This window comes from Quercus lobata, chromosome 5 (genome assembly GCF_001633185.2).
Source record: "Quercus lobata isolate SW786 chromosome 5, ValleyOak3.0 Primary Assembly, whole genome shotgun sequence".
In the NCBI taxonomy this organism is placed as follows: domain Eukaryota; kingdom Viridiplantae; phylum Streptophyta; class Magnoliopsida; order Fagales; family Fagaceae; genus Quercus; species Quercus lobata.
In genome coordinates this window covers 30,506,324-30,578,008 of record NC_044908.1, presented here as the reverse complement: position 1 = coordinate 30,578,008, position 71,685 = coordinate 30,506,324, and the positions used below count along the sequence as shown (strand labels likewise).

General features: G+C 38.3%; 6 protein-coding genes and 1 long non-coding RNA gene across 8 annotated transcripts in view; 5 read left to right on the top strand and 2 right to left on the bottom strand.

Annotated features, from left to right (window-relative positions):
* Nucleotides 1-16,740: 16,740 nt before the first annotated feature.
* Nucleotides 16,741-17,535, top strand: LOC115990327 (NAC domain-containing protein 91-like). Its single transcript, XM_031114166.1, has one exon. The coding sequence runs from the start codon at nucleotides 16,741-16,743 to the stop codon at nucleotides 17,533-17,535; it is 795 nt and encodes a 264-aa protein (XP_030970026.1).
* A 6,057-nt stretch (nucleotides 17,536-23,592) lies between these two features.
* LOC115990326 lies at nucleotides 23,593-24,423 on the top strand. Its single transcript, XM_031114165.1, has one exon. The coding sequence runs from the start codon at nucleotides 23,593-23,595 to the stop codon at nucleotides 24,421-24,423; it is 831 nt and encodes a 276-aa protein (XP_030970025.1).
* Nucleotides 24,424-39,047: 14,624 nt separating this feature from the next.
* LOC115990325 lies at nucleotides 39,048-39,641 on the bottom strand. The gene has a single exon (XM_031114164.1). It carries the CDS (start codon nucleotides 39,639-39,641, stop codon nucleotides 39,048-39,050), a length of 594 nt encoding a protein of 197 aa, XP_030970024.1.
* A 959-nt stretch (nucleotides 39,642-40,600) lies between these two features.
* Nucleotides 40,601-41,425, bottom strand: LOC115990324. The gene has a single exon (XM_031114163.1). The coding sequence runs from the start codon at nucleotides 41,423-41,425 to the stop codon at nucleotides 40,601-40,603; it is 825 nt and encodes a 274-aa protein (XP_030970023.1).
* Nucleotides 41,426-42,267: 842 nt separating this feature from the next.
* On the top strand, nucleotides 42,268-44,127 carry LOC115990323 (putative disease resistance protein RGA3). Its single transcript, XM_031114162.1, has one exon. The coding sequence runs from the start codon at nucleotides 42,268-42,270 to the stop codon at nucleotides 44,125-44,127; it is 1,860 nt and encodes a 619-aa protein (XP_030970022.1).
* A 266-nt stretch (nucleotides 44,128-44,393) lies between these two features.
* LOC115991539 lies at nucleotides 44,394-46,374 on the top strand. The gene is made up of 3 exons (XR_004092223.1): nucleotides 44,394-44,475; nucleotides 45,442-45,643; nucleotides 46,144-46,374. It is a non-coding gene; the product is annotated as an uncharacterized LOC115991539 (long non-coding RNA).
* Nucleotides 46,375-56,959: 10,585 nt separating this feature from the next.
* LOC115988724 (plant UBX domain-containing protein 7-like) overlaps nucleotides 56,960-71,685 on the top strand; it is a 16,288-nt gene continuing 1,562 nt past the window's right edge. Inside the window, exons 1-7 of one of the 2 annotated variants that reach the window (XM_031112336.1) lie at nucleotides 56,960-57,314; nucleotides 58,650-58,704; nucleotides 58,841-58,942; nucleotides 61,235-61,330; nucleotides 61,423-61,491; nucleotides 62,559-62,699; nucleotides 62,865-63,310. In XM_031112336.1, the coding sequence (XP_030968196.1) occupies nucleotides 61,247-61,330; nucleotides 61,423-61,491; nucleotides 62,559-62,699; nucleotides 62,865-62,966 (396 nt within the window). In that variant the 5' untranslated portion in view covers nucleotides 56,960-57,314; nucleotides 58,650-58,704; nucleotides 58,841-58,942; nucleotides 61,235-61,246 and the 3' untranslated portion in view covers nucleotides 62,967-63,310. Of the gene's footprint in view, nucleotides 57,315-58,649; nucleotides 58,705-58,840; nucleotides 58,943-61,234; nucleotides 61,331-61,422; nucleotides 61,492-62,558; nucleotides 62,700-62,864; nucleotides 63,311-71,685 lie in introns of those variants that run through there. The other variant, XM_031112337.1, reaches the window with a different exon arrangement.

Here is a 71,685-nt window from a genome sequence, read left to right as displayed (position 1 = left end):
CATATCAAAGGATGATGACTCGGATGTTCGAGCCACAGCTGGGCAAGATCATTGAGATTTATATAGACGACATGGTTGTGAAGAGCAAAAGGGTTTCCGAGCACGTGAGTGACCTCGGAGCGATCTTCGCTATCTTAAGGAAGCACCGGTTGCGGCTGAATGCTTCCAAATGCTCATTTGGGGTCGGGTCTGGGAAATTCTTAGGGTACATGGTCACTCACAGGGAATAGAAGTAAGTCCCGACCAGATCAAAGCCATTAACAGCCTACAGGTTCCTCGGAATCCGAAAGAAGTGCAGAAGCTCACTGGCATGATTGCGGCACTAAACCGGTTCATATCACGATCGGCGGATCGATGTCGGCCTTTTTACCTCCTGATAAACAAATGGAAAGGGTTTGAATGGTCGGAGGATTGCGCTCAGGCTTTCCAGCAGCTTAAGGACTACCTGTCTCGACCACCCATCATGTCCAGCCCTGAGGCAGATGAGGTGCTGTTTGCGTATATTGCCGTAGCTCCCCATGCTGTGAGCTTGGTGCTGATACGGGATGACAATGGGGTGCAGCGGCCGGTTTACTATGTGAGCAAATCATTGCACGAAGCCGAGGTACGGTACCTTCCTTTGGAAAAGGCAATTCTGGCGATAGTGCATGCGACCCGTAAGCTCCCTCATTACTTTCAGGCGTATACGGTCATCGTTTTAACTCAGCTTCCCCTTCGAGCAGTGCTTCGCAGCGCTGACTATACAGGCAGGATCGCCATGTGGAGTGCGCTCTTGGGAGCCTTTGACATCAAATATATGCCCAGATCCTCCGTCAAGGGACAGGTCCTCGCGGACTTGGTGGCAGAGTTTGCTGAGCCCTCTTTAGAAACAATGACTGAGAAGAAAGACATGGATGAGAAGTCGGTTGGCGTGATTTCAGCAGTCGAGACCAGGCCATGGAAGGTCTACGTGGATGGAGCGGCTAACCAAAGAGGGTCAGGAGTTGGGATAGTTATAATATCCCCGGACGGTGCTGCTATTGAAAAATCTTTGAGGCTCGGGTTCTCAGCCACGAACAATGAAGCCGAATACGAAGCCTTACTTCAAGGGATGATGATGGTTCACAGATTGGGCGGCACAGTAATAGAAGCATTCTCGGACTCCAGACTAGTGGTCGGACAAGTGATGGGTGAGCTGGAAGCTCGAGATACCAGGATGCAAGAATATCTGGGACAAGTCAAGCGGCTACAGACGAATTTTGAACCTTTCAATCTAACGCACATCTCCAGGAGTGCAAACACCCATGCGGACTCGCTGGCCACCCTCGCCACGTCCTCAGCGCACAATCTGCCGCGAATGATCCTGGTTGAAGACTTAGCCCAGGCAAGCCCTATCAGCGGAAGCCCGGCCAGAGTCCATCAGATCAGAAAGAGCCACTGCTGGATGGATCCCATAAAGAACTTCCTTCAGAATGACGTCTTGCCGGAAGAAAAGCTGGAAGCCGATAAGATACGGAGGAATGCTCCTCGGTTCTGGCTATCCGAGGACCACCAATTATATTGGCGCTCCTATTCTGGACCGTACCTACTCTGTGTACATCCAGAGGAGTCCGAGTCTCTGCTTGAGGAGTTGCATGAAGGAATTTGTGGAAGTCACACCGGAGGAAGGTCGCTGGCGCATAGGGCACTCACCCAGGGATACTGGTGGCCGAACATGCAAAGGGAGGCCCAGGAGTACGCCAAAAAGTGCGATCAGTGCCAGAGATTTGCTCCGAATATCCACCAACCCGGAGGGGTTCTTAACCCCCTCTCTAGCCCGTGGCCGTTTGCGCAGTGGGGTCTTGATATTGTCGGACCTTTTCCTAAAGCCGCGGGGAATAAGCGATACATCATAGTCGGGACCGATTACTTCACTAAATGGGTGGAGGCTGAGCCTTTGGCCAACATTAGGGACGTGGATGCCCAGAAATTCATCTGGAAGAACATTATCACCCGCTTCGGAATCCCGCGTACACTCATTTCCGACAACGGTCTTCAATTCGACAGTAAAAGCTTTAGAGAGTACTGCCGCGAGCTTGGAATCATTAACCGATACTCCACCCCTGCCTATCCCCAGGGAAATGGACAGGTGGAGGCCGTGAACAAGGTCATAGTGAACGGACTAAAGAAAAGGCTGGATGAGGCAAAGGGAAGATGGATAGAGGAGCTCCCGCACGTTCTATGGACCTATCGGACAACGCCACGGCGGTCAACCGGTGAGACCCCCTTTTCATTGACTTATGGGGCAGAGGCTGTACTCCCAATTGAGAACAACTTTCCTACGCTGAGATCTGCTTCGTTTACTCCGGACGGCAACGATGAGTTGTTGGAAAGAAATCTAGACTTAGCCGAAGAAAGAAGGGAAAAAGCAACGATTCATATGGCCTATTATCACCAAAAGCTGAGACAGGGATACGATGCCAATGTCAAGCTACGACCCCTCGGTCCCGGCGATCTCGTGATGAGGAAGGTCCTTGGCAGCGCGAAAAACCCCTCTTGGGGCAAGTTGGGGCCCAATTGGGAAGGACCGTACCGTATAATATCCGTAGCTGGAATAGGCGCCTACTATCTAGAAGATTTGGATGAAAAAGCTGTACCTCGACCGTGGAATGTAAATAACCTCAGAAGATATTATTATTAATGAAAATGGCTTCGCCCACATTTTGTTTATTGGTTATCCACTTCTTGCTGATCTGCATGACAATCCTTATAAGTCTTAAACAGAACCTAAGTCCTGCATGGCTCCTTGGACCACGGACTTAGGGGAAATTAACACTTAAAAAGACTTCGTAAGTCTTGGACAGAACCAAGGTCTTGCATGGTCCTCGGACTCAAGCCTATGGGGAAACCAAGTACAAAAAGAAAAGTCGCGTAAAGTCTTGGACAGAACCAAGGTCTTGCATGGTCCTCGGACTCAAGCCTATGGGGAAACCAAGTACAAAAAAAGAAAAATCGCGTAAGTCTTGGACAGAACCAAGGTCTTGCATGGTCCTCGGACTCAAGCCTATGGGGAAACCAAGTACAAAAAGGAAAATCGCGTTAAGTCTTGGACAGAACCAAGGTCTTGCATGGTCCTCGGACTCAAGCCTATGGGGAAACCAAGTACAAAAAAGAAAAATCGCGTAAGTCTTGGACAGAACCAAGGTCTTGCATGGTCCTCGGACTCAAGCCTATGGGGAAACCAAGTACAAAAAGAAAAATCGCGTTAAGTCTTGGACAGAACCAAGGTCTTGCATGGTCCTCGGACTCAAGCCTATGGGGAAACCAAGTACAAAAAAGAAAAATCGCGTAAGTCTTGGACAGAACCAAGGTCTTGCATGGTCCTCGGACTCAAGCCTATGGGGAAACCAAGTACAAAAAGAAAAATCGCGTTAAGTCTTGGACAGAACCAAGGTCTTGCGTGGTCCTCGGACTCAAGCCTCTGGGGAAACCAAGTACAAAAAAGAAAAATCGCGTAAGTCTTGGACAGAACCAAGGTCTTGCATGGTCCTCGGACTCAAGCCATGGGGAAACCAAGTACAAAAGAAAATCGCGTAAGTCTTGGACTAACAAGGTCTTGCATGGTCCTCGGACTCAAGCCTAGGGGGAAACCAAGTACGAAAAGTAAAATCGCGTAACTCTTGGACAGAACCAAGGTCTTGCATGGTCCTCGGACTCAAGCCTATGGGGAAACCAAGTACAAAAAGAAAAATCGCGTAAGTCTTGGACAGAACCAAGGTCTTGCATGGTCCTCGGACTTAAGCCTATGGGGAAACCAAGTACAAAAAGAAAATCGCGTAAGTCTTGGACAGAACCAAGGTCTTGCATGGTCCTAGGACTCAAGCCTATGGGAAAACCAAGTACGAAAAGAAAAATCGCGTAAGTCTTGGACAGAGCCAAGGTCTTGCATGGTCCTCGGACTCAAGCCTATGGGGAAACCAAGTACGAAAAGAAAATCGCGTAAGTCTTGGACAGAACAGGTCTTGCATGGTCCTCGGATCAAGCTATGGGGAAACCAAGTACAAAAAGAAAAAATCGCGAGTTAAGTCTTGGACAGACAAGGTTCTTGCATGAGTCCTTCGGACTCAAGCCTATGGGGAAACCAAGTACAAAAAGAAAAATCGCGTTAAGTCTTGGACAGAACCAAGGTCTTGCATGGTCCTCGGACTCAAGCCTATGGGGAAACCAAGTACAAAAAGAAAAATCGCGTAAGTCTTGGACAGAACCAAGGTCTTGCATGGTCCTTGGACTCAAGCCTATGGGGAAACCAAGTACAAAAAGAAAAATCGCGTAAAGTCTTGGACAGAACCAAGGTCTTGCATGGTCCTCGGACTCAAGCCTATGGGGAAACCAAGTACAAAAAGAAAATCGCGTAAGTCTTGACAAAACAAGGTCTTGCATGGTCCTCGGACTCAAGCCTATGGGGAAACCAAGTACAAAAAGAAAAATCGCGTAAGTCTTGGACAGAACCAAGGTCTTGCATGGTCCTCGGACTCAAGCCTATGGGGAAACCAAGTACAAAAAAGCAGAATCGCATAAGTTCTAGACAGAACCTAAGTCCTGCGTGGCACTTCGGACCACAGACTTAGAGAAAACTACTACTGGTGACAGATCGGGAGATTATCGCTTAAAGGAAATCATTTCTATGCGCGGCACACATCCATCGAGAGCCATATCTGCATCATTGCAAGTATTTAAAGTAAAACGCTACTGGCATATATCCATAGAGAGCCAAACTAACATTCCAGATTAATATTTCGAGTACACTGGAAAGAGAGGTCCTTACAAAAAATGGAAAAACAGGACGGCTCTCATATAAAAAAAAAGAGAAAGAAAGAGTACAAAAAACAAAAGCCTAAAAGACTAAGCCTCAACAGGGGGATCTTCCTTCTGCTCGGGCTGAGGAGGAGGAGCCTCAACGACTAAGTCTATGGCGGGACTCTTCGTCATCTCAGGCACAAGGGCGGTATCAGGCGCCGCCAAATCCTGCTCTGAAGTCACTTGGGCACCATCAGGATTCGCTCGGATCTCCTGAGGATAGAAGATGTTCTCGGGCAGTCTTAGTGCCGAATCCGCAGGAACTCCTGCAGCATCGAGAGCATGAGCCCAGGAGATACTGCAGTAATCCCTGCACACCTCGGGGACCTCCTCTGATAGCCTGGCCTCCGTCTCCTCAGCCCCAAGCTGGCGAGCAGCATTCTTCTCGGCCTCTGTAGCCTCTCGGATCAGCTGAGCCTCCTCTTTGACCTTTCTCAGTTCATCCTCGACCTTTTGCAGGGCAGTTTTGAGATCCTGCACTGCCTGCCTCTCGGTGACAAGGTTGAGCTGCGTCGAGTATAGCTCCTTGCGCTGGTCCTCCGCCTGGGTCTCGGCGCTCTTCAGACCAGATTCTGCACTCTTGCGCCGGTGCTCCGACTCCTTAAACTCGTTCGTGAGTTTAAGGTGATCGTGCCTGAGGGACCCCAAGGTCTTCTCCACCTCCGTCCGAGCCTGGATCTCGACCTCAGTCCGATTACGTTCACTTCGGCAGAATTCCTCAGCCACGAATACCTGCTGAGTAATCTACAGACAAAACCAAAATGCTTTAAAAATATCTAACGAGATCAAAAGAGTTAATGAAACAGTAGAAGGATCACTTACCATCGCAAGATCCCTTTTAAGGGATAGGAAGATCTCGGACTGAGAGAAACGCCTGTAAGCCTCCATGTCCCGAGGAAGGAGCAGGGGCAGCTCTAAGGCCTCAGCCACGTACCCAGCTCGGCCGCGGTTGTACTCTCTGATCGAGGCATTGTAAGGGATTGCAACCCCCTCCAACTCCAATTTGGGGCTCCATACACGCGGAGTAACCCGTACATCCGCAAGGCTCTCCTCGTCCCTACTCTCCGAGGAATTGCCCCTTCTGCTCCTCGGAGCCCGAGCAGTCTTCTGCTGCTTGGTGGGCTGAGCAGCCACCTCACCCTCCTCAGGGGTGTCAACCGGTCTCTTCTTCTTCAGGTCCGGATTGACCTTGAGACCAGGTTCCAAAGTTCCTTGAGGGACCACGGGAGGAAGGGCCTTGGCTTGTGGTGAAGGAGGTCCCTTCGATGATTGGCCTTTCCCTCTGGAACCCAACAGCTCCTTCAGAGTTTTTCCCTTTCCTGCCATGGGCTCCGTCTCTTCGTCCGAAGTGTCGTCCGAGCAGATAACAAGGGAAGGAGCACCAACCGCCGAATGTCGATCCCGCTCTCCTTCGGGATCGGAAAATTCCGCTAAGGGGGATTGCTGGACTTCCTCCTCAAAATGGAACTCGTCTATCTCTTCCTCAAGAGAGAGACGAGACGACTCAGCTTCTTCTTCAACTTGAACGGCAACGCCAGGCTCGTCTGGCGGAGGTAACTGCTCTGCCAAGTAGGGATTTCTAACACCGGGCAACACAACTGGCGGTAAATCGTGGTCGGCTAGGAACCCGTCCCTGGACACGTCAATCCTGGCCAGCCTCGGACTGCCAGCCCTTATAGCGTGACCGATCGCCTGGAAAGAGCTGCTTAAAGGTTGATAGCCCAAAACTAGATGAGCCGCACGCAACTGTCCGTCCTCGGAAATGTAAATCTCCGACCTCAGAAGGTAGTTCAACGCTGGCACGTTCACAAGGCTAAGCCGAGGAGCTACGTGAGATTTATCTGCAAACAACCAAGAAGAGTGGGGTTAGTTCAAGAAATCTACCAGTTATAAGGAAAGCAGTAAAAATAAACCCTCAACACTAATTCCTCTCCTAACAAGGACCGATCCCAAAGGACGCCGCACCTGGGTTTCCTGCCCGAGTTGGACAATGAATACCGTCGAACCACTCCCCAGAAGCAATGAGGAAGTCATTCTTCACGGTCTTATTGGATACCGGGAGACAAGAGATCAACCTAACGTCCTCGTTCCGGGATTTAAGATAATACCCCTCATCCCCGAGGCGGTGACACTCGTACAGATAGGCCACATCGTGCCAAGTAAGGCCTAGGTTCATCCGCTCATCTAGGACATCTACACAGCCTAATATCTTGAACATATTTGGGGCACACTGTTGCGGCGCCAACCTATGGTTGAACAAGTATTCCCTGGTAATCCTACGCATGGGAAGTGTCATCCCTCCCTCTATGAAAGCAATCATGGGAATGACAACTTCTCCCAGACGTTTATCTGTCACTATTCCTTCAAGAGGACAGTACCGCAGCCCAACCCCCGGGGGGATGCGGTATTTAGCCCTAAAGACCTCCATAGCGGCCGGAGTATTTACTAGTTTCTCGAACCTACCCATCTGAACTGAACTGGGAAACGAAAGTAAAGACTGAGCAGAAAAGAAGGGTCCGAGGAGAGAATTGAAACGACGAGATGAGCGAAATGTACTGGTACCTTCACAAAATGCTTGATGGGATGCCTGGAAATCACTCGTGGACGAGACGTTTCGCAGAAAATGGTCACGGCGGCGTAAGGGGCGCAAGTGCTTGTATGTCTCTGGGTTTCGCTGTAGATCTCTGGAGCCCTTTGAGGTTTATGAAACGCAGATAAAGAAGGAACTGAACCCCCCCCTGACGCCTTATATAGTCAAGAGGAGAGAGAAGAAATCACTCCTGCCTAAAAATACGCGAATGAACGATGGTCGTTCGATCCGCGCCGCACCGTTGGATGAAGGGAACATAACGCCTCCGGAAATTAATGGCCACGCCTCGAAAATTGTGGCACGTCAAAGGTCACGATCTGCACACGCGCCCCAGGTCCTCCTTATCCCTATCCACTCATTAACATCAAAACCCCGCTTTTCTCCTTGGAAGGAGATAAAAACCGGAGTTTTGAGGGGCTATTGTGGGGCCCGGCCCAAAAATAATGGGCCACTCCAAATCCAGGCCCATCCGAGGAGCGTCCTTTCCAAGGAGAGGCCACACATGAAGCGTTACTCAATCCCAGCAACGCCCAGGAAGCCTGTCCGAGGAGTAACTCCTCCTCGGACATCACGAAGCCCAGACCAAGAGCCATCCCCAGCCAATTCAGTTCACCCTCCAGACATATAAAATGAATAAAATCCAAAATATCCCTCGAAAAGCTACCACCACATTAATTGCGCCCCAACTAACCTCATGGCCGCATTAATGAGGAAAAGACCCCTGAACAGTACCGCCTTGGCCTCTGCAACTCACAAAGGGAGTGGTGAGGGCGGCTGATGGGACAGGCACTCAAGTGAATGCTTAGATGATCAACAGGTGTAAGGTTGAGATGAAAGAAGGAGAGCTATATAATGTAATGCAGTCCCCCCAAAGAAGGGGACGGAAAAAACTGTATGAAGACCTAAAGAGAAAAGGAATAGAAGGAGACTTGAGAAATCCTCCCCGCGTCTTTTATCTTCTGCAACCGCCTTATCCATGCATTCGACCGAACAGGCTCACTGAAGCCAAGTTCTTTCACCCATTCTCTACGAACATTCATTGTGGGTTGCGTCTTGGGTCAAAGCCTGATCATTAGAATTTGGGCCAAGAAAATCGTGCAACTACAACAAATAATTGTGGGAAGTTTTGAGAATAACACTTACATGATAATTGATAAGTAGTTATATATATAGCAGACTTTTCCATCCAAGAGATAACGACAAGAATTAAATTGAAACGGCATTAAAATGTTAGGAATCAAATTCACACAATTGAAAGGTTAGAGCATCCACAACAATGGAGCTAAAAATTTAGCTATTTGGCACCATAAAAAGTTACTTTATCTATTTTACCTACACATATGCTGCAACAGTGAATCTATTTTAACTTTTAACACAATAAAATAATATAAATATTACAATAAAATATTATATCCACTATAATAAAATAATATATCCACTACACACAACCACTACACACAACCATCACAGCCACAACCACAACCACCACCACCACCATAGCCCACAACAAAGAAAAAAAAAAATCAACCAAGCCCACACCCACCACCACAAAACCCAACTGAGCCACCACCACAAACACACCGATCTAAACACAAACCCACCCACACAGACATCGTATTGAACCCAGCGACCCACTCATGAACCACACTGACCCACCATAGCACACTAACCACAACACAACCCACCGACGTCGATGAACCCAACTGATGCCAACTATTCAACCACACCATAGCCCACTGATGCTAATGAACCCAAACCACCCACTGACGCTGATCTACCCACACAACCATAACCACCACCACACCACAGCCCACAGCAGGGGAAAAAAAAAAAAAAAACCAAGTAAGGGCGAGATAGGTTGGCAACGTGGATTGACGACATGGGTCTGCGGCGTGAGCCGGTGGCGTGGGTTGGCAACGTGGAGGCAGGCTAGCAACGGTGAGAGGAAGTTGAGAGAGAGCTGAGATAGTTGAGAGAGAGAGGTGAGAGTTGAGAGTTCTGAATGATAAAGAAAAGGAAAAAAGAAGAAAAAAAAAACAAATAAATAATATTTTAATAGGAAGTGAGAATAAAAAATTATTTTTTTTACCTCTCAGCTACAGTGTACATCCATAGATAGATGTGCACTGCAGCAATGAAACTAAAAAAAATAGCTTTAGCTCCACTGCTGTATGGTTATTTTTGTGTTTTGGTGGAGCTAAAATAGCTGTATAGTTTTTTAGCTCCACTGCTACAAGTACTCTTAGGGATTAAATTAAAATATGATGTAAAGGATAAAAACCAAATAGGTAATTTACACCCACACACACACTAGCTAGCACGTGCTTAGAGACTCTTATATATTTTTTTCTTCCAAAAATTAATAATTTTCAATCTATAAAGTAATCACATATATACAAAGTAAATTGCAAAAATGTGCAGCTTGAAAAGACTTTGAAGATGAATATTTATTACATCAATATTATAAAATAGAAAGAAGAAGAAAAGCCAACCCAAAAAATTTATATATATATATATATATATATCAACAAAAAAAATTCAAAAGTCTTGAAACTCACAATAAAAAAATCATAAAATTTGAGGCAGCCATCTAAAAAAATTATAGGCTCCCATTGCTTTAATTTTTTTTGATATAATCTTCCACTTTTTTCTCATAGAGTACCTTTCTTCTCTTTGTTAGAAGTTTGTGATGGTTAACGTTAAAAAGAAATATTTTTTTGGTTGTAATTTTTATAACAAATAATTGTTGAAAGTTTTGAGAATAACACTTACATGATAATTGATAAGTAGTTATATATATATAAACACTAAAAAAGTAAGTGGATAAGAAACATGAATTTAGTAGGATTATATATAATCATAAAATTTAAGGCAGCTATCTAAAAAAATTATAGGTTCCCATTGCTACTTGTGTGTGTGTGTGTGTGTGTGTGGATATAATCTACCACTTTTTTTTTTCTCATAGAGTACCTTCCTTCTCTTTGTTAGAAGTTTGTGATGGTTAACATTAAAAAGAAATATTCTTTTGGTTGTAATTTTTATAATAAATAATTGTGGGAAGTTTTGAGAATAAGACTTTCATAATAATTGATATGTAGTTATATATATATAAACACTAAAAATGTAAGTGGATAAGAAACATGAATTTTGTAGGATTTTAAAATGGAACACAATTTTACGTATTTATTGTAGTAAGTGAATATGACATATATAGATAAATAGATAAATAAGCAATAAAATTTTTTTGGTAATTTTAGGAGTATTTTTCTTTTATATGAAAAAGATTGTTATTTTTTTAAAAGAAGCAAACGTGCATACGTTTTATTTTTTTATATAATTTCTTTAAAAAAAAAAATCTAATTTATATATTTGTTTTGTAGGCAATGTTTTAGTAGGAGTTAGAGATGTGTTTTTATCAAATTGTTTTATCTTTACTTAAACCTAAGGAAGTATGTGTATTGTTGAACTAGCCAAATATCCAACCCAAACAGGAGAAATCTCTTAAATAAGAGTGTATATATATATGGTTAATTCTACTGTGCCCCCTATTTTATTTGAAGGGTACGGTACCCACTAGTAGACAACCTATTATACCAGGTTAATTAAACATCACATTTGATGGTACCATCTTCACATTTTGTAGTACTAACATCACATGTGACTGTACTTTTATCATATACGGTAGTTCCCTTATTTTTTCTCACATTCGATGGTACCATCTTCACATTGTGTAGTACTAACATCACATATGACTATACTTTTGACATATTCGGTAGTTCCTTTATTTTTTTCCTCACATTTGATGGTATTTGATGGTATCATCTTCACATTGTGCAGTATCATCTTCACACTACGTAGTACCAACATCACATATGACTGTACTTTTGCCACAATAGGTGGTTCCCTTATTTTTTCTCATATTTGATGGTACCATCCTCACATTGTACAATACTAACATTACATGTGAATGTACTTTTGTCACATTTGGTGGTTCTTTTATTTTTTTTCTCATATTTGATGATACCATCCTCACATTGTGCAGTATCAACATCACATGTGACTGTACTTTTGTCACATTTGGTGGTTCTCTTATTTTTTTGCACATTTGATGATACCATCCTCACATTGTGCAGTACCAACATCACATGTGATTGTACTTTTGTCACATTTGGTGGTTCTCTTATTTTTTTGCGCATTTGATAGTACCATCCTCACATTGTGCAGTATTAACATCACATGTGACTGTACTTTTGTCACATTCGGTGTTTCATTTATTTTTTCTCACATTTGATGATACTATCTTCATTGTGTAGTATTAATATCACATGTGACTGTACTTTTGTCACATACAATAGTTCCTTTTTTTTTTCCCTCACATTCGACGGTACCATCTTTACAATATGCAGTACTAACGTCATATATGACTGTACTTTTGCCACATTTGGTGGTTCCCTTATTTTTTCTCACATTTGATGGTATCATCCTCACATTGTGCAGTACCAACATCACATGTAACTATACTTTTGTCACATTTGGTGGTTCCCTTATTTTTTTTTCTCACATTTGATGCTACCATCATCACATTGTGCAGTACTAATATCACATGTGACTGTACTTTTGTCACATTCGGTGGTTCCCTTATTTTTTTTTTCTCACATTTAATGGTACCATCTTCACACTGTGCAGTACTAATATCACATGTGACTGTATTTTTGTCACATACGGTAGTTCCCTTCTTTTTTCTCACATTCGATGGTATCATCCTCATATTGTGTAATACCAATATTACATGTGACTATATTTTTTTTACATTCAGTATTTCTTTTATTTTTTTTTCTCACATTTGATGGTACCATCATCACATTGTACAGTACCAACATCACATGTGAGGGTACTTTTGTCACATTCGGTGGTTTCCTTATTTTTTTTTCTCACATTTGATGATATCGTTCTCATATTATGCAGTACCAACATCACATGTGACTGTACTTTTGTCACATTTGATAGTTTCCTTTTTTTTTTTTTTTTTTTTTTTTTTTTTTTTTCACATTTGATGGTACCATTCTCATATTGTGTAGTACCAACATTACATGTGACTGTACTTTTGTCACATACGGTGGTTTCCTTATTTTTTCACACATTCGATGGTACCATCCTTACATTGTGTAGTACCAACATCACATGTGATTGTACTTTTATCACATACGGTGGTTCCCTTTTTTTTTTCTCACATTCGATGGTACCATCCTCACATTGTGTAGTACCAACATCACATGTGACTGTACTTTTGTTGTATTTAGTAGTTCCTTTATTTTTTTCTCACATTTAATGGTACCATCTTCACATTTTGTTGTATTAATATCACATGTGACTGTACTTTTGTCATATACGGTGGTTCCCTTATTTTTTCTCACATTTGATGACCATGAAACCTAAAAAAATGACCGTAATGGCCCGAAACCTAGACATTTACCAAAATACCTTTGAAACCTAAAAAATAACCGAAGGACACTTGAAATCTAAAAAAGACCAAAATACCCCCCTAAAATCTCTAATTGCACAATTGACAATAAAAATTTTATACAACCACTCTATTTTTTTTCAATTTTTTTTTAAACCTTCTACATTTTAATTTTAATAACGTTTTTTAATAAATACATGAGCTAATAAATAGCCATTGATAATCCAATTGACAAAATGATGACTAAAAATCTGTCATTATAACCAACTAATTTTTTTTTTTTTTTGCCAACTATCGATGACTAAAATGTTCTATATCAACATAAAGAGAGAACTTAAATGCATGAATTTTTTCTCAACATTTAAAATCTCAAACTAAAATATTTTTTCTTAAAGTTCTTAACAACTAAAAAGTTTTATTTCAAGAGAGATGATGGAGTATCCAAAATATGTGTTTTTTGCACAAAATTCAAAATAAAGAAGCCATTAATAGACCAATTGACAAGATAATGACTAAATATCTTCCATCATAGCCAACTAAAAAAATGTCTTGCCAACTCTTGCCAACTAAAATATTTTAGAGAGAGAAAGAGTACAAATATATGGGTTTTTTCTAACAACATTCAAAATCTCAAACTAAAAAATTGATTCAAACTGTATCTTTTCTACTATTTTTTCTTTGACAAGGCTCAATTGCATAACTTATTGATACCAAATATTGACGTATTGTTGTGAAATAGGAGAATTCATCACTTTTCTCTTTCCTCAATCATAACTTCAATTGCATTGTCCATATATTTTGCACCAACTCTAGGAGCTCTATTCCTCCCAAACAAGATCTCAATGTCCTCCAATTTTCAATAACTTTGTTTTTATAAGCACATGCTTTTGTATTTTTCTAAGGAGAAAAAAGAAGAAGCAATGAGTTAACTTAAATAAAATAATTTGGACAAAAAAACAAAGGAAAGGGAAAAAATAAAAATAAAAAACTATACATTATGTGATGATTGTATTAGTGATAGACTTATGTAGAAATGAGAGGCATTATGTACCTACAGAATTTTCTCAATGCAATCTTTAAACACATGGACAAAACTTGTTTATAGCTTGAAAAATGCAATACCAAGAAGTAGTTAGCACATGGCCATATAGTTGAGTTAGCCCGAGGAAGTCATTCAGCTAAACAAACATCATATACGACCCCTCTTAGCCATTTAATTTAAAATATTTTTAAATTTGAAATTTCATATTTTACACAATTGATACAAAAACTAATGTAATTTTTTTTTTTTTTTGGATTGGGCAAATTTTGGGTGTTATAATATTTTAGCTCTCTTGATTTGAATGCTATATGAAACCATTTTTCCACAGGTTCATACCACCTACTTGCACTTGGAGCTAAATATAGTGTTTTTTACATTATAATAATGGTAACTTGAAATGATATACAACTCAGTTTCATGTACTACAAACAGGTCTCTTGTTGTAAAGTATCTAAAGGAAGTTGAAAAACTACAAAGAAATCCATTACAAGTATCTTGACGACTACTTATTCTGCTACTTGCTCATCATGAGAAGGAAAAAATTCATTTACAAAGAAATCCACTACAATGTGTTTCTTCACATCTATATTTGAATACCATCATGGCAATAATTGAAAAAGAGATAATCAAAAGCATCTTGCAATTGGTCTACATGTCTGGATTATTCATTCCTGAGTTCTTAACATGGCAACTTCTAACTTGTAGGAATTTTTGTAGCTCAAGTGGTAACTAAAGTATCTACATTTACATGGTATAACTATCAACACTTAGAAAAATGAGATGTTCATAAGGGCACACCTCGTTGCATAGAGAATTTTGGTAGTTTTCTACACATCAAAGAGGAATTTATCAAATAAAGCATATAATAAAGACATTATGACTAAAGTGATAAACACCAAAGGAACACAAGAATTAAAAATAAATTAGTATCCTTAAAATTTATAACAAAATATTTAAATGAGAGCATTTTCTTAGCATTCTGTTTGGATTCTGATAATTTATGCAGAATACTAGACATGGTTTTGGTTGATAGATTACATAAATCATAAATGTTGTATATGACCAAGACTTAAAAAGACATTTTAATTAACATGCACTCTAATAACAATGTTCTTATGATCTAAAACATATGCCATAATTCATATAGGACATTTAAAAATCCAGCCATGTTTACAGCACCAAAAGACATCCAAACTTTTTATGCAAATTTACACTCTTATAACTCAAGAGGAAGACCACAGACCAAGAAAATGTCCACTGCTATGCTGGAGTGCATGCAAAATTGCAATATCAATAACAATAACTTCAAGCCTCAGCACCCTAAAAGAAAGGACCTGAGTACCCAATTCGTATCTCTAACTTCCAATTCCAATTAGTACATTAACTAAGGGTCAATATGTGATAGACAAAGGAACTCCCCAAATTAAAGAAAAATATAATTTATTTCTATTGTAGCCTTACCATATTTTGCAAAGTACATGGTAATTCATGGGAGATACAAGAGCCACCCCACTCTGATTGGATGGAACAGGAGTGGCCTTAGAATTCCTAAGGTTCCAAAACACAATCTTAGGAAAATTATTGTACCCATTCTTCCTAAACTTTATGTGATGCTTGCTGTGTGCATCACCACTTTTACTTAAAAATACAAGGCGACTTGCAAAGTCAACAAAATAAGCACTTGTCATATAAAATGGAGAATACTCACAACAAATTCAAAAAGCATAGCAAAAATCTGGGTGCTCCTCCAGTATTCTTTCTCCAAAACCCTAAAATTCAAATCCAAAAAAAAAAAAAAAAATCAAAACCAAACGAAAACAAGACATTTGAATCAAATTTAAAATCAATATGAATCACAGCAAATAAATAAATAATAATTATCGACGGTGACAGTGGTAGATTATCTGAAAGTGGTGGATGGTGAGCAATGACAGTCACACTCTCGTTCATCCTCTTGGCCTCTTTCGTTCTCTATTTTTTTTTTACCAATCATTCGGTCTCTATTTCTTTCTTTTCTTTTTGGTTTTGTTTGCTTTTATACCCTACCCATTCTACCGGTAATAGGTTTACTACTAAACTCAAGTAAACGGTCAGGATTGAAACAATAAAAATAAACGGTTAAGATTTGGGTGGGTACGGTATCCACTTAAAAAATAAGTGGGTACCATAGAATGACCCATATATATATATATATATATATGAAATGATGCTACAGATACAAACTACATTACAAAATTTTTTACAAACTGCTAATATGATGAGTGGTTATTGGTAAATGAAAAAATGATTTTAATTGTAAACCTAGATGAAAACCAACAAGATTTTGGCCACATCAACATTTTGTAAAAATCTTATAAAATAATTTGTGGTCGTAGCATTACTCATATATATATATATATAATACTTATTATTTATTGATGGGATATATATGACACTTATCACTACCGCATAAATTCACAATAACAATAAAAAAACATTCTTATGAAAAAAAACACATAAAAATGCAAGAACATAAATAAAAATAATTAATGAAATACGCCTAAACAAAAACATGTAGGGGCACGCGCGGCAATAGAATTTGAATATATTGTCTATATATGTTTGTGAAAGCCACGTATAAGTCGGTTTTTTTTTTCTCCAAAAAAAAAAAAAAAAAGTCGGTTTGGAATTCAGAAGCCTACCTGGATTCGGTAAAAGGGGCTTAGCCGACTTATATAGTTATATTTATTGGGCACAAGCACAGCACAGTGAGTTTACTTTACACACAAGAAAATCTCAGTATACGGTGGGATTGAAAATCAAAGGCGAGCCAGACAGAGTCAGTGTCTAATAATGAAGATGAAGGTGGGTTTTCGATTTGATCCGAGGGATGAGAATTTGATAAACTTCTTGAAGAACGAGGTAAAGGGTCATCAACAGCGGCACCTAAATCATTTTGTTGTCAAGGATTGTGAGGTGTATGGCGAAATTCCTCCATGGGAAATATATGATTCTCATACACACTACCATTTACACACCTGCGGCCGAAAACTCTTCGTGTTCGCCAACCTCAAAACAACCGGCAATCGTGTGTGCAGGGCTGCCTCTTGTGGAACCTGGCTTGCAAAAGGCAAGCCCAGAAGAATCCTTGATTTTCAGGGAAATCTTATTGGGATCGACAGGATGCTCAATTTTAAGGCCAAGGATCATGATTCGGGCAAATTCAATAAGACTAATTGGATAATGCACGAGTTCTCCCTTGCAAATCAAGAATCTCCTAGAACCAACACAGTCCTCTGTGTCATCTATAGACAAAATAAAGGGTCAGATTATGAGGAGGCCAATGGAAGAGTTTCTACTGCTGCTGCTGAAGAGGTCTCAATTTTCAATACAACTGCTGTGATGTCACTTGAACAGGAAGAAGCCCAAGCCCAACAACGCAGAAAAAGACTCTGCCTTGAGCCTAATGCTGGCCCTGATGCAGATGTTTATTCGCATGAAGAACTTGCTGCAAGGTTGGATAACACATGCCCGGATGAAGCATTGAGCCAAATATTTTCTGATTTACCACCCTTGGTTGAACTATGCAGTCAATCCGAATCTGACCCTGTTGCTTATGCTGATCTGATGAAGAGATTGCTGCATTAATTGCTGATCTGACACGACCGGATGAAGCATGGAGTTGAATCTTTTGTCTATGAGATTGTTCTAGTCTTAGACAGATTCTTTTTCTTTCTCTTTTAAAGTCTTGCACAGATTGTTTGTTCTTCTCTTTTTTCAGTTCTTTATTTTTATTTTTATCTGAATCAACGATGTAACCAGATGACCAATCTTTGGAACTCTAGCATATTTCTCAAGTAGTCAATAGCTTATAGTTAGCATATCTATTTGTGTATTCATTTAAAAATTTACGTAATCTCAATAAAATTTTCACTTTTCGAGTAACATTATTGTTTGTTGCCTTGGTGGATTCTTTTATTATTATGGAAATGGTTCACAAACCTTCTTCTTATTAACAAGGCAGAATTTAAATTTGTTTCCTATGCCACCCCATAGAAATCCCTCTGCAACTTCTCGATACACAGAAATGTTGAAGGGTTAGAAAAAAGGGTAAGGTTGCAGGAATGGCCCTAGGATTTCAAGTTAGGGGGGAGTATAAGCAAAAATAAAGTACTATGTCCACAACATTTTCATTTTGGGTACCCCTTGTGATGTGACCACAGCTCTCAATATATGATTTATTACTTAACTGTGAAATATTGAATTTTGTATAATTCTTGTTGACAACAGAGATTGCCCAGACTTGTTATTTTTGTGCTGCTAGGAGGCGAGTGCCATTCCTTTTTTGCTGCACTGACGGCATGTCGTGCTCTAAAAAGCACTACTAGGATAAGTGAGGCGTATGGTCTGCCTTTTAAAAAAACATTACTGTTGTTGCCATGTATTAACTAGCAACTTCTTTAATCAAGTTGTAATTACAAGAAGTTGCTTTGGTGGTCATTAGATTTTTTTTTCTCCATAGTCTGAAGGCATAAAGCTGTGTAGTGGAGTATTCACCAGTTAACACATAGGCACACACTGGCCAAAAGCTGAGAAGACAATATATAAGAAATTCGATCATTTTACAATGAAAGACATCTGATTGTTCTTTAGCCACTTGTCAGAATGTAGCTTCATTCAGTTGATTTTTTCAATATGGACCTGCTTATATAACAAGTATTCGTCTAGCCTCTGTCTCTCTCCCCCTTCTTTCACAAATGTCTTCTCAGCAATATACTGGTAAGATTATTGTGAAGCAAAAGAATTTAGTAACATTGCATGAATTTTCAAGGTTAATTGTAGATATCCACCTTAAACGATGAGGGAATTTGCAATTATCTACCTGTACTGTGGTACAACATTCATTTCAGAGTTTATTATCTTATATTTTATGGACTAATGCGCATGTCATTAATATCCGACTTGACTAGGACTATGTCAAAATTAACTATTCAGTTCTCATTAGCCTTCTAATTTGTCATTGTAGATATTCTTGAAAGGGTGTTTAATAGCGCAAATATTTGTAGTGTATGTGTGTATGTAGGATGTACATCGCAAATGACCCTATTGTTTTGGGTGGATTCCTGCATTTAACCTTCGTTTTTATTTTGATAGCAATTTGTATTAGCTTCAGTTATGCTTTTACATGAACACTACAAATGAGGATGGGATGTATGACGTATTAACTTTCCCATTGAAAATTACCATTTGTTCTTTATGGTGCATTGTCATTCAGTATTCCCTCATGATTGCATCCTCAGCCACTCTTCACAGTAGGTTTTGCTGCAATTCAGCTTTCGGTTGCTGCAGGCTGCCATGTTAAAACTACTTGTGGAAAAGTATAGATCAATTATTGGCAGCTGGTGCTAAGAAGGCGGTATCCTACACTGCTTATGTCATTTTTAGTTTGCTTCATCCCCATATGCAAGCAGTTTGAAATTCTGACAACTTATGTAGATAGTGGATTTGATTTGAACTATTTTCTTCATTGACAAACTCCCATGTACCTGGATCGATCTTCCTAAAGCCCTGCAAGAATCAAATTTCAATTTAAGTGTTGCCACTTGCCAGTAACCGATGAAAATTAAACCCTCAGTCAGATTGAGATTATCATTTTTCCTTGGTGACACATAAACCCATCAAACTTTTGAGACAGACTAATTATTTTCTATTAGTCAGCAAGATCAAATTTTATTTCCTGTAAATGATAAGAGAGTAGAAAACAGTGAGCTAAATATTATATCGCTTACTTTTTGAACCAAATAAAAATGAGAAAGGTGCCACATAAAAAAAGAATCATTGAGTTAAATATACGAAAGCAGCAGTGGTATTGGTATACATGTGTGAGTAAAGTTCAACTTTGAATAATGATGAGAAGAATGGATGGTTCATATAACATAGTTGAGCTCATATCCATTGAGTTTATACGCCTTCCTTTTGGGTCAAGTCCGGCTATTTTTTCCTCAAATCTGAGTTGCGGAGTATGCCCACAACTGATAACATTCCACCCGTTCAGCCAAAACCACCATGGAAGCAGATTTGGAACCTTTCATTGCCAAGCAAAATCAAAAATTTCTTGTGGCATGCATCTCGCAATGCACTGCCAACGAAGGAAAATCTTGTGAGACGTTATGTTATAACTGACCCAACCTGCTCTTTCTGCACTACTCAAGCCGAGGATGTATTGCATGCTATTTGGAGTTGTCCGAATGTATCACAGGTTTGGGATGAAGATCCTCAATGGCAGTCCCGACGAGGTTCAACGCACTCAAGCTTCTCTCAATTGCTGTCCACAGTACTGGAGTCCGATTGTGATACTGAGATGTTCGCAATGATAGTCTGGACTTTATGGTTCCGGCGCAACAAGGCAAGCTTCTCACCACCTGGGATCCCACTAGAGCAGGTGCTTCAACGTGCCTATGATGGCCTTTAGGAGTTTCGGACAGCCAACCAACCAGCACGGCAACAGCGACCAAGACAGTAGGTTCGCTGGTCTGCTCCGCAAGCTGGGTTTTACAAGATAAATTTCGACGGAGCGTTGTTCACTTCTTTGGACAGAGCTGGCATAGGGGTCATAATACGGGATTGCAATGGCTTGGTAATGGCATCCTTGTCTCAACCAATTCCTCTTCCACTCACTGCGTTGGAGACAAACAATTGCAGCAGCAAGAGCCCTGGGATTCGCACTAGAACTGGGACTGAACTCGGTTATTTTGGAGGGTGACTGAAATACTCATGAAATCATTGATGGAGGATTCACTATCTGTAGCTTCATCTGGTCTTAATATAAATTTTAAAGTCTTCTTTCTCAATAATAATAATAAAAAAGTTACATTAACTAAAGTTTTTTCTCCTCAACGAGTGTGAGTAAAACTCCTGCATGGATTGATTAACAAAAAAAGAAAAAAACAAATATATGAATTGAGGTGTTTTCTTCCTCAAGAAGTGGGAGTGAAACTTGCCCACAAAAAAAGCACGAATTGGATTTAATGAAGTTGGAAAATAGGAGTTGATAACCAAGGAGAAAAACAGAAAATTACAAAAACTCGCCCACTAAAATCAGTTAATTTAATTACCAATGTGAGCGGTGGAGTTGCATCACAAATTATGAAATTAATCTTGAATAAAGATATTGATTATAAAACTTTGTAATTTATGGTGTACATTACAAAAGTCCCAAAACTTGGGGTGAATAATCACAATAAACCGAAGTACATAATGCCAAAACTTAAGATTAGCCCATAGGTTAGTCAGGTTGTGCTTTTCTTAGTTTGGTGGTGTGGTGGGCCTTTTTTACATTGTTGGGCCTCAATCTCTTCTGCTGCACTGCAACCCGTTAGTTTGAGGTAAGAGAGTTGGGACTGACCTTACTGGGGCTACGCTTCCAGCCAACTTGTGCACAAGTTGAGCCAACCCAATGTAGATGCTAATGGTGAACTGAGAAATTGGTGAAACTTCAGACTCGTCCAAAAGAGTCGTCCAGGCCGGGAAGACAAAAATAGCTATGCTTGACAAAACAGTCGTCCATAGGCTTATGGGTCGTCCATGGGCTTATGGGTCGTTCATGAGGATTGAATCAGGATGATTCTCAACACAAGCAAATCCCATAAAGATTTATCTTTATGGACCACGTGTTATTATTCCACAGCATGAACAAAATCTTGATTCATCGCTATAACCTCCCCCTCAGTGCTCAACTTCTAATGACAGTTATAGGAGAATCATAACTATTGTAGCGGTTGAGGAAGTTGAGATTGAATCCTTTGGTCTCCTCAAACGTAGGAGAAGTTACAAGACAAATAACCGCTTCAAGAGTACAATATATAAACACTCATTCATGACAAGAAAAGGTAAGTGTGACAATTCCCAAAAAGTTTGAACTCTAGAAATTCAGAGAAAAACTAACTTAAGTATCAGAGGGTTCTTGGCCAGTCACAACCAGTCTCCTTTCATTGTTTGTTTTCCTTTTCAAGCCTTCCAGATCATTAAAGCTCGAAGCATTCAGCCAACTGATTTTCTGTGCATTATCAGTTGGCGTCATTTGTGGGGATGATCATTTTTTATGTTTTGCAGTATCTTTCTCCGACAAAAGGCTACATGGTTTAGACAAGATCAAAGGCCACTAGCCCAAGCCACCAAGAGAGTAAGGATGCTTCTAGCAATCCCCATCGTGATCGCCAGTCACCAACTGTCTCCCATCCAACACATACAGTCCTTGGCAGCCGCCATGGCGGAGTTAACTCGTCAGAACCAAGAATTGACTAGGGAGATTAATCTAAGGAGGCAATGTCGTGAAGGATATGCTGAAGGACAAGCCTAGAGTCAAGAAGATAGAGGAGGAAATGCTAAGCCCGAGAGGTAGTCAAAGGGTACCACTTCGCGAAGGGTGCCACATTTGGAGAGGGAGATGGATCATATGAGGAAGGTCATGGACGAGATGAGGGAGAACATGAGAAGGGCAAATCCCGTAGAGGATTTAATTCATCGATCAGACTCCCCTTTCATGACTTCCATCAACGGTCACCTCTTGCCTCCAAAGTTCAAGATGCTTTCCTTGGACTTGTATGATGGAATGTGCGACCCTTTTGATCATATTGCTACTTTTAAGTCTACGATGCATCTCTAAGGGGTTCCAGACGAGACTATGTGTAAGGCCTTCCCTACTACCCTTAAAGGACCAACACAAGTATGGTTCAGCAAGATACCTTCGAATACTGTGAGTTCCTTCGAAGAATTGAGTAAGCTGTTTGTCAACAACTTCATCGGAGGACAAAGGCATAAACGTTCCTCATCTAGCCTGCTAACCATAGAGCAAGGAGAAAATGAAAGCTTGCAGTCGTTCATTACTTATTTCAATAGGGAAGCCCTAACAATGGACGAGATGGACGACAAGTTGTTATTGGCGGCCTTCCATAATGGAGTTAACTCTGATTTATTCATTCATAAGCTCTATTTGCAGGAGCCTCAGACTATGGCTGAACTCGTCCATTCAGCCCAAAACTTTATGAATGCAGAGGAACACAATTATAGCTAAGAAAAGGAAGAGACTTGAGTATATGGAAGTAGATCTCCCACGACATCCTGAGCAGGGTCCTAGTCCAAAGAACGCTCGGACGGGAAAGAAGAAAGATCAAGACAACAAGAAGGTAGGCTCTTCAACACGGAGTCAGCAATACACACCCTTGAACATGCCGCTTGAACAAGTGCTTATGCAAATCAAGGACAATCCTTCCTTGAAGTAGCTAGAAAAAATGAAGGAAGATCTCAATAAGCACAATAGGAACAAGTTTCCATAAAGACCATGGGCATGATATAGACGAGTGTTTTGATTTGAAGCAGCGGATAGAAAATCTCATCAGGCAAGGGATGTTGAGAAATTTCCTTGGTCGAGGTCACAAAGACGAGAAGATGAAGGCAAAGTTAGAAAAACTGTCATGACCCCCTTTTAGAGAATTAAGAGTTATTATAGGAGGGATCTCGACAGGGCAATCTTTTAAGTCAAGGAAAACATACCTAAAGGTAGTGCAAAATATACAACTCTTAGAATGATCCCCAAAGACGAGGGAGACTAAAGAACAGGCCATTACATTCATTGACGAGGATGCTGAAAGTGTTCACCACCCACATGATGACGCGATTGTCATTACTTTGCTTATTGCTGATTATATGACCAGAAGGGTGTTAGTGGACAATGGTAGTTCGGCAGACATCCTGCACTACTCGGCTTTCCAGAAAATGAGGCTTGGACAAGACCAACTTCGTCCAATGAACTCACCCTTAGTGGGATTTGGAGGTATGAAGGTACAACCCACGAGTACTGGTACGTTTCCTGTGGTGGTAGGAGCATATCCTCAACAGATAACCAAAGAAGTGAACTTTCTTGTGTTGGACTGTTCATCATCATACAATGCCATCATTGGGAGAACAACTTTGAACAGTTGGAAGGTAGTAACGTCTACCTACCACCTGTCAGTCAAGTTCTCTATAGAGTACGGGGTAGGGCAAGCGCAAGGAGGCCAGTTAGCAATAAGAGAATGTTATTTAGCCATGTTGGCTATGGACGAGCAAGTTCAGACAATGAGCATTGAGGAGAGAAGAGTTGTTGCAGAGCCTACTGAAGTGCTGGAAGACATTTCTTTGGACGAGAATAACCTTGAGAAGTTTACTAGAATTGGAACAAGTATGAAGGAAAAGACGAAGCAAGACCTCGTCCAATTCTTAAGGAAGAGTATTCAATTGAATGTGTACCCATCTTCCAAGCCTGTTCATCAGAAGAAAATGGTCTTTGCTCCTGAGCGAGACAATATTGTTAAGGAAGAGGTCCAGAAGTTAACCATAACGCAATTTATTCGGGAAGTCTATTACTCGGATTGGTTAGCTAATGTGATGATGGTCAAGAAGGCAAATGGCAAGTGGAGAATGTGTGTAGATTTCATTGATTTGAATAAAGCTTGCCCTAAGGATAGTTATCCTTTGTACGCATTGATTAGTTGGTGAACTTAACAGCAAGTCATTAGTTGTTAAGCTTCATAAACACATTCTCAGGGTATAATTAGATAAAGATGGATGAGTCAGATCAAGAAAAAACGTCATTCATCACTAGTCAAGGTTTGTTTTGTTATAAGGTAATGCCCTTTGGTTTGAAGAACGCGGGGGCAACTTATCAGAGGTTGGTTAATCACATGTTTCATCCACAGATAGGACGAAATGTGGAGGTTTATGTGGATGACATGCTGGTAAAGAGCCTGAACGAGGATAAGCATCTAGATGACCTCCAAGAAACCTTTGACACGTTTATATGGTACAACATGAAGTTAAATCCGAGCAAGTGTGCTTTTGGAGTCTTGTCCGGTAAGTTTCTTGGGTTCATGGTTTCTCACAGAGGAATTGAGGTGAACCCCGATAAAATCCAAGCGATACTGAATATGGAGCCACCAAGGGACATCAAGGAAGTCTAGTCCCTCATCGGATAAGTTGCTATCCTTAAGAGGTTTGTCTCAAAAGCTACTGACAAGTGTTTACCATTTTTCAAGGTTCTTAAGAAGACATTTGAATGGACAGACGAGTGTCAGAAAGCCTTCCAAGACCTCAAGATCTACCTCACTATAGCTCTTTCGTTAAACCCGTCCATACCTGGTGAAGAATTGTATTTGTATTTGGTAGTGTCCCCACATGCAGTGAGCTCAGCGTTGATTAGAGAAGAAGGAAAGGTACAGAAGCCGGTCTACTATACAAGCCGAGCACTAAAAGGGGCGGAAGGACTGTAGTGACCCAAAAAGGGGGGTCTTGCATTCCATGGAATCCCACATTGCCTAGGGAAACACATGAGAATGTGTTTATAAGGAATGACCTTTCTTCAATGTGTAGAGGCCTTTTCCCCAGCGCAACCTGGGGAAGAACAAAACCATGAGGGGTATCAGCCCCAAAGTGGATAATATCTACACAGTTGGGGCGGGGTCGTTACAGATGAGGATAATATCTACATAGTTGGAGCGGGGTCGTTACAGATGGTATCAGAGCCATACCCTAGCTGGAAGTGTGGGCCCCACACACGAGGATGCGTGTGCCCGTAAGGGGGGTGGATTGTAGTGACCCAAAAGTGGGGTCTTGCATTCCATGGAATCCCACATCGCCTAGGGAAGCACATGAGAATGTGTTTATAAGGAATGACTTCCCTTTAATATGTAGAGGCCTTTTCCCCAACGCAACTTGGGGAAGAACAAAACCGTGAGGGGTATGGGCCCCAAAGCGGATAGTATCTACATAGTTGGAGCGGGGTGTAACGACCCAAGGAAAAGCGCTAGCCACATCTGCGCTATACCTCAAAAGGACTAGTCACAATTGAGGCTCATTGTAGTTGTTAATAAAGCCCAGTTCAACCCAGTAAATACCCGATGTGGGACTCATCACACACCCACACACATCACACAATCAATCAAATTGTATAGCGCAGATGTGGCTAGCGCTTTTTTCTTGGGTTGTTACATATGGTATCAGAGCCGGTCCGGTAACCCCGTGTGGGTTCAGAGACACTACCCCACAAAGTGGGCCCTAACGAGGACGTTAAGGATTTAAGTAGGGGAGATTGTGATACCCCAATTTGATTGATTGTTTGATGTGTGTGGGTGTGTGATGAGTCCCACATCGGGTATTTACTGGGTAGATCTGGGCTTTATTAACAACTACAAGGAGTTTCAATTGTGACTAGTCCTTTTGAGGTATAGCGCAGATGTGGCTAGCACTTTTTCCTTGGGTTGTTACAAGGACGATATCCTATGATGGAAAAACTAGCCTTTACTTTGGTTACAACTTCTAGGAAGTTAAGGAAATATTTTTAAGCTGATGTCATCAATGTCTTGACAAATCATCCATTAACAAGTTGTAGGCCATAGGACGACTAATCTAATGGGCCATAGAACTTAGTGAGTTCGATGTTAGGTACCAATCAAGGAGCGCGATAAAAGCACAAGTATTGGCAGATTTCATTGCAGAGTTCACTCCTAATCAAGGAAAGCTGGACGAGCTGGGTAAAACTCAAAGATGGATCGTCCATGTGGATAGGTCGTCTACACTATATACAGGAGGAATAGGAGTTGTTTTGTAGTCCCCAGAAGGAGATGAGTTGAAGTACAAGGTTCGTCTGAAATATCCAGTAACAAACAATGAGGTGGAGTATGAAGCCCTTCTCAAAGGGCTAGAGTTGGCAAAATCCTTGGGGGTAGAAACAATACTCGTCCAAGGAGACTCCTAGCTGGTTATGGGTCAAGTGAATGGAACTTATGAAGCTAAGGAAGAGCGGATGAAGAAATATCTTAATAAGGTAAGACGCCTTATGAAAAAAATTAAGGAAGCTAGTTTCACTTAAATCCCAAGAGAAGAAAACATGGAAGTAGATGCTTTAGCAAAGGAGGCCTCAGCGAGTGAATTAATGGACGAATTTGATGAAGTCCAATATATGCCAAGCATAGATCTTCCAGAGGTACAACAAATAGAAAGTGAAGAAAATTAGATAACCCTAATAGTAGCTTACCTAAAGGAGGGAAGGCTTCCAGAGGAAAAGGACGAGGCCAGAAAGCTAAGAATCAGATCAGCCAGGTACATCCTTATGGACGAGGTACTATACAAGAGAGGCTTTTCTCAGCCTTATCTAAGGTGCTTAGCTCCAGACGAGGCAAACTATGTACTAAGGGAAGTTCATGAAGGAGCATGTGGAAACCATTCAGGAGTAAGGGCACTGATCCATAAGGTCGTTTGTGTAGGTTATTACTGGCCGACTATTCAAGCAGACGCAAAGGCTTACATCAAGGTGTGTGACCAATGTCAATGCTTTAGCAATGTCCCCAAGCAGCCATCACAGTATCTCACCCCAATGACGGCCCCGTAGCCTTTTGCGCAATGGGGATTAGATATCTTGGGCCCTTTTCCACTTGGAATTAGGCAAATGAAATTCTCAGTAGTAGGAATTGACTACTTCACTAAATGGGTGGAAGCGGAACTCCTAGCAAAGATCACACAGCAGAATGTCAAGAATTTTGTTTAGAAGAACATTGTATGCAAGTTTGGGGTCCCTAGGGTATTGATATTAGACAATGGATAGCAATTTGATAACATACTTTTCAGGGACTTCTGCAAATACTTTGGAATTCAGAATCATTATTCCTCACCCGCCCATCCCCAAACAAATGGTCAAGCAGAAGTGGCAAACCAATCCTTGTTGAAAATCATCAAGACTCGACTTGAGAGAGCAAAAGGAGTATGGCCAGACAAGCTACCAAATGTTCTGTGGGCTTACAGGATGACGGTGGAACCCCTACAGGGGAAAATTCTTTTAACCTAGCTTATGGAAGTGAAGTAGTAATACTTGCAGAAGTACATATGGCCAGCCACAAGGTGAAGAGGTATCAAGACAAGGATAATGAAGAGCAACTATGCCTTAACCTTGATCTAATTGATGAGATAAGGATGGATGCAGAGCAAAGGATAGCAAGGTATAAAAACCTTATGGCCAGATAACATGATGCAATGGTAAAACCTAGGCATTTCAACATGGGGGACTTCGTCCTAAAAAGGGTCTCTTTGGCAATCAGAAACCCAGCTTATGGGAAATTCGACCTAATTGGGAAGGACCCTACAGGGTGATCAATTGCAAAAGACAAGGGTCATACTACTTGGAGGCCTTGGCCGGGAGAAAGTTAGAGTACCCTTGGAATGTTGAGCACCTAAAAAGGTATTATCAATAAGATATCAGCCTGGACGAGCATTATCCTAGACAAGCCAAAGTTTGTGTTGTTTTCTATTACTTGCATGGGTGTGTTATTAGTATCATATATTATGTTATGTTTTAACTCCTTAAGGATGTATTAGTTTTCAAACTATGTACTATGAACTATGGACGAAGTCATGAACTTAGGTCATATTTGTGTGTATTTTTAATTCCTTAAAGGCACTAGCTTCTAAGCATGTGCCATGCTTATGGATGATGTTTATGTTATGTATATATAGTTTGGATTGGATTCCCAATGTATGTAATGTTGTGTGAATTCCCAATTTTCATATTGTTTTCATTCAAACTAATCCACAATAAGGCTAAAAACCCAAGACGAGTAAATTCTCTAGACGCAGAGATGTAACGTCTATAAGCTTTTCTTAAAATAAGGATAAACCAAAGAAAAAAGAACCTAGGGAATATTCGTCTAATCGATGGACGAGGTAAAACCTAAGGTGTGTTCGTCTAAGAAATGGATGAGGAAAAACTTGCACGCAAAAAGTATTTAAAATTCATTGATGAATTTGATCAGCCACAGTCCAATCTTTGGACAAAAGCTAGCAACGTCTTGCCAAAAGATGAGTAAAGGACCATCCAGCCCATGGACGAGGGATAATACAAGCTAAGTCAAATCTATGGACGAATGAAGCTAACAAAAAAAAAAATGTACCATCCATAGACGAGTTATACTTGTAAAAATTTAAAGAATGGTAAAGAATGTTGAACATGAACAAATTCTTGCCATGGACGAGCCATGGTTGAAACCAATATAATGGATGCAAAGAATATTTGTCCATACAACAACATGTTTAATAACAAAAGAAAAGGTGATAGGAATAAACATTCATCCATTAGTTTAAAAAAGGGTGGATGACCACTGCCCAAAAATCCTTATAAAGTAAAGCTTAAAAAGCAATTTTTTGAGAGGTCATCCTAAAACTATAGATGAGTTAAATGTACTTGAATTACTTTGAATGGTCCAAAAAAACAGACAAAAAAAAAAAAAAGAAAAAAAAAAAGAAGAGAAAATACAAGAAATTAAAGCATTAAAATCTCGTCTTCATTAAGGGGTATCAACATCAGGATAGTCTTGGCCTGGTTGGGTGGTGGCATCATCCTTAATATCCTCAGAGCTTGTCTAGAGGAGGGAGCTTGTAGCAACACCAAGGTTGAGTTTAATGGAGCTAAAGTCTACTTCAAGGAAGTTTTCCATAGCGTCCATGCGAAAGTCTTCAAAGCCCACTGCGTAGTTGGTGTCCAGTAAATCAATGTACTATTTTGAGGCTTTGAACTCCACCACTACGTCTTCTTTTGCCTTGTTGAGAAGGGTACTCAACTCATCGTTCCTCTTTTAGAGGTGGTCAAGACAAGTATCCTTCTCAACAACATCAGTTTTCAGCTCCTCAACCAGGTTTTGCAACTCCTTGGCCTCGTCTTTGGCCTTAGTTGCCACCTCAACCCAATGCTTGCAATCATAACCCAATGCTTGCAATCATCCTTAACCTCTTGGATCCTCGTCTCAAGCAGGATCCTGGCCTTGTCCATCTCAATGGCCTACTTGGATGCAGCTATGAACTTTGACATAGCCTATACAAGTGATTAATTTTTTTTTTGTTATAAAATGTATACATATATACATATTACTATGACAAGACGAGGTAAAAGTAATTACCTTGAAAAGATCATGAATACCAGAGTGCTCAAAGTCCTTCAGGGACATGTCATAGCATGCTATCACGTCCTCACCAGTCACTGCCTACTCAAACCTCTCCTAAGTTAAGTCTTCATTCTCCAGGAGATTCATGGGAGCTCGTTGAGAGGGCTGGGACGAAGCAGGTGCATTTTTGGATGGAGGATCTCTTGTAGCTTCAGTATCCACGTCATGGATTTGGACAGACGGCTGCTTAGAGATAGGAAGAATAGGTAGGCCAGGCTTGACCACCTCAAGCTTAGACGATTTGAGCTTAGCCCTCTTCTCTTAATGATGACTTGGAAGGTTCTCCAAGTCAATAGCTTTTGATAAATTCTTTCTTTTGTCCCCAACAATAGGACGAGGCTAAGACTGAGCTTCAGGTCTGCCTGCCTCATCCACAACTTCCTTCCCCTTGTTTTCCTTATTGGTCGCTATCCCTAAAAGAAAATGTTGAAGTGACAGCTAAGGAATGTATAAAAATTGAATAACTTCTAAGTAAAAAAGAAACTCACGCCTGCGAATAGTGAACTCGTGGGTGATAACTTCAGTTGAAGGTTTAGGACCAAGACCCCACGTGGCAAGATGCTGAAGGGTCACCAGAGAGTGAAAGCTCCTATCAGCGTGTAGACGAGCTCTACGGACGCGATAACAATGAAATTTACTTAGAGATGGTCGTTTAACAGTTGAAACAAAAAAGAGAGAAAAAGGTTAGATGATTATAAATAAATAAATGTAAAAAAATAAAAAATAAAAAAAAATAAAAAAGGAGAAACTTACCTTTATGATGAAGGTTGCCTAACTCTCCAGTATATGGGGCAAATGTATCCCTACCAACCTCAACAGGGTGCCCAGACCATAAACTAAAGACGAAGAAGAACTCCATCTTTCAGTTTCTGTCAAAAGTAACCAATGACTTAATTAATTTATAGTTATTGCCCCTGGCTGTAAATTGATAAAAGTCAAGGGACTGATTAATCTCAGAGGGTTTGTAACAGTAAAGGAACTCGTTCACAGTGAGAAGACGGTCCCATTCAAATACTTCCCTCCACAAAACTTGCATAAAGACTACGAGTCTCCATGCATTGGGGTTAAATTGACACACTCCTAAGCCTAACCTAGTAAGTAATTCTCTAGCAAAGGCATTTAGGGGTAACCTAAGCCGCCTTAGAAGGTAAGCCTCATAGATGCCTATTCCAAAATGGAGTTGGCAGCACCACTCCCCACGGACGGCTAACCTAGGGTTAAGGTCATCTGGAATTTGGTACTAACTCCTAAGGGTAGCTAGTCTCCTCTCTTCCGTCTTGGAGGGAATACCTTCAGCACAGCTATATATAGTCTCCACCTCGTTTATAGGAGTGGATGGAGGAACACTCGTCGAGGTGCCAGCCTAAGACCCTGAAGCTGTCCTCGTCCTAAGGTGTCCTTGGAAAACCTCTAAGGGAACCCCAGGGACACCAGATGTGTATTCTTTAGTGGTATTCCCACTACCACTACTACTACTGCTGCTACTATTGTGGCTATAGAATTAGTGTAGCTAGAGGAGTCACAATACTTGTCTATAACTTTATCTATACTATTGCTAGATGAAGAAAGAACAATCTCAGACATTTTGAAATTCTAAGGACAACCTAAAGAAGATGAAGAGAGTACCTGGCTCTAAACAGATGAGAACTAAGGACGATGAAAACACTTCTAGATAAGGTGCTGGACAACAAAATGCCAAGGAGGAAAATTTCAGAAATGTGAAGGGTAGGAGAGGAATTCTACTATTTATAGGCAGTAAAATTTGGCATCTGAAGCGATGTGACCAATCAAAAAATGACATGTGGCATACTCCTTGAAAAAATGAATCAATGTGACCAGTCTCCAATAGAATCATGACACGTGGCACACTTAATACTGGCATGAGGACACACGTTCGAAGAATAAGTGTTAGGTTATGCAATACTTTGGATGACCCTTGGACAAATGGGCAACTGATGGTGAACTGAGAAATTGGTGAACTCCAGACTTGTCCAAAAGAGTCGTCCAGGCTAGGAAGACAAAAATAGCTATACTTGACAAAACAGTCGTCCATAGGCTTATGGGTCGTCCATGGTCTTATGGGCAGTTCATGAGGATTGAATTAGGACGATTCTCAACACAGGAAAATCCCATAAAGATTTATCTTTATGGACCACGTGTTATTATTCCACGGCATGAACAAAATCCTGATTCATTGCTATAACTTCCCCCTCAGTGCCCAACTTTTAATGACAGTTATAGGAGAATTATAACTGTTGTAACGGTTGAGGAAGTTGAGATTGAATCCTCTGGTCTCCTCAAACGTAGGAGAAGTTACAAGACAAATAACTGCTTCAAGAGTACACTATATAAACACTCATTCACGACAAGAAAAGGTAAGTGTGACAATTCCCAAAAAGTTGGAACTCTAAAAATTCAGAGAAAAACTAACTTAAGCATTGGAGGGTTCTTGGCCAGTCACAACCGGTCTTCTTTGATTGTTTGTTTTCCTTTTCAAGCCTTCCAGATCATTGAAGCTCGAAGCATTCAACCTACTGATTTTCTGTGCATTATCAGATGCGTCCTGGCATAAGTGCTGTAGGCTGAGCGTATGGCATGATCACAACGGGAATAACTGTTACAAACGTTATGGCAGGAATACAGTATAGTAGGATAACTACAATACTAAATAGAATAAATAAAACTAACACCGAGAAAATGGTAAAACAGAGTTACAACAGAATAATACAGCCAATAGAAATAACATTATAGCAGAAAAGGCAAATAACTCAATAACTGAACAATAGGCAAATCACCCAACAAATATGAATAGTTAAAAAATAGAGGTAAACTTATCTACTAGACGATAAACTGAACTTTTCAGTAGAAGCGGACCCAAAAAGGGAGCCAATCTCTAATGCGAGTAGCCTCAAGAAAGGCTCCTGCCATAAAAATTACACATTTTGGAGAAAGGGTCTAAATTTTTTGAGCTTCGATTCTCAATTTTCAGAGAGTGGGTCTGTTAAGAGGGAGAGAAAAGATAGTCTATTAATGCATGCCTCTATTCCTACCATTCACTTTCTTTCTCTCTGGTTTCCTTTCCAATCTTTCTTTCTTTTCTCTCTGGTTTTTCTATGTGTTCTTTTTTGTTTTCTCTCCTTTCTTTTCTACTTCCTCCCCCCAATCTATTTGTCTCCCTTCATTGTTCATGGCTATCCCCTTTTATACCATCTGCCATTATGGGATTTACCATTTTCGTCCCTCAATTGATTTTGGCTTCGTATGGATATCCCTCCAGGACTGCCCACTAACCTGCCGACTGCCTAGCCACTACCTCTGCTCAGAGTGTGTTGGTTGCACCACTCTCTATTCCCAAACAAAATTACTTGTCTTGTTTATTACCTCTCTCTGTTTTTGTTTTACCTATATGGATAAGGATTAAGCTACCTTATCACTTACCTCTATGGCGTGTATCATGTGGTCACAGCCCATACTTACCTCTTTTAAGTAAGATGTCATCATAGTAGAACATTTCCCCCAAAGAAACTTGAGCGGGAACCCCAGAATAGACCCTCTTTTCTCCTCATCGCCAAAAGACACCCTTTGAATACCTTATCCAGTGGCCCACCTCTCATGTATTGGCTGGGTGCCCTGGCCCTTTGTGCATGCTCCACTCCATCTGAATTTGTTTCTTTTTGGCCTTCACACCATTTCTACTGCCCTTGCATTGTTTGATTCTATTGTATATACTAGTTGATGTTTATCTTTAGTGGTGTGAAGGATGCATGGGCTTTTGGGCTCATATTTTCTTCCTTTCATCTGTTCTTGGACTAGGAATCGCTTGGGAAAAAGTCTTCATCTTCCTGCTAAGCCCATACTTCCTTCTTTATGGCCGTGGACCTTTTTGGCTACTAATCCTACCATATCACTTGTTGTGTCTGTTACAGCTTTGCCTTTCTTTTTATTTCTTATTATCCTGTGGGCTTACGAGCTGATGTTTTTGCCATGTCAACCCACTTCTTCGTCAATCCTTTGCTCAGGGCTTCCTTGGCTCACTTTCCACGTCTTTACCTTTTTTGGGCTTATTGGCCAACATTCTTGCCACGTCAACCTATTTTACCCCCTTTTTCCTTGGGCTTACTTGGCCCATTTGCTACCTCTTTACCTCTTTTTACCCCCATGGGCTTGTTACTAAATTCTCAAGACTTCCTCGGCCCTTTTACTACACTTTTACCTCTTATTTCATTTTTGGGCATATTGGCCATTAAGCCAACCGATTGAGTTTACCAATTCATTCTTTGGGCTTCCTTGGCCCATTTAGTTCTTTTTAATTCTTATTATTCCCATAGGTTTATTGTTTCAGTCCTTGGACTCTCTCGGCCCATTTACTGATTCTTTACCTCTTTTCATCTTCATGGGCCTGCTGGCCATCAATCCCGCTACTTCAACCCGTTGGGCCTGTTTCCTTATTTCTTTACCATTTTGCTCCTCATTTCCTTCTCACCTTCTTTATTGTTGGACTTTTTTTGTTGTTGGGCCCTTTGTAAAAATGAGCATCAATAGGTGGCAAAGCTTCTTCTAGCTCTTACATTAAGTTGATTTGAAATTTAAACAAAAAAAAAAAAAATCGTTTCATATTATTGTAGTTCAATGACATTGGTTGGTCAATTTTGCAAGAGAAAGCAAGGTTGAATTTCTCCTCCCATTTATTGTAATAATTGAATTACATATAAAAATAAAAAATTCTACTAGTGTGAGTGCATTGAGTTTTTTCTTAAAAAAATATTTTAATAAGTTACAATAAAAAATGAGAAAATTTGAATTCTGGGTGTTTCTTTTGAAAAAACTAAAAAATGTCAATTGAGAGTTACAAAACTATTGGCAATTTGAGCTTTTTTTATAGGTATAGTTAACGGATGTTATTAGGACATTTGTTAATAGATCATTTTAGAAATGTTTTATTATTATTTTCATGAAAAATATAGAAAAAATGTTATAAAAATTAATTATTTTTTTCTTTTTTCTTAAAAAGTTTCTAAAAATATTTTTTAAACCAATACACTTAGATCATCTATTAACTTTTTCCTAGATATGAACGTGGCTTGTAAAATGCCAAGTATGTTTTACATTGTATAAAATATACGAGTAATTCTATAGACACAAACTATTTTATAACATTTTTACAAACTGCTGGCGTGGTTTTAGCATTTTTCAAATAGTTACTGTAAGTATAAATGTGATGTTAGTTATGAGCTCATATTAGAACTAGTAAAAATTTACCACATTAACTGTTTGTAAAAATATTGTAAAATAATATTTGTATGTAGCATTACTCAAAATATAATTGCTGAATATCGTTCTGAGCTTAAAATATATATATATATATATATATATAATTGCTAAAGCTTCGCATTAGGTGGGTTGTGCTTTTCTAAATTAGGTGGCAAGTTTTCTAAACAAGTAAATTAGCTGAGCTAAGTTAGCATACCCACCTGGGCCACCTCCAAAACTTGATAGTTTCCAACTATACAACAAAATGTAAACTTTCTCCTATAATTTTTTTTTTTTTTGGTAAACTGGAATTCAATTAAACAGAAAAACTAAAGGGCAGAGGCAACATCAGTGCCTATTCTGTCCGAATACAGCCCACATCTATCTACCTCAATGAGAGGGATCAAGTCCACAGGGGGACTAGACAGCAGAACAAAATTTACAGATTGAAAGAGGCCTAATCTAGATAGTTTGTCCGCGCACGAGTTGGCTTCTCGAAAGATATGTCTGATATGACACTGAGGAAAGAGAGCAATCAGATGTTTACAATCGTCAAAAAGAGGGGAAAGTATAGTGTTAGCAAAGGCCGGGTTATTGAGAGCATCAACTACTGCACTAGCATCCAATTCAACCATGACAGATTGAAGATTCAACTAGTGGCAGAGCTGAAGGCCATCCCGCAGCGCCCAAACCTCAGTTATAAAGCTGTTGGTGTTCCCAATATGTCTCGAAAAACCTCCAATCCAGTTTCCTTACTCATCCCTTATCAATCCTCCACAACCAGCAGCGTTCAAAAGATCAGATGCCGACCCATCTGTATTTAATTTCACCCAACCTCTATCTGGTTTCTCCCATCTGATTTGTCTAATCATTCTAGCTTGGTTCCCTTTAGGCCGACTGATGCACAAGGCATATTCTGTGGCTTGCATGATGATGCTCTTGACCAAATGCGGATTTGCTCCTTTGCCTTTAAAGACTGCTTGGTTGCGTTGATTCCAAATAAGCCATATGGCAAACAGAAACAAAACATTCCAAGGGGGATGATTCGAAGAGGACAGCCTCTTTGGCTTTGTGTTGGAATTTAGCCATTCATTGATTCCCTGCAAGAAGAAGTTAGGATTGTTGCTTTGAGCCCCAAGATGGTGCCATGTTGGTTTAACCACATTGCAGTCTCGGAGTGCATGGAGAATGGATTCATTTGCTTCATGACACATCAGGCAAGAACCATTTCACTGCATGCCTCTTGCTGCCAAACAGTCTATCACACCTATGGCCTGGTGTAGGCACTTCCACATGAACATTTGGATTTTTGTAAGGGTAGACAGCTTCCAAATCCACGTGCCATCAAAAGTGATAGTGTCCTGGTAGTCCGAAGCTAAGAGGTAAGCACTCCTAGCATCAAAACCCCCTTTAGGGGAGAATTTCCATGCTAGTTTATCCCCATTTCTCATAAAGATGGGAGTAGGAACAGCCTGGACAAAGGCCTTAATTTCCGGGGGAAAATCGAATGGAATAGAGCTCCAATCCTAACCACTAGTAGTGCACACATCTCTGACTTTTAAGTTTTCAGTCTCATGGGGGAGGGGGCCTTGTAAGAGATTCCTTAAAGGGCCAAGATCTGACCAGCAATCAAACCAGAAATTCAGCTCGCTGTTGTGGCCGGGCACCCATTTAACTCCCTTTTTAAACACCTCTTCCCCTTTTCTCAACCCTCTCTATGTGGGGGAGGAAGCAAGTCTAGCTGCGTTTCTGGAATTAATGCGTTGTCTAGTGCAATACTTCAGCTTTAGGACTTTAGACCAAGGAGCATTGCCTTTTGAATGCAGCCTCCAGTTGAGTTTGGCCAAAAGGGCTGTATTTCTGCCTTTGGTTGTTTGAAGACCCAATCCTCCATGATTTTTAGGTTTGGTGACTTTGCTCCAATTAACCCAGTGCATTTTTTTGGCTTGATCAGTGGTCCCCCAAAGGAAATTCCTGTTCACCCGATCTAATCCATCTAGGATCTTGCTTGGCAATAAGTTGCATTGCATTACATAATTAGGAATAGTGGATGAGGAGGATTGAATAAGAACCATTCTACCCGCCATGGATAAAAGGTTTGCTTTCCAACCCGCGAGTTTTTTCTTAACTCTATCTAGGACAAAGGAGAAGTCATGACTACAATTGCCTGGATGCTTAAGCGGAAAGCCCAAATACTTTCCCAAATTAGAAGTTGGGGTAAAGCCGAGACTATTGGACAAAGCTTCTCTTTGCTCCAAGTCTACATTTGGAGAGAAATAAACCCGGGACTTCACTACACTTATAGTCTGACCCGATTTAGCACAAAAATCATTAAGAACTTCCCTGATAGCTAAGCAGTTCTTCGGGTTAGCATGAGCAAACAGTACCAAGTCGTTCGCGAAGAATAGATGGGAAAAAGGCAACCCATTCCTAGAGGTTTTGACTGGGTTCCAGCTCTTATCCGCACATTTCAGCTCTATCAAATGGCTCAAAAACTCCATGCAAATGATAAAGAGATAAGGGGAAAGGGGATCCCCTTGCTTGATGCCTCTCGAAGGCCGAAAAGGCTCCAGGCAGCCCCCATTAAAGAGAAGGGAGGAAGAGACTGAAGAGAGGCAACTCATAATTAAATCAATCAAACTACAAGGGAAGTTTAAGTTAAGAAGCATTTCATGGATGAAGCTCCATTCAATCTTGTCATAAGCTTTTTCAAGGTCAATCTTGATGGCCATAAGGCCATTTTTCTCTTTGGTTCTACCAATAGAATGGACTAACTCTTGGACAATGATAAAATTATCCACCCCTCTCCTCCCTGGAACAAACGCAGCTTGAAGAGGTGAAATTAATCTCTCTAGATGAGGCCTAATCCGAGTCACAATAATTTTAGTGATGATCTTATAGACCGAGTTGCACAAGCTGATAGGTCTATAGTTGGCAATAGTTTTAGGACCTTGCATTTTAGGGATAAGAACAATATGGGTTTTGTTGAGATAATCAGGGATTTTCCTTTCAGAAAAGGCTTTCAGCACTTCATCCTTGACTGAGTCACCCACAGTAAGCCAAAAACGTTGGAAGAACCCCGCATAAAGGCCATCTGGGCCTGGAGCCTTATAAGGTTTCGTAGACCATAGAGCATGTTTAATCTCATCAATGCTAACCCTCTCTTCAAGGGAAGACTTCACCTCATCAGTAAGTTGAGCACGCCACTAGTACCCCACATTTGGGACCCATTGACCACTTTCCTGAGAGGTGGTATACAACTTGATAAACCCTCTTCTAAAATGCTCCATCACCTCCCTTTCCTCCGTCAACCAAATCCCCAAATCATCCATTACTGTTGCAATGTGATTTCTCTTCCTTCTTGCAATAGTAGAAACGTGATAGAAGGATGTATTACGATCGCCCTGAATCATCCAGTTAATTCTGGATTTTAGGGCCCACAGATCACGCTCCTGATCAAGAAGAAGCTCAAGATCCTGATGGAGTTGTTTTTCTAAAGTAATGAGATCATTGTTTGGGTGGGCAGCCAGCACTTTCTGAATCCCGTAAAGTCTAGCAATAACTCTCTTTTTCTTATGGTGAACATTGCCAAAATGAGTTTTATTCCACACCGACGCATCCCTGGAAAAAGTGTTGATACACTCTGCCAAATCTCTGCCTCCGTTCCAGGCCCGAGACACCACACTAGGAAAGGTGATATCAGAGAGCCAGAATTCTTGGAATTTAAACGGTCTAGTAAGATGAATGGCCCTATTGGAAAGAGACTCCATAAGGACCGGGCAATGGTCTGAGTGACATCTAGGAAGATGCGTGACTTTTGCATCAGGAAAAAGCAGACACCAATCCGGGTTCATAAAAAATCTATCGATTCTCTCAAGAATAAGATTATTAAGTTCTCTTTTGTTTGACCACGTGTATCTCGGCCCCGAGAACCCCATATCTCGACCCCGAGAACCCCATATCAACCATGTTACAAGAATCAAGACAGTCCTTAAAAGCTAAAGAGCGATTAACATGAACTCCTCTGCCCCCATACTTATCCTCCTCAATTAAAGGTTCATTGAAATCACCAGCCATAACCCAGGGTTTATTATGAAGTTCAGCCACCTTAGACAGATTATCCCATAATATGTGCCTTTCCTCACTCCTAGGATTAGCATAAATTGCGGAAAAAATCCAGGTAAGATTAGAAGGGCGTACCTTAACTTCGACATGAATTTCCTGCTCTGTGTTGGCTAATGCTCCCACTTCCACTCTGTTTGAATTCCACAAAAGCCAAAGTCCTCCAGTGTACCCTATCGTTTCAGTGTGAATAGCCCCATCAAACGGGAGCGTGTCTGTAATCTCTTTGGCTCTAACACCACCAAGCTTCATCTCCATGATTACCATAATGGCAGGATCATGGATTTGAACCAGATCATGTATATGACTCCGAAAATTGGGCTTTAGAGCGCCCCTGCTATTCCAAATGATGATCTTCATTATGGGGTAATGGACGGTTGTGGGGTACTCTTCAAAAGGATGATTTTGCATCACCCCCTTCCTCGGAGACCATTCTGTCCTCTTCACCACTTTCGTCACTAGGACCATTCCTGGAATGCAAGCTAGCTGAATTTCCCACACCCCCAGCTTCAAATCCCAAGCTTTCTTCGCCTTCAAGATGAACCACCTCGTCGTGCACATGGCCCCTGCTTTGATCTCGACTTTGCTCACCTGAGAATTTTTGCTCGCCTTCCCAATCATTAATGGTGCCCATACCGTCATCAATGGTGGCCGTGAACATGAAGGTGTCACAAGGGGAAGCCTCAGACCCATGGTTAGCATTTTTAGAGGCACTAGCACAGAGGGAAGTAAGTTTTGACGGCGCACCTAGGGAGAATACCAGAAGGGAAGTTTCTAGCAATTTTCTTTTTGCCTCTTACTGAGCGAGAATTTTCCTTTTTGTTTAAAGCTAACTCGGGTAGAGGTTCTAGCTTACCAACAAAAGCGGCATTGGGCTTACCTTTAGTGTCTGAATTCAGGTGTGGGCCAAAGCCCATCGACGAGTTGCTCACTGCCACATGCTTCATATTGAAGCCCACCTTTGTTTGCTCAACCCGTAAGTTTTTGGACGGGAATTGGTTAGCAAACTTCCCATTTGATTTGGTGGTCCCTGCCATGCTGGGATTTTGTTTTTTTCCCCTTGAAGCTCCTTTTTTCCTAGTAACAACCATCCAGGGACCGTACTGACAAGAGGCCTCCTCCACTACACTCGTACCCGACGTGGATTTGTCAGTCAAGGTACTGGGCAATTCAGTACGACATTCCTCATGCCCATTGCATGACCCATCGTTCTCAACCGGAGAAGCCGCTGCCGTGTCCACCGAAACCTTGTTCTTTCGGACTGTGTATGGGCAAGCTTCCTTCAAATGACCCACCCTTCCACAGGAAAAACAGAGCTTCTAAATTCCTTCATAGTTCACGGCCTGTTCGAAACACCCGATGAGAATGGTATCGATCAAGGGCTTGTTGATATCAATCTGAATACACATCCTCGCATACTTACCCCTAGCTTCCATGGCAGTATGCGTATCTATCCTAAGAACCTTCCCAATGGATTCGCCGATCTCTCTCAGAATTTCTGTCTCATAAAGTTCAATGGGCAGCTTGTAGAGGCAAATCCACACGGCAACCAGAGAAATGTTCGCTGTGGAAGGCTTGAAGAACCGTTCCCATGGCCTAATGGAGAGGAAATGATCCCCCAAAAACCAAGGTCCTCGTCTTAGAACAGAGTTTAAATCTTCCTTGGAGAAGAAACGGACCAGGAAAAAACCGTGGCTGAGATCCACGACGTCCATTCTACCCTCAGGTTTCCAGATATGATTTAATTTACTCTGCATGTAGAAGAAACTGACCGAACGCCCTACCAGCTTAACAATGACTGCTTTACACCAGCGCTCTCGTAAGCGCTTCTTGGTGTCTTTCGATAGCTTGATGGCTACCAGACCTGCGCGGAGTTCATTGATATCCTCGTCTTCATTTTCTGAGTCACTTTCAGCGTCCATGTGGTCCGTGAAGTCAAAAGCATGGGCAAACGCTCCAGGGATTTCACCCACGAGCTTGTCCCTGAAAGACACATTAGACTGGTTCCAATGGTTGGAGTTGTTTTGCGGAGGATAGCCGTCGCTGGGACCCTCATTAAACTTGGCATGATGGCTGTCTTTCACCTTCTTGTTACTCCTGGCTAACTCTGCTTCTTCTTCCCTGGAGAGCGTACGAGGCTTCATGGTCTTTTCTTAGCAGTGTTGTCTATGTGTTTTACTTTCCCTTGATAAGATATAAATGATACTCCAATTAAACCCCTCCTATAGTTTTTCCAAGTATACAACAAACGTTCAACAATCTCCTATTCTTGTTCTTATCAATCTGCTACCTTTAGCATGGCTGAGGCTCTAGTTTGTATCATCTTAGAGCAGTTGTCTTCAATCACTACTCAAGAGTTTAAGTTGGTTCTGGGTGTTGACGAGGAAGTCCAAAAGCTTGCAAGCAATTTCCAGATAATCCGGATGGTGCTCAATGATGCTGAGAAAGACAAGTGAAAGAGAAACCTGTGAAGCTTTGGATAGATAAGCTCAAAGATGTATCCTATGATGTGGAGGATGTGTTGGATGAGTGGAACACTGCAATACTCAAATCAGAAATTGAGAGAGAAAGAAGAGTTGATAAGATTTCTGATCTCAAGAGGAAGGTAAGCTCCATCTTTCCTTCCTCTTCTGGCTATTTGAGTCAAGTAAAACAACTTTTTTTCCGTTATGATATTGCTCACAAGATAAAAGAATTGAATGGAAAAGTAGATGAGATTGTTAGAGAGAGAGATTTTCAGGTTTGCATTGTCTAGGGGCATTGAAGAAGTTGAGAGACCAAAAAGTACATCCTTTGTTGATGTGTCTGATATATGGGGTCGTGATAAGGATAGGTGTGATCTAATAAGCAACCTATTAGGCAAGGGTGGTCATGAAGAGAGAAGCCCTCATGTCATATCTTTAATGGGTATGGGAGGTATTGGAAAAACAACACTTGCCAATTAGTCTACAATGATCATGAGGTGAAGGCCCATTTTCAAAGTAGAATGTGGGTTTGTGTTTCTGAACCTTTCAATGATGTTAGGGTTGCCAAAGCAATCATTCAAGAAGTTGGAGGTCTTTCCCCCGACAACAATACTGAATTGGAAACTCTACTAAAAAGTATTTGTAATTTGATCAAGGGAAAGAAGTTCTTTCTTGTCTTAGATGATGTATGGACTGAAGACTACATAATTTGGGAGCCATTTAAACTAGCACTCCAATATGGTGCCCAAGGTAGTAGAATTCTAGTGACTACACGTAAAGAAAGAGTTGCAGAAATAATGGGGAGTGCCTACAGGATCAATTTGGAGGCACTGTCTGATGAAGATTGCTGGCTGATATTCAATAAAATTGCATTTTTGGAGAAGAGTCTACAGCAATGTAAGCAACTAGAAGACCTTGGCAGAGAACTAGCAAAGAAATGCAAAGGCTTGCCACTTGCTGCAAGGACTTTAGGGAGTCTTATGCGCTTCAAGAAAAGTAAAGAACAATGGAAAAATGTTTTAGATAGTAGTTTGTGGAAATTAGAAGATGTTGAAAAAGGACTTTTTGCACCTTTGTTATTGAGTTATTATGAATTACCCTTCACAATGAAACGATGTTTCTCATATTGTGCCATCTTTCCTAAAGATTATGTGATTTATACAAATGATCTGGTCAAACTGTGGACGGCACAAGGATATCTCGACTTAGAAGAAAATATGGACATGGAATTGGAAATTATAGGAGAAGAGTACTTTGAAAACTTGGCCATGCGTTCTTTCTTCCAAGATTTTGAAAAAGATGAGCGTAATGATATGATAAGAAGTTGCAAAATGCATGATATAGTGCATGTCTTTGCTCAATTAATAATGAAAAATGAATGCTTTTCAATTGAAGTCAATGGTGATAAAGAGTTTGGGATAGACTCTTTCCACAAAAGTACTCGCCATTTGTCAATAACACCTAGAGGAGAAACACAATTTCCTGTGGCAGTGTACACGGCAAAAAATTTACGCACTCTCTTACCTTTGAAGACTTCATTCTCAAACATTAACCATGTCCTGCCTGATTTACTACAACATTTGACATGTTTACGTGCATTAAATCTGAGTTGTAGTTCTATTGAGAAACTTCCGGATGGGGTGGAAAAATTAATACATTTAAGATTCATTGACATATCTTATAACAGTAAATTGAAGGTATTGCCTGAATCAATATATAATTTGTGTAATTTACAAACTTTGAATGTTAGTAGATGTCATGGCATTGAGAAACTGCCTCAAGGGATGAGTAAACTAATTAAGTTAAGACATCTTGTTCTTCATGGGATTAATTTTACCAAGCCATTTCCAACGGGTATTGGGAAATTGAGTTCTCTTAGAACATTGGAGCAATTCGTTGTAAGTGGTAGGGGTGATATTGGAGGATGTAAACTAGAAGAATTGAAACTTTTGAACTACCTTCAAGGAGCTCTTGTGATAAAAGGGTTGGGAAATGTGATAGATGTGGTTGAGGCTGAGAATGCACATCTCAAAGAGAAAATACACCTTTGTCGTGTGCGTTTAAATTTTGATGGGACCAGTGAAGAGAGTAGAAGAATGGAGAATAATGTACTAATTCTCAATGTCTTAGAGCCACATCCAAACTTGGAGCATTTACAAATCTATTGGTATGAAGGCAGCACAATGTTTCCCAATTGGATTATGTCCTTAACCAAACTGAAAAAGCTTGAAATCATAGATTGCAAAAATTTCAATTCTATACCTCCTTTGGGGAAGCTTCCATTCCTTGAATCATTAGAAATACGAAATGCAGATAGTGTGAAAAAGGTGGGAGTTGAATTTTTGGGAATAGAATTTAAAGACAAAAATACAAGGGATTAACAGCATCACTTATCTTGTTCCCAAATTTGAAATCTCTAACATTTTGGAACATGAAAGAGTGGGAAGAATGGGGTGGGATTGGGGGGTTGAAAGAAGAAGATTGCTTTACTATAATGCCCTGTCTTCTGTATTTGGAAATTGTTGGCTGCCCTATGCTAAAGGCACTGCCACACTTTTTTCATACAACTCCATTGAAGGAATTGTGTATTAGGGAGAGTCCAATTCTCAAAGAAGATTGCCAAAAAAGAGATAATGGACCCAAGATTATTCATATCCCAAGAATCTACAATATTCACCTGAATCTTGAAGAAGAAGATCATTGAAGGCAAAGTCAATTCTCTGTTCCATGTGAGTATTGCAAAACTCGTCCATTCACTAGTAACTTACTGTTTTACTTCTATTTGGATACAAATATGAATTTAATTGCATAATTGCCTGGCAGAACCTGTCCCAAAAAAATAAGAAAACAGTGTTAATGAAATGTTGATGGTTTTTAAGAACAAATATAAGGAGATTACATATGTCAAAAGAAAAAAAGTACATGTTTGAATGGAAAGTTATGGAGAGGGAATTTTTTTTATTCTTTTTATTTCTATATACAGTTATTTTGTATGGATTTTTCTCTGCCCAAACTTATGTCATCATATATCTCATTCTTTTAAAATTGCAAAATGCTGTGTGCAATTGGCAGAATTTTTTGCAACTTCCACCAATATAACAATGTTATCTATCAAAGAATCAATGATCAATGCCAAGTGGTGATGTGCATGCAACAACTGCACAAGATGTTATGTACTCTTCTAGTGCAACGCATATCATTTTATTTCTTATAATCTTTTCTCACAAGATGTTTTCCTTGTACCAATCTTGTGGTAAATATTTATTCTATTTCAATCTCATGTAACCCAAACTCTAGTACATGAAGAAGCATATCTTATACTAGTGCAATATTCACACTGGATGCACTTGTCAGGCATGTGTGGTGGCTTGGTTGATTTGCACTCCATTAGGCTCACATGATGGAGGTAGCAAATGCACAAGGGTGAAACTTGTATTAGAGAAAATGGTCTCATGTTGCTTTTGTTTCTTTCAGAAAGCTTGACTAGAAAAAGGCCCTCCAAATAAATCTCTCTTCATAATGATAAAAATATACTTGCATATCGTATCAGTGTACTTACTTTTGAGTAATCTATGCCATATGGTAAAGCATGAAAGGTGAACTACATAGCTGACCATTTGCAACTTAAGCAATATCCTTATCTTTTTGAGTTTGGAAGCATATGTGCCAATATTCAATGATTTTTACCGTCACAGGTTTTCTGAGTGATTGAAGCATTACAATATTCCATGGAGAAGGGAAAGAGAGGGATTTTACCCCCAGGAGGAGGGATGATTTGATAAATGGCTGCCCTTTGCTACTATCTGTTTCTGCCTAATACTTATGCAGTAGACAATCAAGCTATTTAACTCTTGGTTTGAGTTCAACCCAAGTATTTAAATTCTGATTCAACAACAGGTAAATTTGAATTTTTATTTTTCTTCTGGTGCTATGGTTGCATTTCCAACATATTGAGTTCCCAAAAATATTTTGGTTTCTCAAACTTAGACATCATATAAAATGTTTCGTTCTTTCTGGACTTCATTGAATCCAGATATCATGCAAAAGGTTTTTGTACAACATTTTTTTTTTTTTATCATTTCAAAGATGTTGTGGGACAATCAGAACCTGAATTGTGGCTTTCTTTAGTACTCAATCAATGTAGTGACACATGTGAAGGCAAAACTTTAGTACTTAATCAATGTGGTGACATATGAATGGCAATTTGCCAGTAACATCTTTGCATAATCTTGCATCTAGAAGTAATAATTTTGTCAAAATTCATCAAAAAGAAAATAAAAATTAGGAAAAAAGAAAGGAGCCCACTAGCCTTGAAGCTGCATTCCATCCGGATTTAATGTTATTGGATTATTTACTTGCTATTTATCAATACTTTATGTTTTTTTCTTGTCTCAAAGGCTGAAGAATGTCACGGGATGGACTTCAATGTGAGGGACGGCGAGTCAAGTGACTATCAGGAGTTGAGAAAAAGTCTTATAAACACCTTGGCTTTCTGAGTTATATTAATAACAATTAGAAAACCTCTTTTTCTAGAGCAATATTCATGGAAGTGAACAGAGATCCCTATGGGTTTGTTACAACTTCTATGCTGTCTTGATCCCATCATGTCTCACTCCAAGACATTCCTATTTAGTTTTGGTTTATTTCCTTGAAGTAGGTATTTAACACTAAAAACTTAGATGTACTGCCTCCCTCCTCTTTGGGCTAATGCAAAGTATGATTAATAGTGACTTTACCTGCCTTTTTTTCTTCTCTTTGTCATGCAGTTGCTATCATTCATCACAAATCTTAATATACAAATGATGGGAGTGTAAGAACTGCGGAAATTATTATAGGTATATAGTACTCACCAAAGGAGTGTATCAATTAAAAGTTTGCTCAATCTTTCATAAATTTGGATGCATAAGCTAAAATGAGTTTTGGTAATAAATTTATAATTGCATACAACACTGTAAGCAATTATCTTGATAAAATTTAGTGCTATTTCATTACCAAGGATCCAAAAGATCTTTGTCATATACTATTAGGTAAGCCATGAATTGAGGAAAGGAAAATGCATATAATTCTAAAGAGACATAGATTTGTTGAGAAATGATGGGAGTTTTTATTATTATTTTATTATTATTAAGAGAAGTCCCAGCGTATTCTTGAATTTAATAAAGAAGAATTTCATTCTAAAATTTCTGAGATATCAAGTCAGGTCAAAAAGTTGGAGGTTGAAAAAAAGCTTTAGCAAGAAATTCATGAAGGATCAAGGAAGAAAATATGGAAAAGCTTCTTAGAAATCACATAATCCCATGGGCAACATGCCACAAGTTAATGATTTTCTTGGGGTTCAAACTTCTAATTTTGTCATTAATTCATTGCTGGTTAATGTTGCAAATCAATTAAAAAATGAGGTGAAAACTTTTAAGTTGCGTCTCCCTAGAATAAATTTACTAGGAATTTAATGATTGTGAAGCATTCGAAATATCTTTTCCTATGGATTGGAAATTTTCAATTTGAAGTTGGAACTTTTTGACAAGTTCTTTTTAAGTGAAAGGGTCTAACAAAGAACATCGTGCTTGTCATGGAAAATTTTTATTTCTAATTTTTGTATTTAAGAATTTTCTAGAATAAGGTTTAATTTTCTTGTTTTGAAAAGTTTTTAGGAGTATTTTGATCAAAACTGAGTTCTTATATGGTAGCATATTAATTAGAATTGTTTTAGGAATCCTTTTTCCTTGCGAATAAGTATTCTGGAACTTTTAAATTGATCCATAAGTTGTAAAACAAAAATTAAAGGTATTCTATAGATAAAATTTCAGTTTGTTAACTGTTAGGAACCTTGCTGCCAGCTTTGCTGCCTCGTATTAGCCTGCATGTGTATGCTGTGTGTGTTGCTGTGTCGCCCGATGCAATGAGTTCCTGTGCTGCTATATCTACCTGCAGCTGTTCTGTGTTTGGCCTGCTGCATCTATGTGTTATGTCCACTCCCTGCACTGCAGTGTGCTGCCTTTGCTACTTCATGTGCTCCTTGCTGTTTGTGCTGCTGTATGCTCCCTATGTGCTGTTCAGCAGATCCTACAGATGTGTATGCTGAATGTGCAAGTGATGCATTGTACTGAGGAATGAATGTACTACTATTTAGTTAATTGCCTACAATTAATTCAGTATGTGTTCAATTAGAGAGCTATATATGAGCTAGGAGGTTGTTAGCAGTCAAGTTTGCAGGCAATTAGAGAGTGACTAAGCTAGTCTTGGCTCTAATAATTGATGAGAACTTGTATTATTGTATAAAAGGCTGCTAAGCCTTCGAACTTTATTAAGCAAAAACATCAAATAACTCTCTCTCTTAAACTCTCAGTTCTCTCTCAATTCTTCCTCTCATTCTTAGAAGTTAGCCATTACCCAACATTCTACAACTCATCAAGTACCGTAGCGCTAATTCTCTATTTGCCTTTGGATTCTATATCGCAACCAACCAAGGTGTTTTAAGGTCTACTTACGTACGTGCCCTTTGCCCGCTAGGCTAAGTATGATTGATCATAACTTTTCTTGCCATTCATTCAACTGCACGATTGTCTGTATTTCACCACCAACTATTAGAACTGAAATTGAACGTTTGCTTGTTAGAACTTTGAGTACTTGTTACAGAGTAATCGTAACTATCAATGAGGTCCAGAGAGTCCGTAACCAGACCAACTTTCTTTGGGCAGAAATCTTGCATCAATTCCCTTTCTAACAATCCAATTATATCAAATTTGAGTTGGAACCCTGTATAGTTCCTAATAATAGAAAGATTTTGGTAAGCAAATACTTTGTGTGACCAAAATACCTGACTACATTTCATTATGTGAGCGTGATCCTAGAAGTTGCTTTAGAATGACATTTACTACTGCAAAATAATCTCAGCTAAGAATCTTAGCAAGATGGTCCTATGCTAATTGTTATTCTTTCATTCCTTCAACTTGTTTAAGTTATGTTCCTTATGAGAAAGCTCATCTTGCTCAAGAGGGCTGGGAATGGTCATGCAAAACATTTACTACGTATTTTTTCACATAATCTCTGTGGCACCATAATTGGAACGTCATGAGGGATGTGTGAGACTTACAAAATTGTCTATAGCATTTAGGACCTGGGCATATTTGATATATTAGTGTCATGTTTGCTATCTATTTTAAGATCTCTTTTACATTATTGTCTTTTTCCTCTTTTATTTTTTTATTTTATTTTTTTTGTGAGAACTAGGCAAGCGGCTCCAATTTGCATAATTAACTAGGCAATAATCTGCACATCACATGGTATATAATGAAAAAAAAAAAAAATCAAAACTCGATGCTTGCCACAATTTCCTAAATTATCAAACTCTAAGATTTTTATTACATTTGAAATTTTAACAAACACAATGACAAAAGATGAACACAACGATAGAATATAAAATTTGATTCTAGATAACAACAAATAATGTTAAAAATTAGGGTATGTTTGATAATTATTTTTTCATTTTATTTTCTGTTTTTAAAAACAATTTTCTATTTTATAACTAAAAAACTTGTTTGGGAACCCAAAACGGACAAAAAACAAAAACTGTTTTCAAAACTCAATTTGTGAAGGAAACTAAAAACATGCAGAATGCTGTTTTCAATTTCTAATTTTTAAAAGTTAATGAAAACACGCATTTAATTTAATAAATCTATCTCATTTAATGAGTTAGCATTGAAATTCAAATCTTAGTTACAACATATTTTAGTATTTTCTATTTTTTCTTCATAAAACTATCTTTTTAATTTTGACTAATCAAATAAGTTTTTTATTTCAAAAACACAAGAAAATTGTTTTTTCTTTATATTTCCAAAAACAATTTTTTAAAAATAGAAAATAAAAATTGTTATCAAACATAATCTTAGTCTCTGGAAGCTAACAGGTTTGTTAAAGCCAAAGAGTTATTTCTCCAATAGTCAATTATTTTGTCCTCTTTTTCATTAATAGAATTTTGTTGAATATGAAATTAATTGCGGTACCATAATATTGGATATGAATTTATGTGAGGATTTTTTTTTGCAATTTAACACCAAAATGCTAACAATTTCATTAGTTGGCATCGTTTCCAAACTATTTAGAAAACTAACATTTTGAGTCTCTTAAACTCGAGTTCACTATAACAACTCAGGTCTCTAAGACTCAAGTTCCATGTGCTAGTAGAGCTGACGTGGAATAAAAATACAAGTGGTACTTGAGTGTTAGAAATCCACAAAACAAAACCAAAAGAAAAAAAAAATCAAAAAACTTATGAACAATTTCTTCTTCTCTTCTCTCTCCATTTCTTTGCCTCTAAACCTCTTTTCATCTCTCTAGTCTCTAGCTTGTTCTCTAGTCAAGCCCAAATTAGGCCTCCAAGGGCAAAGCTCACCACTTAGGTTCTCTCTCAAATCTCGTTCCCTATCTTTCTTGGAGAAAACCCCAAATCAAAGCCCATGAATTTTCTCCCTCTCTTTGCAGGTTCTGATTAGGATGAGTTTGTTGGGTTTGTAGTTTATGTTTGGAGGTAGGTTTCGATTGGGACGAGTTTATTGGGTTTGAGTTTGCAATTTATGATTGGGATGAGGTGGTGGTGCATTTGTTGGGTTTGGTTTTCCAGGTTCCAATTGGTGTGTTTGTTGGATTTGGTTTTGCTAGCTCCGATCAGCGTGTTTGTTGGGTTTGAGTTTGGTTTTCTTAGTGAGATGTTTATGTGAGGAGTGAACACAGACTAGAAGGATTTGAAGGTGAGACCTAGAAGGATACTATACAAACTTGTGAGGAGTGAATACCTATGAGAAATTGAAGGTGAGATCTAAGGCTATGAGCATGAGGAGTTGAAGAATCAACTTGAAGCTGAAGCTATGAGCATGAGGAGATGAAGCTGTGTGATATATATATATATATATATATATATATATATATATTTTTTTTTTTCCATTTAACACCATTTTAGGAACAATTTTGTTAGTTAGCGGGTTTTCGAAACTATTTAGGAAACTAGCATCTTGAGTTTGAGAGAACCGAGTTCAGTTGTAAAAATCGAGCCTTAAACACTAGAGTTAAAAGCTAAGGTGGATAAAATTATCCACGTGGAACTCGAGTCTCTAAGACTTGATTTCCACATAATTGAAAGAAGAAGCATACAAACTACAGAGTGAAGAGCAGAGTAAAGAAGAAAGAGTGAACTAAGTGAAGAAGAAGAAGAAAGAAGAAGGATCTGATCAAAGAAGAAGAAGAAGAAAAAGAAGAATTTGACCGATGTACTTGAGCAAGGTTGATCTTCCTCTCCAACCATGCATTGCTGAGTTTTTCTTTGCTCTTCCTCTTCGTATCCAAGTGAGTTGTTGGGTTTTTCTTTGCTCTTTTTCTTTGCTTACTAGGTTTTTTATTGCTCTTCTCTCCGTTTTTGGTGGGTTTTTTTCTTTGCTTTCTGGGCTTTTCTTTGCTCTTCTCTCCATATCCAAGTGGAACTTGAGTCTTTAAAACTCAAGTTCCACATGGATACTTTTTCCACCTTAGTTCTACCAGTACATGGAACTCGAGTTTCTAAGACTCGATTTGCTACAGTGAACTCGAGTCTAAGAGACTTGAGATGCTAGATTGCTAAATAGTTTGGAAACGTTGCTAACTATTGAGGCCCATTTTGGCAAAAAAGAAAAGGGCCATTGGCAAGAAAAATCCCAACAATATAACAAAGAGTGAAGAAAGAAGAATTAGCAAAGCAAGAAAAACCATTAAGCCTGAATGGTAGGAATAATAGTCCACAGGCATATAAAACAGTAAAAAAATGCCCCAAAGAAAACAAATGGGCCCAAGGGTGCCCAGAGAAGGAAGTAGTAAGCTCATGAGAATTATAAGAAATGGAAAGCAAGACAAAATGGATTGGAGGAGCCCAAAGAAAGGAATTAATAAATGAGAAAGTAAAGGATATGGAAATTGGGCCGGAGAAGCCTAAAAGATTTAGTAAAAGCCCATGGAAATGTAAGAATGGAATGGGCCAAGGATGCCCAAAAGACTAAAGCGGGCCGAGGACGACCAAATGAATAAAATGGCCAAGAAAGCCCAAAATGGTATGAGAATTAACCCAGCAGAAATATTGGCAATGTGAACTGAATAAAGGAAAAGTACATGGCAAGCTTAAAGGAGGCCCAGCACGCATAAGTTAAGTAATAACATGGTAGAAGCAATAGAGTGGCGTGGCAAGAATACTAGTCGGCCCACAAACCAGCAATAAAGGGAAACAAGGGCCGAATTGAAGAAGAAATAGCTTGTGCCCAAGCAAGATCTAGCCTAGGAAGGAAACAAAATGCAAAGAATGAAGACCCAGACTCACCCATGCCACAAAAGGTTAAAAATAAGCAGCAGAAACACGCAGCGAGACTAGACAAACTCACAGACAATGGCAAACGCATGAATGGCAGACAAACCATGGACTCATATGGGAGTGGAGCACGCACAGGGTTCAAGCACCACTCACTTGTACCCAGCCAATACAAACACGGTGAGCCATGGGCCAGAGGTAAGAGAGGGTATAGTCTGGTGGTGGGGAGAAGGGGGGAAGTCTATTTTGGGATTCCTGCTAAAGATCTTTTAAGGGAAATGTCCTGCTGGGATGACATACCACCCAAAAGAGGGAGAGATGAGCTGGAATCACTAGGTGCATGTTGTAGGAGTTAGTGAGAGAGGGCACCCAACCCTTATCCGGATGGGAATGCTACAGAAAGTAAGAAAAATAAAATAAAATCCCTTTTTGTCTGGGAATGGAACGTGGCACAACCAGCCCAGGGTAGTGGTGGTGGCTGGGCAGCCATCAACCCAGTGGGTGGCTAGGAAAAGACAACCACAACAGGCCAAAAGCAGTTGAGGGGTAAAATGGTAAATCTTATCATAGCAGGAAGTATAAAAAGGCCTCAGTTGTGTATAGTGAACAACAATATAATAGAACAACAGAGGAAGATGGAAAAAACAAGAAAGAATAGAGGCATAGAAAGAAATAGAAAGCTAAAAGGAAAAACAGAGAGGGTAACCAAAAGAAAGAAAGACAACGAGAGAAAACAAAAGTGTGATAAGTCATGCACCAATAGGTTGCTCCCTTCTCTCCCTCTTAACAGCCTACCCTCTGGTCAACCAAGAGATTTAAGAATAAGCCACTTAGGTCCGTTCTTCTAAAGTGGGTAATTTCTACGGCAGGATTACCCTAGAGGTTGCCCATATTGGAGATTGGTTCCCTTCTTGGACTTAAATCTACTAAGGAACTAAGTTAAGTAGACCAATCCCCTTTCCCTCTTTTATCATGACTGTTTTAGCATAAACACTGCTCTTTTCATTGTTGCTAACTTATTTCTGCCATACTCATATTATCACTTCTCTTTCCTATTGCAAAGTTGTTTAAATATTATCCTTGGTTGATCTTTTTATTATCCTGTTATATTATATGTCTCCTGCCATAATGTTTTTGTGACAACGCCCCTTGGCTTGGGCACATGACCACGGTTTTTGTAAAGGGTCCTTACTTGTGCACAAGTTGGCTTGAGGTGAGTTTCAATTGAGCCAATCCCATCTCTCCTATCCCAGAACTATTGGGTCACAGTACAGCAAGAAACAGGCCAACCCAGAATACAAAAAAAAGACCCACCACACTAACTAACGAAGTTGTTAGCAAAATGATGTTATTTTGGAAAAAAAAATCCAAGGTGTGTGTGATAATGTTCTTTTGGTTTTGTTTTGAGGAACTTGAGTTCCACATGGATAATTTTCCACATTAGCTTTGCTATCACATGAAACTTGAGTCTCTAATACTCGAGTTTCTAAAGTGATTTGGAAACGATGTTAATCAACAAAATTGTTAAAATACATGGAAGTCTGTCACTCTCCTTCCTAACTCATGGTACAAAAAAGAAAGAAAAAAAAATCACAAAACTACTTAAGCATCATTAAAATACCTAGCTACAGCAGGATTCCACCACCGTGGCTACCTAGAGAAGACAACCATGGTGAATCTCTAGCAAAGAACAGAGTTTGCAAGCCTCCATGATCAAACCAATACTCTGATTTTTTTTATTCTTTCTCATAAACCCATATGAGATTGTTCCTCACACAAAAATCAAATTCATTGTATAGATCTGGAAGTGAGTGGGCTCCTTTGCTTTTTATCTATTATTTTGTTGTAGAAAATAAAAAATTGAACTGATGGGGTGGGCTAGGATCTTTGTGAGTTTGGGTTTTTTTTTTTTTTTGGATGATGGGTATTTGGCCAAGAAGACAACCATGGGTAGATGCGTTATCTCAACTGTGGGTAGACAAATGTGGCCAAGAAGCACTATTGTTGGTGTTGGAAGGGGCTGAGATTATTTTTATGCATGACCATGGGTGGTGGTCTTGTGATTTTTTTTTTTTTTTTGGGTGTACCAGAATAAGAGTTGGTGGCTGACAAGATCCACTATCGTCATCTTCTCTAGGTGGCAATGGTGGTGGAATCCAGTTGTGGCTGGGTAAATAAAATTTTCTTTTCTTTTGGATTTGGAACGTGAGTTGGGAGGTAGAGGAGAATAGGAGATTGACTTTATTTAATGGTTTACAATTCATTTTAAGAAAGTTTTGATTTTTTTTTTTTTTTCCATAAAAACTTTCTTTAAATAAATTGTTAACCATTGTTCTAAGGGTATCTGTTAGCATTTCCATTTTTTTTTTTTTTTTAAGAAGAGAAGTAACTACAACTTGAGAGCGCAATGATTTATTTCCAAAGAACAAAATGATTTGTGTTGTGTAGTATATTTGCTTTCTAACATGTAATTAGATCCAAATTTTTTTTTTTGAGAAACAAACACATAGACACAAGGGAGAGGAAAATGGGTTCTAATACAAAGGTACACCACAACTCCACTCAAAAGCCATAGTAACTTATAAGGAAGGGTGAGACAAGTTATAGTACGCGCAACACACTCTCTTAAGCAATGTGGGACAATTACCCATTCTTTGCAATTGAAATATGGATGGTTATGTGTATGGAATTGATGGTTATTAGGACTAAAGTAGAGAGTGGGAATTATGACCTCATGTCATAGTTTCAATTGGCTTTTCGTGTGTAAAAATGTATGCATTAAGTGTGCACCAAATATTTGCCTTTGTATAATCATATAATAGTGATATCTAATTCATGTACTTGAAATCAAATTCTCATTTTCTTTCAAATCTCTTCGATATGGTTTTCTATGTCAAATCCAAAAATGTGCCATGGTCTACTCCTTGCACACATTGTAAGGACTAAGGTGTAAAGGAAAAAAAAAAAAAAAAAACTTTTTGCACCTAAAGGAAAAAGGGCAGAAGTTAAAAAAGCAACAACCATGCTTTAGTTATTCAAAAAGGTTTAAAACATAGTGTGGATATCTCTAATTCTTTTTCTTTCTTTTTTTTTTTTTTTAATTTTTATAAAAAATAAAGAACACTTCTTTTAAAAAAAAAAATTATCTATATATCTCGAATATCCATTGGCTTAACAAGGTATTATTCATAGAGTAATTATAAATTTACATTATACTATTAATATTAATATAAAAAATATGTTGCACATATTTATTTAATATGTGAAGTTATTTTGATAAGAGTGTTTGTAGCAAATTTGAAATTTAGTAGTAGTGGTTTAATGGATGTGAAGTTATTTTGTAGTGGGTTGTTTAAAAGTTAGAAATATAATTTTACTTAATTGTCCTCTAATTTTGTCTAGGTGTAAGGGTATTTTGAAAAAAAAAAAAAAAAATTCGGTCCAAACAGGGACAATCCCTTAAATAATAGTATAGATATAAGTCAACTACAAATTTTTCTTATTAATATTATAAGAGTAAGGGTAAATTACAAATTACACCTCTAAAGTTAGGGGTGTTTGGATTTTAGATTCTAAAATTTCAGAGTTTGAATTTTACCCCTAAAATTTTAGAATGTAAAATACAATACTTTTAAATTCTAAAATATTAGATATAAAGTTTAAATACAACAAAATTTCAAGGGGGTAAATTTTAAATTATAAAACTTTAATATATAAAATTCAAACACCTTAAAAGTTAAACAAACTTGAGGGCGTAATTTGCAATAGATTTTATTGTTTTTTGATTGAAAGTGTTAGAGCATCCACAGCAGTGGATCTAAATTTTTAGCTTTTTAGTTTTACAAAAAGTCATTTTATCTATTTTACCTTCTCACACTCTACAGCAGTGGAGCTATTTTACATTTTAATACAATAAAATAATATAAACACTACAATAAAACAATATTTCATTCAACCACCAACACACCACCACAACCACCACTAAACCCATAAAAATCACTGTACAATCACATCTCCACTGTGCCCATCAAAACCAGTGAAAAACAAAACAAAAACACAGGAAAAATCAACACAGCCAAACCAGTGAAGAAGAACAAAACAAAAACCCACAAACCCACACTATTCATCTTTATCTCTGTCTTCTCCCTTTCTTCCCTCTCTTCAACCCACAAACCCTCACGGCACCACCACCACTCACTGCTATGACAAGCCAACCCAGCCACCAACTCACAACCAATCCATGGCAAAACCCACCATCGATCTGCCACCAGCCACGATCCACCACCACAAACCCACAAAACCCATGTTCTTCACCAATCAACACACCGCCACTAATTACCAATCCAAACTGTCAAAAGCCAACACAAGCCAACTACAAACTCATCCACACCCGAACCCACCACAAAATCTAGCAACCCACGACCACGACCCACCCAAAAAGGGGAGGCACGACGGCGATCTACCTAGCAGCACAGCGGCAATCCATCTAGTGGCACGACACGATCCATCGCAGCATGACGGTGACCCATCAGCGGCAAGACGGCGATCCATCTAGCGGCACAATGGTGATCCTCGGTGTGACGACAATCCATCCAACAGTGGTGCGATGGCGATCCTTGGTGTGATGGCGACCCATCAGCGGCAAGACGGCAATGATTTAATTAGAGAGGCACGAGAGAGAGAAGCTCAATGAAGATCGGCGAAGCAGAGAGTAAATGAGGGAGAGAAAAAAAATGAGAAGGAAAGAGGAAGAAAGAAGAGAAGCCGGAGAGAGAGAGAGAGAGAAAAAGAAAAAAAGAAAAAATGTTTTTTTAATAGAAAAGGAGAGAGAAACTTAATAAAATAATATATATTTTTTAGCTCTCATGAACAGTGCACATCTATTTATAAATGTGCACCGTAGCAATGGAGCTTAGCTCTACTGCTGAGTGCTGATTTTAGGGTTGAGGAGCTAAAATATAGCAATATAGCTATATAGTACCACTGCTATGAGTGCTCTTGTTAGTTTATATAAACCTTTCCCTCCGTCTCTGCATTCATGATTTCATTCAGTTGTTTCATTACTATTCCTAGGCTAAGAGAGATCTCTCGGCAGTCAGGTTTGTGAGAGAAAAACAAAACAAAAAGAGAAGAGAAGCTATGGAGGAAGGACTGCTCTCTGCTTCTGATAAGCAGAGCATGGTCTCGTTTTTTCTAGAGATAGCCGTTGGCCAGACCGCCGATACCGCTATTCAGTTCTTGTAGGTCGCATTTATTTTATATTTGATATTGATATCTGATTTCTTTGATAATAAAGTTTACATCTTTGGCACTGAGGGACTGAATACTCTTCTGGTTTTTTTTTTTTTTAATAGAAAATTTGGGTTTCGATTGTACTGTGTGTTTTGAATTTTGGGATGGAGATTGCAATGTGGGTTTATTAGATTTTGGTGATTTGTGTATTATTTATCAAGCTTTACTTTTGAGACAATGAATTTTTCTTATGTTAAAAAAAAAAAAAATACCAATAGTTTCTGTTGTCTGACATGATCACTAGAATGAAAGGCTCGAACTTTATATTATGTTATCTTTTATACTATATGATTTCAATTATTTGAGATTTAGCACACTCAAACTTGGTTGTCTGCTTATTGAAAAATATACACATATAAAGTGGGTTCCAGTTAGCTCAACTGGTAAAATTTCTAATGGTTTGTATAAGAGATTTGGGGTTCAATCCTTGTTTACACCAAAAATTGATTGATGTCTTGGTCTGATGATAAAGAACTATCATCAAGAGCAGATGTCATAGGTTGAAACTCTCTCCCAAAAAAAAAAAAAAAATCACACATATCAATAAATAAATAAACAGATATATATTTATTTATAAAATATGCAGGGAACCTTTTTAAAGAAGAGCTTTTGGACTCTCTAGCTAGTAAAACTTATTGGCAATTGACCCCACTTGCTAGAACTAGTTGTAAAGTAATGCAGGGGCGTTCACCTCTAACGAGCTAAGCAGTTTATACTCATGCTTAGGTGCATGAAAAATATACACCAATGTTTAGGCATTCTTTTAGTTGATCTATTTTTTGCTAGGTAAACTATTACTTTTTTTTATATTGATTCACAAAAGTTAAAACAATGAAGGGCATGATAAATTGAGAGGTGGAAGACATACTCTCACCTTCACCTTAGATAGGATGGCAAAAAAGCTAGGTGCAGCTGAGACTAATTAATTCATAAAAATGGTTTTTGATTGTAACATAGACACATGGGGTTTTGAAACCACGATTTGACCCTTTTATCATATATATATTTGTAGTGCATTGGGTATGACCCTTTTAAAAGATTTTTAGAGCCAACTCAAGTAGGAATTTTTAAGCTGACTTTAGTAATTACATGCCAGTATTTGGGAATACCATTAGTTTAGGTTATTTATTTATGTTCTCTTGATCTCTTTTGATTGATATAAATTATTTTAAATTTTACTGTTGTGTTCGGTATCTAGTTTCTTGAACTATATGAATGGTTGTTTGCTACCAATGTCTTTGAATTGAAGAAGGTATGGAACTGAATGGTGGAGCCTTGTGGTAACAGGCCACGCATTGGAAGCTTGAGGAAGCTATTCAGTTGTTCTTTGTGGGTAATGAAGGTGGGCCAGTAGCAGCTTCATCACAATCTCTAGCAGCGGAAATTTATTTAATTCTTTTTAATACTGTGATTTTTAATTGATTAAATTTTAGATGATTGGTTTAGATTATAACAGTAGCTTTTGTTTATTGATTCAGTAATTTGGAGAGGGACACAAGAAATGAAAATGTTGGAGATGAAGTGCGCCCTCCTTTACCTGTTATAAGGGAAGCTCTTTATGATGATGCAATGTTGTATCAGTATGTTTTCTTTCTCCAGCCTTGATCATTGAACTGAAACCTTTCCATACAATTTCAATTGCGGCAATGATTTTATTTTATTTTTCCAAATTTGTGTCCTCTATGGTTGTCTTTTTATGTTATAATCAGGGCTTGCCTTGGTTAACTTTTGTATGTACCTCATTTGTGAATCAAGCTTTTCCTTTTTTGTTTAAAAATGCTGCAAAATAGCTTCCATTTGTGCCATGATTTGCAAAATCCCCTGAAATTTAAATTGACTTTGCATTTGCATCAACAAGGCATCAATAAATTACACATTGAGTGAATTGAATGTAGGAGAAACTGGACTTGCATATAATATTCTTCAATTTAACATTTTCCTTGTTCTTCCCTTCAACTCCAATGTTTTGGCGTAAAATATTATTATTATTATTATTATTATTATTATTTTTTTTTTTTTTATGACGTAGGAGAACTTCACTCAGATTAGTTGCACGTCACAAAGCATATACCATAAAATTTTTAATAGATGAAATCTTACTAGCAAATTAATTTTCTTTGTGTAAACATTATAAAAAAAAGGCATGTAAAATTTATTTCTTAATAGGATTATAGGAAGAACATACTATAGAGGGCTTTTAATCCCTAAAAATTTGTGAGTCATTATTTTTCTTCATTTTTTTTAATGTTAGTCAAGATTGGTTTAGTCATGATTCTCTTCTATTTTATGTTTTAACACCTAAGAGGTTCTGTTTTTATGTATCATGACAGTTTTAATGGATTTCTTGTGCCATCAATGTTCAGGACGATTAGTCCTGTTTGCATTTTTATATTTGTCTCGTAATGAAAAATGGTGGACAATGGTATTTCTTTATGCCATTCTTTTAGTATGTGAGTGTTCCAGCACTTATATGTGTTTTTTCACTTCTATACTATATTTGTTCACCGCCTCCTATCATTTTGTTGCAACTTGACATGCAGTGTCGCCTTCTTGTTTTATTTATTTTATCTTGGACTGGTTTGTTTATTATCCATTCATTAAGATGCAATTTTCTTTGTTATTTTCATGTAGAACACACCATAATTTTGATGAGGAAATGAAACACTCTGGGGTCTGGGAATCAGACCAAGGTTCTTTGTCTACATCAGAGAACCATCAAGATAGTCTTGCTTCTTTATATCGTCCTCCCTATCATCTGATGTTTCATGGGTCCCTTGAAAAGTTACATGTGCATGTTTTCACACTATAAACTTTAATCTTATATGACATGAGTGACCATTACTAGTTATATTGGCATTTAAGTAGTACTAGCTTTTTAGCACATTTTGTTAGCATGTGTTGGATAGGTATATTTTCTGTGTGATAAGCGTTTTTGCATCAGTGATAAAAACATGTTAATTTCTTCTTCTTTTTCATTCTCTCTCTTCCCCCCCTCCCCTTCTTTTTTTTCCATTTAATTAGTGAATTTGTGTTAGTTTGGCACAGAAACCTTATTGTTTAGTTTGATGTGAGCCATGAGCTTTTTGTTATGCATGTCATCAAACATCATTTAGTTGTTATGTAGGGCAGATTGTGCTTGCCTACATTATTTGCTGACTTGTGCAACACTAGTTCCAAAACAATTTTAAAAAAAGGCAGCTAGAAAGTCTCTTGGAGTAATTGTTGCTTTTAGCATAGCATTCGAATTATCAGTGCATGGTTTTGAATTCCTCAGATTTAGTGGTTTGACATACAAACCGCAACTTGATAAAATCCTGTTTTCTTGTGAGTTGCTTTGTTATGTTTTTCTTTTTTTTTTATGGGCTACATTCAGTGAGGTCTATCAATCAACAGTTGCAATTATATATCTCAATCCTATATAATAGTTTTATTGCTAGGCTCACACAATCCTATATAATCTGTTTATTATGAACTTACCTTATTATATGATTAAAAAGGTTGGTGAAAAGTTGGCTCTTTGCCTTCTGGACACCTCCATGGATGATCCATTATGCTTTCGTCTCAACATTTTGCTATGATTGCCCTAAACAACATTTTCTACTTATGGTATCTTAATCCAATTTTGCTAGTTTCCAGGCCTTTTATATCTTTTGATTTTGAAGCAAATTGCTTATAAGCCTTTTATTATCTTATCTATGAAAATTTTTTTTCCTGATTTTATTTAGTGACCTATCAGGACATGAAATAGTACATTACTAATTTTTTGAGCTTGATTTTAAATTCAAAGTATTTTAGTTAATTGAAGTACCAATGAATCTGTGGTTATGCAGACCTTGATCTTTAACTAGTTTTTTTGTTTGTTTTTTTTTAAGACTTATCTACAAATGCAGGCGAAAAATGCTGCTGCTTCTTATGACAAATGGCTCCTCGTGAACTTGCAATTGACCAAAGAGTTCACCTCTCATATGGTAGTTTCTAAATTTTTAGTTTGTCTGTTTATTATTATTGTTTTTTTGTGTTGACACATACTCTCTTGGAATCATTAAATTTCTTTGTGAAGCTTAATCAGGATACATGGTCAAATGAAGCTGTTTCTCAAATTATTATGTCCAATTTTTTCTTCTGGCAGGTCTGTAATTTCTTGATAGACTTAAGTGTTCTTATACGAGATTCTCTTCTGATTTTTCATAAATTTTTGCAGGATGTTCCCTCTGATATGGTTTCTAATCTGATATTGTTTGGGTACTTTTTCCCAAGAAGCCCTGTTAATTGCCTTTTTTTTTTTTTTCAAATTAAAAAAAAAAAAAAAAATTTCCAAGAAGCCCTGTCCAGGTCTGCTGGAAATTGCCTTTTTTGGGTGAAGGCCAATTTTTAGATTCATTGAACTGTGTGTGTGTGTGTGTGTGGCTTGAGAGATCATATAGGAAGATGAATTCAACGCCTGTAATTTAAAGAACTAAAGGGAATGGTGGTTTAGGTGGGCAGCTTAACTTCGACCTATTACAAAGGTATTGATTAATATTAAAGTGGAGTCAGTTATCATCACATAGTTCAATTTCTTTGGTTTCTATGGGAATTAACTTGACCCTCTTGTCACGTCAGAAAAAGAAAATCTTCTCCATCATGTTATATTTAAAAATAATAGATGCCTTTGTGCCACGTGATTACTTGTCCTATGTGTATAATAGGTTTCTAATTCAAGATCATATGGCGAACTTTTTTCTTTGTATATATAAACAATTGATGTTCTCTTATGGGCAATTTATGTATGACTCTAGAGAGGCAATTGAGAGGGGTGGTCAGTAACCGGCTTCTTTTATGTTAATGATATCTTCTGATATCTTGGAAGTTTAGGTTGTTGAAAATTATATAAACCTTTTTTCCCCTATCTGCAAACAGACAATATCAGATTTGTTTTAGATAATAGTAATTGACATATTGAACTGTAATAATATGTTTGGATTGTCAGTTGCATTTGCCATTGAAGCCACTCTAGTTAATCTAGAATACTTTATGGCTCAAATATTGATGACCTCTATGATAAGTTGTAGATTGATTTGATGGTTGTGAGAATCTTTGCTGCTGATTTGGATGTTGTCTATTGTGGACTTTGAAATTTTGGATATATATATCTTTTTATTTCTAGTAATATTCACTGTCTGTACTTAATCACTCAGATCTTGTTTGTGAATATAGGTGTATGATGATACAACTGAAGGTAGAAAGGTTTGCATGTATAAGCTGGATTATTTTCCTGTAGTGCTTGTCATTGACCCCATAACTGGTCAGAAAATGCGTTCCTGGTGTGGAATGGTTCAACCTGATCAATTGCTGGAGGTATGCGTTATGGGGATGCATATTCTTGCATTTTTGGGGCTTAGCTTGATAAAAAAAAAAAATGTCACATTTGGAAGGGGCTAAGGATTGTTGTATAGAAAAATTTGCACCCAAGTTTGAGTTGTACTGCATTGCTAATCATAGAAAGTTTCATGTCATTTGTAGGATCTGTTATCATTCATGGATGGTGGCCCCAAAGATCATCACATAATTCTCTCTAATAAACGCCCAAGAGAAAGTTCTTTTGACTCCTCATCAAAGCAGTAAAGGTATGTAAGGGTTTCAATGCTCTGACTTCACAAAAAGAGTAATGATGAAATACAGCTTTTTGTTATTTTCTAATACATTAACTGATGCAAAAAATAATAACCAAAAATTTGTAAGGTGACTTTAATTGCTAGAGTGTCTGTTGGTTAAGGAGGGTGAAAAAATGGGAGATGAGAAAATGTAAGAAGGTTAGAAAAGAAATCAATTTTTGGTAGGATAGAAAAGTGAGAGGATATAAAATAGTAGTAAATTTCTTTTGTTTAGTTTAGAAGAAAAAATGAGAGGAAGTGTGACTTGTACTAATTCACTTATATGTCCCTTTTATCCTATTGTTTGAAGATATAACAATGAATAACATTATTATGAAAATGATGTATTTCATGATTACATCAACAAATGAATTAATGTGCATATTTTAGTTTAATTATGGTTTCTTGTAAATATAATTAAAATCGATTCCATTTAAGATTATAATTACTATTATACTCTCAAATTTATATATATATATATATATATATGTATATTCTTTCACAAAATTTGAAGAGAGAGAGAGAGAGAGAGAGAGAGAGAGAGAGAGAGATTTGATAGTTTTAGACCCCTTAAAACCAATTGATTTAACCTAGGTAATTAGCCAAGTTGTTATTTAGTCCAATTAAACAAGTCTAGGTTATCACAATAACAAAGATCAAATCATGCAAAGTAGCGAAAAATAAATAATACAAGATATGATCACCTAGAAAACCAAACCGGTAAAAACCTGGGGAGGATTTGACCTAACTATCCTCAAGGTAAACCTGAATCCACTATCTTGAAAGAATCCAAATTCATACAATAAGACTTACAAGTCCTCATGCTCGACTTCTTATTACTACTAACTAGTATAACTTACTGACACGATTACGTGCAAACTCCGAATTCACGGACTTTTTCTTTCTTGGATTTACCACCAGATACAAGTACACCCACTTGTGTTTTCTTTAAATTTCAATGGTAGCAACTGAGTTGATCATCAAGGTGTAGATAAATCTTCTCATTAAAAACCCTAAACTTGTGTAAAGGAAAACTCCTCTAGATCTCACAAGAGATTTACACAAACCGCAATATGAGCAACATTAAAACGTGGTTAGGGTTTGCCTTTTATACTTATGATAAATAAGAAACCCTAAAAATGTTTTAAAACAACTAGGGCTAAGTTGGAAAATTCTGCAGAAAAACATTCTGCCCAAGTTTCGATCAATTGAGCCTAAGTTTCAATCGATCGAGTCAGGCCGAAATGCATTAATATTTTCTACATTAAGCTCGATTTCAACTTTACATAAATGCACAACTTTGAGCAAGACTAAAACACTTCTAAAGACATTGTTTTGATCATAGTTTGCCAATAATACAAATTAGAGTTCTAAATACATAAAATCTTAAATCTTTAGAACCTAACAAACTCTCCCTTTGGCAATTCGTGACAAAACACAACTAGAAACTCAAAGTTTACAAAATAAAAAGCCCTTTACAAAAATAATGCTCATAAAACAAATTCAATCCTAACTACTATCCATCAGTTGCAAGTGTAAACAACAGCTCAATTGAATCAACCTGTATATTTACTGAAACACTAAACAAAATGCATAACTGCATGTGTGGAAATAATATAAATAAACAAATTAAATTCTTGATTTCAAACAACACACAATAAAGACATATATCAATGAATACCTCATAAATATAAATCAATAAATAGTTTGAAACAAGAAACAAAAAAAACAACACTCCCCCTAACATGAATATCCCATAAAAAACATGGCAAGAGTTAAAAAGGTAAAATACAAAGTGAAGTACTTAGATACAATCTAAACTCCACAAGTTCTAACCAAAAAAAATATACTCCCTCTGAAAGCAAAAATTCTACAAAGTACTCCCAATTTTTGTGACGGAATGCCAAAGAGCAAACAAAAACCATCATCAAAAGGGAGGTAGTCTAAACTGTGCCAACTCCGAACGCAAGGCACAGATCTCATTGAGCACGTCCACCAAAATCTGTCTATGAGCCACCTAAACGGTCAAGACATGATCTAACTATGTCAAATGTCTGAATCATTCGAAGCAGTCGGTGGAGGAACATCAGCATCAGCAGCAGCACCCGATGTCTCAGTAGCATCAGCACCTGTAGAAGAGGGAGGAGGGGGAACAGCACTAAATGACGCACCTTTAGGACGTGAAGGAGCAACTCTCAAGTGAGTAGCCCTCTGTCTAAGAAATGTGGCACCTATGGGAGCAACAACATGCATAGGCTCACCAGATGGGAAACCATCTAGACCTAAAAAAAGCAAAATCCTATGAATGAAAATAGGATGAATAAGCGCATGCCCTATGGTAGAACTCCTATGAACCTCGTTCAAGGAACGAAGGATCAAATAAGGAAAACTGATAGATGCTCTAGAAACAAACGCATACAAAAACACTCAGCACTCTAAAGGGATGGTGTAGAAGTGAGAAATAGGCTACAACGAATGACACGCTATCCTAAAGAAAAGATAGGCAGTCTTGGTAAGTTCAGCGGACGTGATCTGATGATCAGAACCCCACTGGATAGATGACCCAGTGATGTAAGACATGACAACATCTAATGAGGGTGACTCATCATAGGGATAGTCAAGCTCCCGAATAACTGAAACCCCAAGAGCCTCAGCCACTACCCGAGGGGTAATGGTGAACTCAACAGCTCGTATTCAACTCCTAACAAGGGTGTTGGAATCATAGACGTGACAAGAGAGTGGCTTGAACATAGAGGTATTAACACAAAAACCCCAAGATTTGGAAAACCACTTGATCAATTTGAAAGATATTGACGAATTGATCATTATTCATGATAGAGTTTAGAAATTAATGACCAAATACATCAATTTAACAAGCCAATTTCATCAATTTAACCCAAATTGAACAAAATCCGCAATTCGGATCAATTTCATACCCTAGAATTTCCAATTTTTCAAAAACCATAAAATTGATCAAATTAACCAAGAAGGATCATTAATATAACAATATAGAGACATAACCCAATGCTCAATTTCAAAAAACATGGCTTGAAACATAAAAAACCCCAATCATGAATAGTTCCGAAAATACCCAATGCAATGCATGAAAAATGCATGAAAACATGAAATAAAATGCAAAAGGAAGGGCAAAAAGGACTTACCAGCCTTGGAAGACAAAAATCTTGCAAAAATTTCAGAAGAAAACGACAAAAAATCCTTGGTGGAGCCTTAGCCAAGTCAGAGAGAGAGGAAAGTTTGAAAAACTTTTGAAAAAGTGCGCCTTTGAAAAAGATAATCTGACTTTAAAATAAAAAAACATGTTTTACGAGTTTCGATTGATCGAAAATCAGTCTCGATCGATCGAAACAGATAGAGGCTTTAATAAAACAATTTGAAAAAAATTCGATCGATCGAAAATCAGTTTCGATCGATTGAAACAGTTAGAGGCTCTCTCAAACATATTTAAAAAATTTCGATTGATCGAAAAATAGAATGGATTGATCGAAATGGGCAGAGACTTACTAAATTTGAGGAAAAACACAGTTTTTAAAAAAACATTTAGAATCAATTCAAAACATTGAAATTTAAGGATAAAATGCATGAGTATGTGATGATGTGATTTTCAAAAACAAGAATTTTAAGCCCAAGTTCCCCAAAAACAAAATTTCTTGCATTCTTCATAAATTTTCAAACAACAAATTAATTTTGCACAAAATTCAAAGTATTTGCAAAACATGGTTGGTCAGACCATAAACACACACAATAACATGTACAAAGTTTAGCAAAGAGTAACTCGTGTAATGTGTGCAACTAGTAAAAACTTGAGATACATGTGAGGTGATATGTGAATAGCAATCAATTACAAAGTCTACAAAATTCATCACAAAGAATTTAAAAGAGACTATCACCTAAAGAGTTACATCATATAACTCTCACATCTCCTAGATCATAAGCTTGCAATTATGTAAATTTCTTGAATTTATGCCTCATAATATACACACCAATTTTAAGTTATGTGAGTTTGGCATCAAACCTAATAGTACGCACCAATTTTAATTTTAAGAATTAAGCAATTTAAACCGACGCTTCACCTTATGTTCTTTTTGTGCATGTGCTATACTTTCTCGAACATAAGATCTTATGATATGCACTAAGGTGTTCATGATTGGCTAGTGAATAGTGGTGAGATAGTTATTTATGCATTTCTCTAAAAGTTCAAGTCCAACATTCAAAAACATGTGACTTCAAGATTAAGACAGAGTAATCAAAAACTATAAACATCTTTCCCACACAATATGCACTGCAAAGTTTCAACTAGTAAAGTGCAATAAGTAAGCTCATCAAAACTAAATAAGGTACAAACGACATGCTATGTGAAAATAAATTGACTAACCTTGTTCTCAAAAACCAAAAAGAATAGTACAAGACAAAATTTGCTATTTTTTCTTCCCTTTTTTTTAAAATTTTTTTTTTATTATTAAAAAAAACACCTAGAATGAAATGTATGAATGTTATGCAATGTAAATCCTAGAAAACAAAAATAAAAACAAAATTAAAGAACAATAGTCACAAAGGGTAAAGCAATGAAGTACAAGGACCATGAAGACCAAGACAGATCAGGGATACAGAATCACACCAATTACTTGACGAAGAGTCTCAAACTTACTTCTATCAAGAGGTTTGGTGAAAATGTCGGCATTTTGACGTTTAGTAGGAATATGCTCAAGACACATAATCTTTCTTTCAACAAGATCCCTAATGAAGTGATACCTAATCTCTATGTGTTTAGTCTTAGAATGTTGAACAGGGTTCTTAAATATGTCAATAGTACTAGAGTTATCACAGTAAACCACCATGGTATCTTGGGATATCCCATAATCAGTTAAAACCTTTTTTATCCAAAGAAATTGTAAGCAACAACTTCCGACAGCAATATATTCCGCCTCGGCAGTAGACAAGAACACAGAATTTTGCTTTTTACTCATCTAAGCAACAAGATTAGCTTCAACATAAAAACACCTACCAGTGGTGCTTTTTTTATCATCAGTATTACTAGCCTAATCAGAATCAGAGAAAGCAGCAAGGGACAGATTAGACTCTTTACTATAGAATAATCCATAATCACAAGTTCCAGTAACATATTTAATTATCCTTTTGACGGCATTTAAGTGTGAAACTTTAGGATTAGATTGAAATCTAGAACAAACACCAACACTAAATGTAATATCAGGCTGATTAGCAGTCAAATATAAAAGACATCCAATCACACTTCTGTATAATGTAACATCAATAGACTCACCTTACGGATCATTTGTTAATTTTGCATTGGCGGCCATTGGTGTTCTGGCATGGGCAGCATTGTCCAGTCTAAATCTCTTGACTAGATTTTTTGCATATTTTGCTTGGTTGATGTAGATCCCTGAGTCCGTTTGCTTCACCTGTAATTCCAAAAAATAAGTTAGTTCACCAACTATACTCATTTCAAACATCGCTTTCAGCTCACCACCTATTACTTATACCTTATGGACCTTCATGCTTCAGGCTTATGGTATTCATTGGGTTATGCCAGGATCGGTGGCGGGATTGTTGTCTTGTTGGCATCAGTGGCTCGGGAAGCACAACTCGAATATTTGGAATTTGATTCTAGGGTGCATAATGTGGACTGTTTGGTTGGAACGGAATCGTCGCTCCTTTGAGAACAAGGAGAAGACGTTGGATGAGTTGAAGGTTTTAAGCCATTGCAGTCTTTTTGAGTGGTCTCATTGTTGGGGTTTTACTGAGTCTTCGTCTCTTCTGGAGTTTTTGTCTTCCCTTAGTTTTTCTATTTGATTTCCCTCTTCCTTGTTTGGCTGTTTGTTTCTTCTGTTTCTTATTGTTCATCATCATGAATATCTTGTATTATTCATCTTTTATTTATTAATAATAGTTCTTATATTACCTATCAAAAAAAAAAAAAAAAAGAATGAGCAAGAGAGTCATTAATAGTACCAAAAACAATATCATCAACATAAATTTGAACTATAACAAAACTGTTCTTATCCTTTCTTTTAGAAACCAAACCATGCTCAGTGAGATATGCAGTCAATCTATCATACCAAACCCGTGGAGCTTGTTTTAAACCATATAGAGCTCTCTTCAATTTATACACATCATCCGGTCTGTGAGGGTTAACAAAGCCTTTAGGTTGTTCAACATATACTTCTTCTTGCAGTATTCTATTCAAGAAAGCACTTTTGACATCCATTTGATATAGCTTGAAGTTCAGATGACTAGCTATAGCTAACAGTATCCTAATGGATTCCAATCTTGCTACCAGAGCAAAGGTCTCATCAAAGTCAATCCCTTCCACTTGTGTGTAGTCTTGAGTAACAAGTCTTGATTTATTTCTGATAACAGTGCTATGTTCATCTGACTTGTTCTTAAAGATCCATTTAGTTCCAATTACATTTACACTCTTTGGTCTAGGAACTAATTCCCACACATCATTCCGAATAAATTGATGAAGTTCTTCATGCATAGAGTTTACCCAATCAGCATCTTGAAGTGTCTCATCTACTTTTTTCGGTTCAAATTGGGATAGATTGCATGAGTGTGTAATTACACTTAAGGCTTTTGACCTTAATTTCATGTGATCATTCAGACTTCCAAATATATTTGAGGAGAGATGATTAAGCTTTACTCTAGAGGAAGAACTTTTAACTAGAGATGTGGATGTACCTTTCTATTCTGATGAAGGACTAAACTCAAGTTGAACCTGTTGAGTCTCATGAACCGGAGTGGATGGTTCAGGACTTAATGGCTCAGAAATTGCATCATTTAACACCATTAGCTCCTTATCACTATGTTTCCCAACATAATCAACATGAAGTGAGTCATTAACCTCTATAGGCTTATCTTGAACTGGAGTAGTACTTTCTAAATGTGCTTCTGGACATACTTCATCATTGATTACAATATTTGACGATTCCATGACAGTTTTGGTTCTTAGATTATACACTCTATATGCTCTACTAGTAAAGGAGTACTCTAGAAAATATCCCTTGTCACTTTTTGCATCAAATTTCTCTAGGTTCTCTCTATCACAGAATGTAACAATCACTACCAAATATCCTGAAATGCTTAACAACCGGCTTCTTTCCTCTCAAGAGTTCATAAGGAGTCTTCTTAGAATTAGGTCTGAAATACCCCCGGTTGAGTGTATGGCAAGCAGTGTTAACTGCTTCTTCCCAGAAAGATTTTGGCAATTTTTTATTGTGCAGCATGACACGTGCCATCTCCTGAACGACCCTATTTTTCCATTCAACTATCCCATTTTGTTGTGGTGTCTTGGGTGAAGAGAACTCTTGACGTGTGCCTTGTTCATTGCAGAAGGTAGTTAGCTTGATATTTTCAAATTCTCTTCCATGGTCACTTCTGATTCTAGCTATCACTGCAATTTCTTACACAGATGTATCATCTTCTCAGGAGCCTCAGTTTTATCTTTCAAAAGCACAACCCAAGTATATCTAGTAAAGTCATTCACAACCATTAGAATATACTTCTTTCCTCCTAAACTCTGAACTTGAGCAGGACCCATAAGATCAATGTGCAATAACTCCAGAGGTCTTGAAGTTTGAACACTAGCCACAGACGGATGTTTAGATTTTATCTGTTTACCTACCTGATATGGTCCACATATGCACTTATCTATCTTCTCAAATTTAGGTAAATCAACAACAGCATCACATTTGGAAATCTTTTCTAATTGCTTATGACTTGCATGCCCCAACCGTTGATGCCACAAATCAACTTGATCAATCTTTGCACTAAAACACTTGTTGCTTATGCTTGGTGTCAATCCACAACAGTTGTCCGCTGTCCTTACACTAACACACATATAGTCACCTCCTCTATCAAGTATCTCACATTTATACTTAGTGAAGAGAACATTCAGTCCATTGTCGCAAATCTGATTGATGCTGAGTAAATTTGCCTTTAGTTCATCAACATACCAAACATCTTTAAAGACCGGTAACCCTAAGATGTCCATAGTTCCAATGCTTTTGATGACAGTTTGCTTCCATCTCCAAAAGTGACTGTCCCAATCTTTCCTTCAAAGAGGATCTTGAATAATCCTTTGTTTCCTGTCATTTGCCTAGAACAACCACTATCCAAATACCAAAGACAAGAATCACGTGCCTTTAAGGCGATTAAGGCAGTATAACACAAATAATTATTACCACATATGATAAGACCAAGACGTTCAAGGAAAGATTTAACAAACTCAACAAGAGACAAATACACAAAGTAAGCAAGTTGATGAATAAGCAAAAAGAATTTCCAAGAATCCATAACAAGGGGGTCAAGGATCAACTCAGTGATCAAAAGAGCAACAACAAAAGAGCAACCCGCTCTGATACCATTTGATAGTTTTTAGACCCCTTAAAATCAATTGATTTAATCTAGGTAATTAGCCAAGTTGTTACTTAGTCCAAATAAACAAGTCTAGGTTATCACAATAACAAAGATCAAATCATGCAAAGCAGCGGAAAATAAATAACACAAGATATGATCACTTAGGAAGCCAAATCGGTAAAAACCTGGGGAGGATTTGACCTAACTATCCTCAAGGTAAACCTGAATTCACTATCTTGAAATAATCGAAATTCATACAATAAGACTTACAAGCCCCCACGCTCGACTTCTCATTG

Coding starts and splice junctions, on each gene's coding strand:
- LOC115990323 (XM_031114162.1), top strand. CDS start 42,268: ATGTGGGTTTGTGTTTCTGAACCTTTCAATGATGTTAGGGTTGCCAAA.
- LOC115990324 (XM_031114163.1), bottom strand. CDS start 41,425: ATGAAGCCTCGTACGCTCTCCAGGGAAGAAGAAGCAGAGTTAGCCAGG.
- LOC115990327 (XM_031114166.1), top strand. CDS start 16,741: ATGAAGATGAAGGTGGGTTTTCGATTTGATCCGAGGGATGAGAATTTG.
- LOC115990326 (XM_031114165.1), top strand. CDS start 23,593: ATGACCAGAAGGGTGTTAGTGGACAATGGTAGTTCGGCAGACATCCTG.
- LOC115990325 (XM_031114164.1), bottom strand. CDS start 39,641: ATGAAGATCATCATTTGGAATAGCAGGGGCGCTCTAAAGCCCAATTTT.